Here is a 67,107-nt window from a genome sequence, read left to right on the forward strand (position 1 = left end):
TCCCAGGTGTCTCAGGAAAACATACGCTCTTATGTTTGCATCCTCAAAAGCTTATAAACTAAATAAAGTCCATTTCAATCCCTGAAGCAGAAGCTCCCACACCACCCAGAATGAAAATCTGCTCTCTCACGATTATTCTTCTGTTATCTTTCCCCTTTGGCCACTCAATTGCTTCAGTTTATTTATCAAATGTATTGTCTGGAACACAGAATTTACCCTACAAAAGTCAATTCTCTTTCCTTACAGCTCTGCTTCATCCAGTACAGCACAAAACAACCAACCAACCAAACAAACAAACAACCCGATAACAAAACCAACCAAACAACAAAACAAAACACCTGAACTTAGGTTTATTTTAAATTCTGTGTCTATGTGTGGGGTGTGAATGTGGGTGCATACACATGATTGCAGATGCCTGTGGAGGCCAAGGGGAAATTCAGATTCCCTGGATGTGGAGTTATAGTTTTATAGTTATAGTTATAGTTATAGTTATAGTTATAGTTATAGTAGTTATAGTTGTTATAGTTATGTGGCGAAAAGGATTCAGGTCTTCTGGAAAAGCAGTACTCTGTCTTATCAGCATAGTATTTTTAACACTTGTATTTTTATTTTTTACTTTTCCTTTCTCTACTTCTTTTCCCTCTTGCCTTTGGCACTTTCTCCCTTTTAAAAATGTGCTCATTTTAGAGTCTTAATCATATGTAGTTCCTGACTTACACAAATTCCTTTTTATATATTGTTTATTAATATATGAACACATGCAATAAAGTGAAGCCACTGTCATATTGAAGGGGCAATGAGCAAGCAATCTACAGGTATTTTTCCATCTTAGAAATAGGAGGTGCTTGCAAGCAGGAATTCTGAATTGTCACCAGTCCTCTGCACCCAGAGTTGAACATTTACCTTACATAAAAGATTCTGAAAGAACCTTTGTCCTCAGGCTCAAGAACCAGCAGATACCACAGAGGCCATGTATAACCTAAGCTGTTACAACCCAGCATCCTTCACTCTTGTTGGCATACCTGGTTTGGAAAAGTTCCACATCTGGATTGGGATTCCCTTTTGTGTCATCTATGTTGTGGCTATTGTAGGCAACTGCATTCTCCTCTACCTGATTGCAGTGGAGCAGAGCCTTCACGAGCCCATGTTTATATTCCTGTCCATGCTGGCCAGCACAGACCTCATCTTGTCCACTGCCACAGTGCCCAAACTGCTCAGTAACCTTTGGTTTGGGTCCCAAGAAATAACCTTCTCTGGTTGTCTCACTCAGATGTTTTTCCTCCACTTCAGCTTTGTGGTGGACTCTGCTATCCTGTTAGCCATGGCTTTTGATCGCTATGTGGCTATCTGTTTGCCCTTGAGGTATAGCACCATCCTGACTCCGCAGGTGATTGTCAAGATTATGGTGAGCATCATTGTGAGGAGCTTCTCAGTCATCCTGCCAGATGTTTTCCTGCTGAGGCGGTTGCCATTTTGCAAGACCCGTGTCATTCCTCACACATACTGTGAGCATATAGGTGTTGCAAGGCTTTCCTCTGCAGACATCTCTATCAACATCTGGTATGGGTTTTCTGTTCCGCTCATGACTGTAATCTCAGATGTCATCCTGATTGCAGTATCCTACATCTTCATCCTCCGGGCAGTTTTTCTACTCTCTTCCCAGGGTGCCCGCCAAAAGGCCTTGAGCACATGTGGTTCCCATATCTGTGTCATTCTCATGTTCTACACACCTGCCTTCTTCTCCATCCTCGCTCATCGCTTTGGGCACAGTGTTCCTCGTAATGTTCTCATCTTATTTGCCAACTTCTATGTGGCCATCCCTCCTGCTCTAAATCCAGTTGTTTATGGAGTGAAGACCAAGCAGATCCAGGACAAATTCCTTCTTTTCTTCTCTTTGAGAAAGACACAATGAGTGTGTGCTGAAAGCTAAACTCAGGCAATGTTGATCTGATGAAACTTTTAATTACCATTTATTTGAAACGTGGTCATTCTACCATGCACAAAACATAGCTGAAGAGAAAAGGGGAGAGATCTCCAAGCCCTCTGGGGAAATCACGGCTTCTTTTGTTGAACTGTCATACACTTTGGTGGATAGAGTTGGTTGATCTCAGTGCTAATGAGCAACACTTCAACTGAGGTTTGCATCATTTACTGATAGATATTTGACTGACGGGCATTTCCCAGCATCCTTGTGTTTCACAGGTTCTTTATCAGAAGCAATGTACTGTACTTTTCCTTGCTAAGTACTGATCAATCCTAATCCTATCTGCTGTATTTAGAAAAGTGTTTGCATATACTTCTTCACACCATTTTCTTCCTTTTTCCTTTACTTGTTTAAAGAAAATGAGTAAAAAAGACAGCCATCTCTCTTTATCCCCCTTTACATTTGCTGGATGAAATAGAGTTATTCCTCTTTTCTTTCTATTTTTCTTAATTGCAAGCTTGAATAAAAATTAAATTTTTATGACCCAATTTGTGTTTTTTTAGTATTGTATTTAATCAAAACTAAAAAAAACTGAAAGAGTAATGCCAGTTAATTTAGTTTACAGATGAGAAGAAAGAGTGGCAAAGATTACAGTATATGTTAATAGACATAGTATGCATACAGGGGTCTGTGTAACTCTGAACTCTGAAAACTTTATCTAATATAATTGTGGAATCACACACACAAATGACTCATAAACCCTTCAAAATTTAGTTTTGAAAAACTGGTTTAGAAACTCAGAACCAGCCTTTATGTAAGTACTACATACTAAACAGGTCAACCCACCGGAGTTTTAGAACCCCCCTTTATACAAAGTGTACCCGCAATGCAATGTTTTCCTTTATGGTAAATGGCATCACCAAGAACATGGATCTTAAAGCAGAAACTGATCAGATGTATTCTGTTCTCTGATGCTGCCCTATAGCAAAATTAGCTCAGCATTTGAACTGAACATTTGAGTTTGAAGTTCTCATGAGTCATTTTGGTGGAGGTGTGTGTGCATGTGTGTGTGTGCATGTGTGTGTGTGTGTGTGTGTGTTGCACTTTCACCTTTGATTTGACATCAAGTTTGACTATGCTCCAACCTCCTGTCTGTCTCCCCGTAAGTATTTCAAGGTTTTTTTGGCAGAAGTTGCATCTTTGCTCCATAATCGGTTCCACTTACAAACAGCAGGGTGAGCATTTTGCAACTCACAAAGAGTTTGTCATTTTTCATCTTGCTGACACTCTTCAATGGTGCCATTGTCCTGGGATCATACATATGGTTTTTTCTCATAAAACTCCACATCTTACATCTTATTTACATGGATTCATCTGTAATTTATTTTCAATCTATCTGTACTTCCCTTGGAGCAAGCATCTTCAGAAGAGATGTTCAACTTTTGTGCTCTCATACTCCATGTCTCATTATTTTGAAAGAAACAAGACTTAGCATGAGTTCTGCAGATGCCGACTAGGGGAAGTGAAGACTCAGTTAAGTTCTGACTGAGCCTTCTCTCCAAGGATGCTTCTCTCCAAGGATATGCTTTCCTTGGTTGACCATGTTTCTCTTCCCACACCACAGGTATTTCTATAGCATGAGGTAAACAGCAGTGACCTCTGTTTGAAAATCTTTCAAGCTGTTCCCAAAAAATAAGATAATGTTTTTAACAATATTTTGGAAATTTTACACATTGCACCCAGATAACAGTCACTATTCAGTCTTCTCAGGACAACCTTCTGCCCTTGTGACATCCTCTAAACCAAGAGAAGGCAGAGGAGGAGGAGGAGGAGGGGGGTAGGGGGAGGGGGAAAGGGAGGGGGAGGAAAAAGAGGAGGAAAACCCCTCAATTTTTGTTGCCCATATAGTCACTGGAGCATGGTCAGACTCCCGGTGGGCAGTGCCTAAGAAAACTAAATCTTTCCCTGCCTACACTCTAGCCCATGCCAGAATCAATCACTTGTAGAGAGCTACCCTATAGCATCTCTATCACAATTTTTAAGAGTTTTCTTCAATGGCTTAGCATCTTGATTGTTTCTTTTTATCGGGGGTGGGGTGGGGTGGGGTTGGGAGATGGAGATGTCACAGAAGCCTTCTGTGTCTCTTATTCTCAACTGCAAATCTATAGTCATTGATCTCACTGAAAAAGAAGCATCCCTGAAGGGCACATTATTTTTCTCTTGGACTGCTTTTCTGCTCTTTTCTTCCTGTCCAGAGTTAGAGAGATCTTAGAAGACACTTTGAGGCAAATATGCTGGGTATGAAATGGGGGTGGGGGTGGGGTGGCTCAACCCCACTTCCATAACCAACTTCCATAGTGAACTCAAATAGCATATGACAATTTATCAATACAATGTACATCATACGTGGTCTAGTACATATTGGGTGGAAGCTATTCACAAACCCATTTTATATATATAAAAAAAAAATCTTCCAGGTGTGGTGTTACTCACCTTTAATCCCAGCACTGAGGAGGCAGAGGTATGCAGATCCCTTTGAATTCACTCCATCTTGGTCTTCAGGGCAAGTTCCAGCATAGTCAGGGATATACAAAGAAACCCTATCTTGAAAAAAACAACCAAACAGACAAAAAAAAAAAAAAAAAAATCAAAGAACGAACCAACCAACCATCCAACAATTCAACAAACACAAAACATCTGAGGATGCAATCTAAAATCTGCAGTGGAAATAAAATCATTCATATTTAGCCTCAATGAACACAAGAAGCACCCCCTGGGAGTGAGCGGTAGGGAGTGAGTCTGGAATGACATTAGACTGGGAGAGTATGTGTCATTTTCATTGCTCCTTAGGCAGCTCCCAAGAGACTCTGTTGATGGCTGCTTTATTAGACCACAGTGAAAAATTATGAAACTTGGGCCAAAGAGATGACTCAGTGGTTCTGTTTGGTACCCAACCTCTAGCCTGAGTGCCTGGTTTTAATCCCTGGGAACCATGGTGGAAAGAGAGTTCTCCTCCAACCTCCAGATGCTTCTGTGCTACACACTGTACTTAACTGGATTTGCTAACATTTTGCTTCTTTTCTTTCCTTCTTCTTTATTTTTAGAGCTCAAGAAGCTGGACTCCAGAAATTCAAATAACCCCATTAAAAATGGGGTTCAGAGCTAAACAAAGAATTCTCAACTGAGGAATACCAAATGGCTGAGAAGCATTTGTTTCTTTTCTAATCTGCTTACATCCTGCAGTGCATTATTCAATCCATTGCTTTATGTTCTAAACTCACCTGTCTTTCCTTCACAACCAGTAAAAAACAATCCTAGACTTTTAAAAACTTTTTCTCTATTTTTTTTGAAATTGCTGAAAAGAACCCCATGAGGCAGGCTGATACTATTACTAATTCATTAAAACAGAAAAACGTCACCACACTTGCCTGGTTTTAGGCCTTTACATTCATAGAATTTCTCATTTCCCTTCTCCCAATATTTTTTTGCCTGGACATTCTTATTTAGAATTCTCTGTGATTCCATTCTCTGGTATTCATACTGCTCTAAATTCTGTGCCCTGGATCACTGTACTTTTAAGGCATTCTTGTGGCCCCTTAGATTTCACATTTAGGACTTCAGTGAAATGATTATGAGTGTATTGAGTTTTAAGATTCTATACAGTCATTGAGAACAGGTAAGACAAGCCTACTTCTTTATACTACTCACCTCATCACTTCCAATATTCCTGGTATTCAGTGAACAGTGAGTACGTGTTTGCCTTATCAAATGCTTCAAAATGACTATTAGTTAATGAGAAAAACCTGTATTTTTCAGGAAAATTGTTTGCTTGGACTCATTAGTCAGTCTACAGAGTCAGAAAACTTGGGAGACTCATAATAAAATATTTTCCACCCAGATATTGGTGATAATTGTTATCACACATAATACTTGGAATTTCTCTCTATGTTTAATATTTGTTTATTTATTTTGTGCAGTCTTTGAGACAGAGTCTTGTTATGCATCACAGACTAGCCTTGAACTATTTAAGTAGCTCAGGCTAGTTTTGAACTCATAATCTTCCTGTCTCAGGCTCCTCTGCTGGGATTACAGGTGTGTGCCACCATGTCTGACTCTGGAACTTGTCTTTAAATATTTCCAAATTATCTTTATACGTTCACATGTGTGAAAACTGATTACTGTAGCACTTACACATTGTCATGCTGTGCTAAGGACAGGGAGAACAGAGCAAGAACTAAATTCCAGCTCTGGACTTCATATATAGATTTCCTTCTTGGATTGAGAGGATATGTGAAAGAATTCCCTGCTGGAAGGACTAAACTGAACACTGGGGCTGGGTATTTATGGCTTTTGAGCCTGAATTTTATCTGTATGAGAGACTTACTCCACAGAAATGGGTTACTACCCTATTCTCTTACAAATGGGCTCAACCAAAGTTAGTGTTGATTTACCAAATGGGGGGAGGATGGGAGAACCATCTGGTGCTGAAGTTTGGAAACACAGGCTGCTTTGAGGCAGGCTGCAAAGATGGTATCTAATGCCAGAAATGTCCCCAGAGTTTTGTTTTCTAAATTTCCAAAAGGGTTTATTTCAGTTCAATGGTACTAATTGACCATGCCTGATAAAGTTGCTTACATCCATGGATATAGAAGATAACAAAAACAAGAAGTTTAAGAAATTTTGTACTGGGATGGGGAATTACTAGTTCTTACTCTATGGACCTCCTAGATCAAGCACTCAGCAATGTCTCTGTTGGTGCTTAGGCCTGATTCCCCAAAGGGCAGTTCCTTGGCATGGAACTACTTTGAACGAATGAAGTGAGAAAGGCATCAGGAAGCAAAATGTTCCTTCAGACTTCTTCCCCTTTCTCTTTTTTCTTCCCCCACGCATCTCTCAGAAGCATGCTGTGAAAGATAGATTTTTCTTTAAAGGAGAACATGAAAACTAAAATTCTATTCCAAAGTAAGAAATAAAATCTAGATAGGTCATGCGGTACCTTGCTTGTAAGCATATCAGAAAAGCCACATTTGAGAAATGTGGTATCTGCTATCTGAGTATAAATAAGCTTCTGTAAGGCAAAAGACACCGTCAATAAGACAAAAAGGCCACCAACAGATTGGGAAAGGATCTTTACCTATCCTAAATCAGATAGGGGACTAATAGCCAATATATATAAAGAACTCAAGAAGGTGGACTCCAGAAAATCAAATAACCCCATTAAAAAATGGGGCTCAGAGCTAAACAAAGACTTCTCACCTGAGGAATACCGAATGGCTGAAAAGCACCTGAAAAAATGCTCAGCATCCTTAATCATCAGGGAAATGCAAATCAAAACAACCCTGAGATGCCATGTCACACCAGTCAGAATGGCTAAGATCAAAAATTCAGGTGACAGCAGATGCTGGTGAGGATGTGGAGAAAGAGGAACACTCCTCCATTGTTGATGGGATTGCAAGCTTGTACAACCACTCTGGAAATCAGTCTGACGGTTCCTCAGAAAATTGGACATAGTACTACCGGAGGATCCTGCAATACCTCTCCTGGGCATATATCCAGAAGATATCCCAACCGGTAAGAAGGACACATGCTCCACTATGTTCATAGCAGCCTTATTTATAATAGCCAGAAGCTGGAAAGAACCCAGATGCCCCTCAACAGAGGAATGGATACAAAATACGTGGTACATTGACACAATGGAGTACTACTCAGCTATTAAAAAGAATGAATTTATGAAATTCCTAGGCAAATGGATGGACCTGGAGGGCATCATCCTGAGTGAGGTAACCCAATCACAAAAAAACTCAAATGAAATGTACTCACTGATAAGTGGATATTAGCCCAGAAACTTAGTATACCCGAGATATAAGATACAATTTGCAAAACACATGAAACTGAAGAAGAATGAAGACCAAAGTGTGGACACTTTGCCCCTTCTTAGAATTGGAAACAATCACCCATAGAAGGAGTTACAGAGACAAATTTTGGAGCTGAGACAAAAGGATGGACCATATAGAGACTGCCATATCCAGAGATCCATCCCATAATTAGCCTCCAAACGATGACAGCATTTCATACACTAGCAAGATTTTGCTGAAAGGACCCTGATATAGCTGTCTCTTGTGAGACTAGGCCGGGGCCTAGCAAACACATAAGTAGATGCTCACAGTCAGCTATTGGATGGAGCACAGCGCCCCCAATGGAGGAACTAGAGAAAGTATCCAAGGAGCTAAAGAGATTTGCAACCCTGTAAGTGCAATAACCCTGGAGCTCTTGACTATAGCTACATATGTATCAAAAGATGGCCTAGTCGGCCATCAATGGAAAGAGAGGCCCACTGTACACGCAAACTTTATATGCCCCAGTACAGGGGAATGCCAGGGCCAAAAAATGGGAATGGGTGGGTAGGGAAGTGGGGGGGAGGGTATGGGGGACTTTTGGGATAGCATTCTAAATGTAATTGAGGAAAATACATTATAATAAAAAATATTAAAAAAATAATAAAAAATTAGCCAAAATAAATTAAAAAAAAAAGAAGAAGACAAGAGGAATCTGCATCCAGCAGATTTGGTTAAGATACCTAATTTAGTACCAGTAATGGCTGACTATATTTCAAAAAAAAAAATCCAAGCTTAAAAACACACAATAATTCCTGGAAAGATCCAGGATCTTTCTTTTTGAATTTGCCCTCATCAAGTGAGCATTAAAAGTGTATGTTTTGATTTTCTCTGCTTAATTCCACCCTTATTGGAGTGCTGTCCATTCTAAGGAAAAGAAAACATATTCTATCTTTTCACTGTACACTCCCTTCCCTTCTAAGGCTCCCAAACTTCCACTAACATGAGTAGGATAGGCTCATAAGGAATCAAGGTGTTACTTTGACTTGGTATTTGCTCATGTCCTAGGCTAATTTGAATGTTTGGTACCTAATTCTCCCAGGCATCAAGGTTCTCTGTACCTACTAGTTTATGATCCCTGGAGAAGACTTGGATTGTTTATCAGCACTTCACCTTCTAGGCTCTTCATTGGCTCCTCCTTGCTGTGAGCATGGTCCTCTGTATGCTACTTTTGTTCCTTTGTCTGTCTTTCCTGACATTGAGACTGCTTTTTCTGCTTTTTCATCTGCTTTTTCCTTGCTGCATTTTTGCACTCTCCAGTAATAACTCTGCTTTTGAAAAAGGACCAGACCTCTAAGGTATAAATTGGCGGGAAGCAGGACAGAACTCCTAGAGGAAATCAAACTGCTAGATCTGGAAAGAAATAGGGCTGATGGAGCGAAGAGGAGCTGTGGCAAAGGTGGGCTCTATGAAATAGAAAGAATCAGATCAGAACCTTGCCTATATTTTTACAGCATAGCATCACATAAAACAATGTTGTAAATGAAAAATGTCTATCAATTTAAATCTTAGTGCATACCAATGCTCTCCTCAAAGCATTTCCATGGTTTTGGGGAAGGCAAATGTTCTAACCCTAAAAACATGAGAACCTTTAATGAAAATATGTATTCACATTGTTTTCTCTTCCTTCCTTCCTTCCTTCCTTCCTTCCTTCCTTCCTTCCTTCCTTCCTTCCTTCCTTCCTTCCCTTCCCTCCCCTCCCTCCCTCCCTCCCTCCCTCCCTCCCTCCCTCCCTCCCTCCCTCCCTCCCTCCCTCCTTCCTTCCTTCCTTCCTTCCTTCCTTCCTTCCTTCCTTCCTTCTTTGGCTTGGACATATCAAACTGTAGGCATCCATCTGGAGATTGGAGACTGGAAAACTACTGTGGAGACTTACATGCTATTTCATATAAGCAAACAGAGGTGAACACATTCTTTTGGTGGTGATGGGGGCAAGTACCAAGATAGCTACTTTCTCTGCACACCATGGAGTAACTTACATACTTAATGCGAATTTAATTTTTGGTATGGGTCTTAGGACCTTAGGATTTTAAAGATAGTTGGAGAAGGTACTAATTTCCCATATCTAGATGAGTCTCTTTGAAGATTATCTTTTAGTGAGGAGACCATCTCTGGTGGGATTCCATGGTGGGACCCTTTTTCCAGTCCAGGAGTATTTAAATGTGGAGAGCTAATGTTCATGCAATTCTCAGAGGTAAAATTCAGGAGCCTGTCTTCTCTATTATGGTGGGATGTTGTGATAGAAGGTTGACAAGGAGAGATGGGTGAATCTCATGGGTGGAAACAATAATAACTTTATGCATAAAATAATTGATAGTTATTGGCTGATCAAAATAATTATTGTATGAAGAAGCTCTCCCCTTCACTTGTTCATACTATATGCACTCAATGAGAAAGCATCAAATACTGTCCCAAGGAGATAACAACAAACACCTATGATTTCTAAGGTTTACAGCTTTCTAAATGAGAGAGCCTCAGGAAACAAATAAAATAGAGAAATTATCACTGTGATTTGATAATCATGAGTGCCTAGAAATATTCTCCCACTTTCATATGGTGAGGAAATTTGGTTGACAGTGTATAAGTATAAGTTTTTAGCAAAAGGAAGACATCTGAGCAGATTAGGGCTGGCAGTTTTTCAATCTGGGGTGACACGGTTAACTGAAATTGTCTTACCTGTGATGTGGATAAAGGAAGTATGAACCTTCCCCACTGAAAGTCTCGCCTAGGACTGTTGTTAATGTAATACTTTGTCCAGCAAAGGGAGTTGTTGGCAGTCTTTAGAATGCCATCTAGGAACCCCAGATCTACAACAAAGTCAATCACACCAAGAGGCTGGTAAGGTAGAGAACCAAGAGATTCATGGAAATTCTTCACTGATGTGTTGCAGATGGGATGGTCACAAGAGTGCTAAGAATATGAGAAGGATTTAAGCACTCAAGAAATGTGTTCTCAAGTTAACATGAACTCGTTAGCTTAGGCAGATAGCAAAGAAGTGAGCCTGTTTTAAAATAACTATTAAAATTATGTTCTAAAGTGAAAATATAAAGTGGGATCTTTGAAAAAAAAAAAAGGAACACGTGAAAATCTGGCTTGGGTTTCATGGCCATGAGCTTTCTTGTTTTTTTTTACCCCTTTGATGCTTCAAAAGACAATGGAGTCTGTTTATACTCTTACATGTTACAAATTAATATATTAATCTCTCTTGTTAGAGTAATTCAGACTACCAGTATTTACCTCATTAGAGCATTTTAAAATAATTACTTCTTACAGATTATAATTATGGTCCAGTTCATGTGGAGACATATTTATTCAAGAAAATTAAAACCAAAACCAAAACCAAAACTAGACATTGAACCCAGGACCTTGTGTGTACAAGGCAAGCATTCTACCAGCAAGCTGTGTCCCCAGCCAACAGAGAACCCTTATTTGAGCAACTGAATGAATGAATGTTTAGGTTCTCGCATAGTAAGAAAACAATAAAGGCATAGCACTGTAGAATTCCAATATTCACAAGAGAAAAAATAGAAATAACAAAACTGAGAGGTGTTGAAATTTGAGTAAAAGAGTTGGGTATCAGATCACAAAATGTAAGAGTTTTTAAAAGAGAAACTCTTTGCTTCAATGAAGTCACACAAGTACAAGTCATTAAAGAGACAGAGACAAGAATGCCATTGTATAATGTTGCCAGGAGCCTAAGTGTCTATTGCTGGGATTTACCTTCATGGTGGGTAGTAGGTGGTCTTTTTTTTTTTTTTAAACAAATCTGGTATAATCACTTATCAAACTCTGTCTTCTCTTGAATAGACTTCAACCTAGGAATTTTTGAAGAGTGGAATAAGATGCTGACACCTAAAGTTTGATGGAGGAAGCTTAGCACATGCCTCTGATTTGTGCCTGGACCTTCTATAGCAATGATGAGAGCCAGGGTAGACAGAGGGTATAGTATAATTGTGTGTGGAGAAGCAAGGAAGAACAAGATACTGGCTGGTCTGCTTAAGTTTCAGAAACTGAGTCTGTCTTTGTGAAGCCCTAATTAGCAACTGGATAATTAAATGGATCTCTGACTAATATTTAACATAGTTTAAAAATATATTTTTGCATTTGTTGGTATTGAGCATAGGACCTTGTACATGCTAGGCAAATGCTCCACCTCTGAGCAACCTACCTAATTCATTCTTTGTGTGGTATTATTTAATAAACAGAATTTCCAAGGAAGCTTCACTGAGTTGCTGTCAGTAGCTCAGGACTGATTCAGTCATATCACTTAAGTCTCTGAGAAAATATTTCAATGATGCATATTAAGTGACTGAAAGTTTGGAAAATGTTTATTCATAAAAAGAAGAGAAGAGGGATAAAGTGATGATTTTTGAGAGGGAAAGGTATTGGGAAAGTTTGGCTGGACCACTGTAACTATCATGCCATTTCATTTTCAGTTTAGGAGAATCATTTAACCCATGACCATAATGGCTACATTCAACCTCAGCAGCTTCAATCCAGGATTTTTCATCCTCCTGGGAATCCCAGGGCTGGAGCAATTCCACGTATGGATTGGGATCCCCTTCTTTATTATCTACCTTGTGGCATTTGCAGGCAACAGCATCCTACTCTACCTCATTTTTATGGAGCGTAGCCTGCATGAGCCCATGTTCTTTTTCCTCTCCTTGCTGGCTGGTACAGATCTCATCCTGTGTAATACTTGTGTTCCCAAAACCTTCAGCATTTTCTGGCTGGGTCCTCAGCATATCACATTTCCTGGATGTCTTACTCAGATGTTTTTCCTCCACTTCAGCTTTGCTATGGATTCTGCTATCCTGCTGTCTATGGCATTTGATCGCTATGTTGCTATCTGCTTCCCCTTAAGATATACCACCATCCTCACCCATCAGATTGTTATTAAGATTGTGGTGGCAATTATCAGCAGGAGCTTTTGTATCATCTTCCCATGTGTGTTCTTGCTAAAACGACTGCCTTTCTGCCGAGAGCTCGTCATTCCTCACACATACTGTGAGCACATAGGCATTGCTCGTCTGGCTTGTGCTGACATCTCCATCAATATCTGGTATGGCTTTGCAGTACCAATAATGACTGTCATGTCAGATCTGATCTTGATTGGCATCTCCTACACTGTTATTCTTCGTGCTGTCTTTAACCTTCCCTCCCAGGATGCCCGCAAGAAAGCCCTTAGCACATGTGGTTCCCATGTCTGTGTCATTCTTATATTCTACACACCAGCCATATTTTCTGTCCTTGTCCATCGTTTTGGTCACAATATCCCCCACTCCTTCCATATACTGTTTGCAAATCTCTATGTATCCATCCCTCCTGCCATCAACCCAGTCATCTATGGGGTAAAGACCAAGCAGATTCGGGACAAAATCAACCTCCTATTCTTCCCCAAAGACAACCATTGACATGACATTAAGGGCTTGGGAAAGGTAACAGTCAATGATATCAACTTAAGAGTGTTTCATATTTATTAAAGGTGGAATACCCATAATGCTGACTTAAATTTATGTAAAGTTGTAGAAAGTAAACTCTGAATGATAGAAAATGTGGAAGCTGAACCCATTTTTTACAGAAACCAAATAACCGAAGAAGATATCTTGCATGAGAAGATAGAGAAAAGGGAGGTTTAGCTCTCGTTTGTAGATAAGATTTTTAATCACCTCTTGGCCTTTGGGCTGACATCAGGTATAATATCAAAGATGTATGAAACATCATATTGAATACATAGAATGTAGACAAGTTATAACTATAAACAAGTTAGAATGGATTAGTAAAAACTTCACAACATGGCATATTTCTGTAGGATACTTTTCAGATGAGAGCTGGAATCAGCAAATGATTACTCTCTTAGAAGAATATTCTGTGAAAATGAATTCTTTAAGGCAGTGGTTTTCCAAACTATTCTGTATATTAGGACTTGATAACATTTACACTTCAGGTTCATTCTTATTTTAATGAAACTTTGCAATCTTTAATGATTTCTTAGGAGATTCTTATACTCAACAAATCTCTGCCCCTTCCAGATCAAAATGTCCAGATTCCAAAGAGTTAGTTCTTGTGATTTTCTGGGTTAAAGGTAGCCACATATCTTTATGTTCCACATATCTGTTACCTGATTAACATTAACTATTTATTCAGCTTTGGGGATAGCATTTGAAATGTAAATGAAGAAAATATCTAAAAAAAAAAAAAGCAAAAAAATCCCACCCTAAGGCCTCATATTCAAATATATTAGTAATTACATCTACTCATTTTAGTTTTCTCTTCAGCCTGAGACTTTTTTCTTTGAAGATTTTTTTCTACTTTTGTACAATACTATTTTCTACAAAATAAAATAAAAACAACCACAAAAATAGACTGCAACATGATTATTGGAAATTTCAGTATGTCTTATGAATGATCCTTTAATTATTCAGTGTGGCAGATTTTATTTTCCAATGAAGTCACAACGATATCTTAGAATGTCCATACTTACTTTTATTATGAGCTTCTTGTAATTTCCATGGCAATGTTCACAGTCTAATCAACTTCTTGAATTGCCGGGAGCTATCTAGAAAAGGCTAAAGGCATGCAAGTGACTTCCTGGAGATGACTCATGGTTTTGGGTGGCTGCAATGGATAATTCTGAATTGCAAGACTTTCAGAAATCTCACCACGGGATTGATTCCTATTGCTGATGTACATTTCCTGTGACTATTATATAATGATCCCTAGGCATTGGTCCACCCTATGGTCAGATTGATCAACAAACATGTATTGTCTTGTGATGCTATGTAGATAAATTGATGACTTCATAATTCCTAATAATGGATCTATGGAAGTCCTAAATTTATACTAGTAATTTTGAGCCCTCTACAGAAATGGCTGCAATTAGGGCTCTGTAAACCTTCATGTGTCACAGGCTCATTGTACTAAAATAGAAAGTAGATTTAAGATAAAATTAGAATTGAGGAAAATCTTCTTTCTAGACTGACTGATAACTAAGGTCATAAATTGGGAATAGAAAATTTATTTTGGTGCAAGGACAGAAGATAAAATATTGACTGGATTTAGCTTTATAAAACTTCAAGATTAATGAGACACAAGGAAGATGATTTGCCTCTTGATAAAACCGAGATAACTTATGACAGACAAATTATAGTTTTAAACTCTTAACGACTATGGATCTAGTGGCAGATAATGAATGCTTAATTAGGTAAGAGGTCTTAATGAAAACACATGTAAATATTTCTGCTGTAACTTCTTTAATCTATGATTTCAACTTATTGTGACTTTTGAAAAAGGATGCTTTGAATATCATGTGATCATATATCCTGAAAAAGTATAAGACCTAAGAATGATAACAATGAGCAGAGAGAGCAGAGAGGGGAGGCAGGTTTTCATTACCACAAGACAGTTTTTTTCTTAACAATAGGCTTCTTCTTCCTGATAAGGATATGGCTTTTTTCTTATAGACTAGGATTTCTTTCATTCAGCAATAAAGAGGTAGAAGCTTTTTCTTCCTCTGAGCAATAAAGGTTGGAGCTTGATTTTCATCCACAATGAATGGGTTCTTTTTGTGTTGGTGCTTCTCAATGAAATACACTCATGGGGGGCTGTGTGTGTGTGTGTGTATGTATAAATACTTGTGGAGTGGATGAGAGAAGTGGTCGGGCTTGATATGAATATGTGTACGAACGTGTGTGCCTATGCATATTTGCTTATGTGAAAGTTTTTGAGCATGAATTTCTTTTCCTAATTCACAAAGAGTTAATTGTTTCAGACCTCCCTCTCACCTGGTCAATGTGAGGCCTGGTGACTCCTGGATTAGAGAGAAAAGAAATAAAATAATCAATTCTTAATTCTTTGCTGCTGCCAGCAGAAATTAATTGCTAAATGTATATCTGTCTTTCTATGCATATGTACACTTAAGAGTTAAAAAGAATCCAGAGTTCCTCACTGAGCATTCTTCCCAGATATTTAAGCTTTGTTTTGTCAGTAGCTTTGACCCCATACATGGCCCATCTTTGTCACCAGCTGTCTGCTATCATCATGACACCAATCACCAACACTTCCCTTCAGCTGCTGTTTTCCAGAGAGAGAGATAGAGAGAGAGAGACACAGAGAGAGAGAGAGACAGAGAGACAGAGAGAGACAGAGAAACAGAAAAACAGAGAAATCTATCTATCTCTCTATCTCTCTATCTCTATCTCTATCTATCTAGAGAGAACTGGGCAGCCTCTTGGCATTGAATATAGGCTGAACTGTGGCATTCATTGACAAATAATGTTCAGTAGAAACGACTTTTGAGTGCTTATATGATTGTATAGTTAAAAGAAATCTTTGCAGTTTCCATCTGGGTCTCTTAATGAACTTGATTTTACTAGATACCCTTTAGATGCCAACTACTACGACATGTGTATCCCAAGCAACACATGAAGCCATTTCTAAGTGTTCTAGGAAATGGCCCTAATGCTTATTCTGATAGCCAATAACAGCTGCAATCTGTATTAGAGACTCAACTTGGACATCAGTTCAATGGAGACTCTAGATAGGTTTAGTAGTAATATGGAAGACAGAAATGTACTCAATTCACTGGTGTATTTGTCTGAATAATGTTCTAGCACTGAATTTGTAATATTATTTTACCACATGTGATGAGATTAAGAGAGAAGATAAAATGAAATTATCTGTTTCAAGCAGAATAAAATGCAAACGTGCCAGGGCTGGCTAGGTTCAAAAAAAAAAAAAAAACCCTCCCAGCATCTCCAAGTGATGAAAGACTCTACAAGCAAAATATGGCAGCAGGGTATAATATCATGTATAGCAAATGGCTCTAAGAATATTCTTTTTTTTTAAACAGAAATATTAAGAATGTAAGCAATAAACTTTTTCATCTGGACACAGAGGTTTCTAAGTATCATTACCCTGTAACATTATAACTCTTTGCTCAGATTATACAGTAGACAATGTAGAAAGCATTTAAGTATGATGTTTGTTTACTAGAGACAAACCCACAGCAGAGAGAACTGAGTCTCTAGGAGAAATGCATATAAGTATAACATCATCAGTGACTGCTTAAAGGAGCATAGATAGAGAGAAAGTACCAAGGAGCTAAAGGGGTCTGCAAACCCTTTATGCAACAATATGAACTAACCAGTACCCCCTGGAGCTCATGTCTCTAGCTGCATATGTATTAGAAGAAGGCCTAGTCGGCCATCATTGGAAAGAGAGGCCCACTGGTCATGCAAACTTTATATGCCTCAGTACAGGAGAATGCCAGGGCCAAGAAGTGGGAGTGGGTGGGTAGGAGAGTTGGGGGGTATGGGGGACTTTTGGGATAGCATTGGAAATGTAAATGAAGAAAATACCTAATAAAAGAATTGTACAAAAAAACACAATAAATATAAATTTTAAAACTAAAAAAAAAAAAAAAAAAAGGAGCATAGATAGGCACTGTTCAATGAACAGAAACCTTTGAGGCTACAACTTTCTCCAGCAGGGACAGGTTCAAAAGTAATTTCAGATATAATTATAGGTCTTTTATCATTTTTAATGACATATATAACTTTGTATCAGGTAAATGTAGTTACATACTTATTTGTATTACCCTATTGAACCAAATTAATGTTGTCCATGTGTGCATGGCTATGGGGCCATCTACTGGAGCATAGACAGCCTATCAGTAGCTAAAGAAAAGTGATTCTTCCTCCCCCAGCATCTGTCAACCACCTATAGTTCCTCAGCCAGAGGTAGGTCCCGGGTAGCCCCTCATCTATCCAACTGGAAGTTTTAGCTGCCTTGATCTTTGCAAGTTTTGTGAGCTCAAATGTGCATCAGACATTTCATATCAAGAAGACAGAAGTATGATGTTTCATTCACTATTCATAACTATTCTTGCCTCAGTGAACCACAGAACCTGAACCTATTCTTCTGATAATGGATCCTTTCCCTACTATTCTCCCACTCCCACCCCCACCCCCCATTCTGTACTCCAGTCTCTGCAACTAGTCTGCTCTCAACTTTTCTGAGTTCTGGGTTTTAACTAATTCTATAGTGGAAATGGTTATAGGAGAATATATGTGCAGTTACAACTAGATGAATTAATTTAGTTTTATTTTCCATGAATAATAAAATAATTTTTGTGTCCTGCACTCTTACCTGTGCTATTACTCACTCCTGCATCAAGATGTGTACCCTGATTTTCCCCTTTGTTTCTTGACAGATCTTACTGATTTCTTGAGAAATGGGAGTATCAGTTTGTGATACATGAGACAACGTTATAATAAACTTGACTGCTTTCTCTTTAATGCACTTAAACATTTATATCTTGGATACCTTTTAGTTCATAACCACCGTGACACGAGAATCTTAAGCCGTATACAGAAGTGGACAATCCTAGCAGTGCTTCTAGTAAACAGCCATCATCTGCTGCATTAATTCTGATTATAGTTGGTCCTGATTTAACTTCATCCAGTATGTGATTATAGATTCCCAATAGGAAAACCTAAGTAAGAAATTGGTTTCAGTGAAACTGTGTAAGAGATGGTAAATTGTTTTTCAAGTAGATATTTACCTTCTATTTACACTGATGCCTGAAGAAGCTCCATTCTCAGTATTCTGACTTGTCTTTCAAAGCCTAAACACCTGCATCCCTGTTACTTCAGCTCTTAGAAATGCCTTGGAATTGAAATTTGTATCATTATATTCAAATTATTCTTAATCTACCTTTCAGGCATTTAATCCCTGACACATCATTTCTTACTCTCCAGAGCCCAGTCTTTTGAATTCCAGTTCAAAACTCTTTGACCTCAATGACACCAATTATTCTCACTCCCTTTTCAGGCTGAATTTCCTCATTTCTTAATCGTCCTTTTTGCAAACATCAATTTTATGTTTAATTCTTAGAATTGATTCTGAATATAAATTTGTAGGCATAAATTTTTGGCAACCTACTTTTAATAAGGGTTCCCCCTCTCCTCTAGCCTATCACCCGGCAGATGTAGTGGAAGAGAAAAGTTAGAATATGGGGGAAGTGGACCTGTTAGCAATAGTTCTCTAGTTGTGAGCTCAATCTCCTTTGTTAATAGTTCAGTCCTATAGCAAACATCAAATATGAATCAGCAGCTGCAGCAGGCAGACACCAGGCTCGAACCAGCAGCTACAGTCCAGTTCTTTCTGTGGGCAGACACCAGGCAGCTATAGTTTAGTCCTGAAGAAACCACAAGACTTGCCAAGCAGCCTGAGGTGAGGTCGTGGAAGCAGCGAGCTGCCCCAGGAACCTCATGAGCAATTCTTGGGTGGTGTCATCACACATTGAGCGCAACAACACTGTGTAAGGAGAACCAATACTCATGTGTTGTTAGTAAAGAATAGCAAGGCAGAGCAAACCAAAGCAATGCTCAGTGCTCGTCTCCCACTGCCTGTGGGATCCTTTTATGTGTTTGCTATATTGAAACATTCTTTTACCTGTGTCTGCTTCAGGGAAACATTCTTTTAGGTGTCTCGTATAGCAAGGAATCCTTTTACCCGTGTGCCCCAGCAAAACATCATTTGACATAGCTTTCCAAAGAAGAAAAACTAGAAGTTTCTACTTCATAAAAATTTCCCCTTATTTACCTCTTTCTCTTTTGTCCCCTTTACCTAAAACACACTTTTTTTTATCTTTTAAAGCAGCACAGCGAACACATTGAGTCCAGCCCTGAAGCTAGAAACCCATCGATCCTCTCTTCACTCTTGAGTGATTTATTCTTTCCATGGAATTTCTATTCTGTGTCATTACATTTCTTGATGACATTCATCTTCCCTGGATATTCTATTTTTTTTACACCAATTTTCTTCCAGATATTGCCCTGATTCTCTCCCCTATCCTGCAGGGCACCTCCTGGAAACAGTTGTCCATGCCCACTGTTCTCCATTCTTCCCAGTGCCATTCTCATTAACTAGCCCTTGCCTATGTTGCCCCTTTACTTTTCTAAACTCACACTTTATATTTGTACCTTTTAAACAATTTAATATAGTGTTTCTGATAATTTTATGCATCTATATAATGAATTTTGAACAAATTAACCTCCATTATTATCTCTCATGAGTCTACCACTCCTATTGAATATTTTCTATCGTACTAGTCTGCTTTAGTGAAGGAAAATAATCACTTATCATTTCAGTTGCTAACTACAAGATCTTCTAGTCCTTGATCAAATATCTGGGAGTAGAAACTGAACAACCAAATGGTGAAAAGAAAGAGACATTCGGATGGTAGAGCTGCCTGCAAGCCCAGTGACTCTCCTGACCATATTTGAAGCAGGGACCTGGAAGTTCTCAGACTTTTGGTGGTGAGGGAGCCTAGGCAGTTGCTAAAGCCAGCTGGAACAACTTAAACGACAGCAGGTATTTTTGTTTTCAGGCTTTCTCATCTCTCCCATGACATTTTAAAGGTCACCCAGTGAGAGACCAAATGAGAGAATAAAGTTTTTGGGTTCAGAGTTAATTTTAGAAAACAAGAATTAGGTTTAAATTCAAGTAAAGTACCAAGTCAGTTCCTAGCATCAGTTTCCAAATTACCCCCAACAAATCCGGAACCTAGTTCTAGTTTCTAGCCTATGTCCAAGAAGACCTGGCTGTTCAGGTTAATTTCCCCCAACAAATACAGCGTTTCCAGGTTAACCCTCAACAAGCCTGCCTCCTGACTAACAACCACCAATTAGGAAGAAATCAGAAGTTAAGTATATGATTTGGCTCCCAGCACAAGATAGTTATGCTGAAGGCCACAGTAGCACACCGATTAAATGCTTGCCAGGCTAGAAACATTCACCTCTCGCTTGCCGATTTCTACAAAACTTTGTCTCAATGAATGTTCAGGGCTCTTCTCAACTGGAACTATCCTGGGGGTCTGTGGTTACTTAAGCCCGAGTTAGCTCAAAGACTCTGGTGTGATGCCATCAGATAGACTTCTGACTGGTCCTTTCAGGGTTCAAGAACACTTCCTTGGTACTACAACGGTAAGACTTGTGCCTATGGAGTCAGAGGTCCCCTCTCTATGCATTTAAGTTTGGCCTTAATGTCAGGGAATTTCTGAGAAAAGTGGTCAGGAGGAGTTGTTTTCTATCAGTCTCAAGATCCAGATAGGTATATCGTAAGAGGACTTTTGTAAGGTAGTCTAGAAATTGAGAGGGGTTTTCATGTTTTTTTCCTGAATGACCCCTTGAATTTCTTCATAATTTACCAGTTTAAGGGCAGCCTTACAGAGAATGGCTATGAGGCAAGTTGTAAATTAATCTCTAGTAAAAATGCCCCTCCCCTGATATTGTAGTTCCATTCCAGATCCTGACCTGTGACCACATCAGCCACGAATGGATGAGCAGTATTAGTTTGGTGCATTTTATCTGTACGCATCCTAACCTATTCCCAAACTTCCATGTGCTCCTTGGGGAGAAGGTTGTTGATGAGACTAGTCTAAATACCATGGAAAGTGAGGTTGTAAGTTTGGGTGACATGTTGGAATTCTTCAATAAAGGTGAAGGAATTAGCAGCAGGGGATCCCAATCATTTTTTAGCTGAGAGAGTTCACTTAGTGAGGAGGGGACCTGTATCCTGACCATCCTATCTACCCTGGAAACGTCCCACAAAGAGAGACTGTGGCTGGTTTAGGCAGGGGAGGAGGAAGTACTGGGGTGAGGGGAGGGTGGCTCCCATGCTGGATTGGGAATGAGTAGCTAGCAGACTAAGGGCTAACACTGGGCTGGAAGTGGGTACCATGGAGATTTTATTAGGGTGTCATGTTCCTGGATGGGGAAAAAGAGAGACCAGAGGGGCTGGAGGAGGACAAGAAGCTGTGAGTTGAGGCTAAGGGGGTGGGGGAAAGGGCTCTCATTAGCTGGATCGAAAGTAGTGGAGGAATCATCTAGTTCGGGCTTCATGATAGGAGTTGAATGGGGAGCAGGAAGGATGGAGAGAGGGCTTGGAGTAGAGGTAAGAGAAGACCTGGACACAAGGAACTTGTTTCCAATCCTCTGATTTTTCACAGTATTTGTAAAGGTCCCAAATAATATTGGTATCTAGGGTGCCACCAGGCAGTCATTTGGATTGGGTATCTAAGGGATACTAAGGCCAGATTTGATTGCAAAAATGAGTAAGTTTGGGGCCCTTCAGGTAGGGTGCCAGATGTAGAGCCTGGAGGTTTTCTGAGAGGCATCCCAAGTGTGACTGAGAAGGTATGGATATCACTGTTTCCATGGATGGGGCAAAGGAAGGAAAAAAGTTGCATTAACCTAAGGTTGAGGATCTTCCCAGGACTCAGGGAGGACCAAATGAGGACCAAGCCATTTAGTGGGTTATCATTGCACTCAGCAGGGGGTCACAGCTAACTACATGAGGACACTTGGTACTGCTAACAGAGATTTCAACAAGGCCCGAAGGCAATAAAAAGCCAAAATCAGGAATTATTTCTCATCCAAGGGAAGGTCACATAATGTCATAAAAACTATAAGGACATAGAGAAGCTATGGGGTTACAGGCAGTTCCAAGGGGGAGACAGAAAGAAGAAGAGGGAGGAAAGGGTTGCAATAACCAAGCTGGGCCTAAGGAAGCTTCAGAATTGCAGCTCCAAGGATCTGTGGGGAGGGAAATGGTGTCCAAGAACAGAGCCAATCATAACTCTAAACACCATGGCTGGGGTACCTCTACCTCCAAAAGTATCAGAGGGGAGTGAGCTCCATGGCCACTTCCTCAGATTCAGGGAAGCATTTCTTCTATCAACCAAAGGAGAAACTTACAAAATTATTGCTGGTTGATGGGATGCTGAGCAATCTATGAGTCAGAAGGTGAATCTGTTGTGGGTGGATGGAGATGAGGGCCCCAGTTCATCTCAGACCCCAAGGGGGAAGTACAGGCACCAGGAAAGCCTATCCAAGTCATGATACCAGTGTAAGGTTTTTCTGGTACAAGGCCATCTTGGCAGTTGGGAGCCAAGGAATACCACAAAGTCACACCATTCAATGAATCTCACACAAGTGATTTACTGCAGAAGAAATTCAGAGAGAAAGCAGAGCACTAGTAGAGGGGTGAGTTTTATAAGGTCTTCGGAGAGTTCACAGTGAGCTAATGGAAAAGGACAGCAAGGCCTGAAGTATTGCTAGACCTTTAACTCCAAAACATTGGCTGTTAATGTTGAGTCCTGGGGAAGGGGGGGATTTCCATGATTCAGAGCTCAGGGTCAAGCTGGGAGCTTTTTGTTCTCTTCTCCCCAGTCTCAGGCTTGGGGTAAAGTCATGAGCAAGATGCCCTTTCCTTGACCCCCTTCACTTACACAGTAGCTAAATAGTTTATTACCTTGTATACTTAGGTGAAGAATATAAGAAAAAGAATTACCATGAAAACACACTAAAAGGGAAGTGATCAACTTCAACATCAACCAGGAGGAATTCAGATTAGATATACCTCCTCTTGAAAATAGGTAATACCATGATATGTACTCACTGATAAGTGGATATTAGCCCAGAAACTTAGAATACTCAAGATATAAGATACAATTTGCGAAACACAAGAAACTCAAGAAGAACTATACTTTATGGATACTTTTCCTCTTCTTAGAATTGGGAACAAAATACCCATGGAAGGAGTTACAGAGACAAAGTTTGGAGCTGAGATGAAAGGATGGACCATCTAGAGACTGCCATACCCAGGGATCCATCCCATAATCAGCCTCCAAACACTGACACCATTGCATACACTAGCAAGATTTTGCTGAAAGGACCCTGATATAGCTGTCTCTTGTGAGACTGTGCCGGGGCCTGGAAACACAGAAGTGGATGCTCACAGTCAGCTATTGGATGGATCACAGGGCCCCCAATGGAGGAGTTAGAGAAAGTACCCAAGGATCTGGGGGGATCTGCAACCCTATAGGTGGAACAACAATATGAACTAACCAGTACCCCCCGGAGCTCGTGTCTCTAGCTGCATATGTATCAGAAGATGGCCTAGTCGGCCATCAGTGGAAAGAGAGGCCCATTGGTCATGCAAACTTTATATGCCTCAGTACAGGGGAATGCCAGGGCCAAGAAGTGGATGGGTGGGTGGGGGAGAGGGTGTAGGAGGGTGTGGGGAACTTTTGGGATAGCATTGGAAATGTAAATGAAATAAATACCTAATAAAAAAGAAAATAGGTAATACCTATGAAGCTTAAGAAGAAGGAAGAACAAAGTGTGGATACTTCAATCCTACATAGAAGGGGAAAAAATAACTACAGGAGGTAGAGGGAGGAAGGGACATGGGAGGGAGAGAGGAGGGGGAGGAAAAATGGGGGCAGGAACAGGTATTAGAAAAGAAAGAAGTACAGAGGTTCAGGAAATTGAAATGTAGCGGTGGGGGATGGGGAACTGGGAGTAGCCACTAGAATGTCCCAGATGCCAGGGAAGCAAGAGGTTCCCAGGATCCAATGGTAATGACTTTACCTGGAATAACCAACAAAGGGGAGAGAGATCCCAGTTAAGGTATGGGGTCACTCACCCATCTTAAAAATTTAACCCAGAAATGTTCCTGTCCAAAGGAAAGACAGGGACAAAAAATAGTACAGAGCTGGAAGGAAAGGCCATCCAGAGACCACTTCACCTAGGCATCCATCCCATCTGCAGGCACCAACCCCCCACACTATTGCTGACTCTAAGGAGAGCCTGACAGGAGCCTGGTGTGGCTGTTCCCTGAGAGGTTCTACCAGTACCTGACCAATACAGATGCAGATAATCACAGCTAACTATCTGACTGAGCCCAGCTGGGGACCCCAATGGAAGACCTAGGGGAAGGACTGAAGGAAATGAAGGGGGACTGCAGCCCTTTATGAAGAACCATATCAACTAACTGAGCCACCCAGAGCTCCCAGGAACTAAATCACCAACCAAAGAGTATACATGGAGGGAGCCATGGCTCCAGATACATAGGTAGCAGAGGATTGCTTTATCTGACAACAGTAGGAGGGAAGGCACTGTGTCCTGTTGGAGGCTTGATGCCCCAATGTAGAGGGAGGATAGAGTGGTGAGCCAGGAGGAAGTAAGTGGGTAGAGGAGCACCCTCATAAAGGCAAAGGGGAGGGGGATGAGATTGGGGGTTTTAAGAGGGGAAACTGGGAAGGGGGATATCATTAGAAATTTAAATGAAGAAAATAGTTAATAAAAAAGAATCCAAAAAAAGAGAAGAAAATAGGTAATATATGGTCAGACAATACAACAAAACTGCAAATCAACTCATCATCTATCCATCTATCACTGTCATTGCTTCCTTTGCTGATTGATTCCTTCATTTCTCCAAAATTACTTTCACCAACAGCCTGTCACAATCTGATTATATTATTTTGTCCAAAGTCTGGGAGTTTATTATTTGATTAGTATAAGGCTACAGTAACTCCTTCCCTTGAATTAGAATAAAACTACTCACACTTGTAAAGCAGATTTTGCCATAACTGATGTGTATCCCCTGAGATCATATCTGAAAATTTACCTCTATTTTTAGCATCTGAGACCATTAGTGCTCTGAGCCAACCTCATCCTCTCTGGACCAAAAGCACCGTCACAAGTTAAGGGTAAAAAGGACCAGATCCTACTACAGCAGGAACTATGTATGTGCTGAATCGAGTTTTCTGTTGACTGCTGAAACTGGGGTGAGTGTTTGATGATAATAATGGATTGTAAAGGAAGTAAAAAATAGCTCTGTGAAGGCAGGAAAAGAGGTAGGGGAGGGCAGGAGAGACAACAGCAATGCAGAGATACTGATAGCTTTTCTTTGTTTTCACTTCTCTTTAGGTCACCTCAGACAGAGCCCTATTCTACAGAAACTAGTTCCTCGAACACCTCAGGTATTTGGGTAGATACAATGCATACTGCATACATACCAACATTTCATAAGCATTCCGCTGTGTGTGTGTGAGGGAGTATGCATGTGCATGTGAGCACACATGCATGAATCCTTTCTGTGGCAGGTTTTAATCTCTGGCTGTTTTCCTTGTGGTCTCAAGATAGGGTACATGAATTTCTAGGTACAATCATCTTGATAATAGCAAGGTTAGCACTTCTGGAGTCTTGAAAATAAAGTTGTCATTGTATATTTAATGTATAAAACATGACTTTATGAGGAATTATAGAGAGTAAAATCTTAATTACGTCTTGCTCTCACTCACATCAGACCAACTGAGTGTAAGCAAAAGCCTTTGTATTTGTTAATGTGTAACATTGTTCTTGAGTTTGTAAGAAGACGTTTGTAAGAAGAGTTTGTATCCCCACAAACTCCATCCAATTTGCCTACACAGCATCTGAACACAGATGATACCTTTTCAATTTAATTGACTCCATGTAGATAGCCTTGGAATTTCATGTGTATAAATTTTCGAGAGCCACAAGCAAATATATCCTTGCTGTAACATTTTCCTTTTGAAAATTGGTGACTGATTACCTAATAAATGTAATGTTTAGTTATAGTACCCAATAAAGGAAATGTAATTATTCTTATATCTTTACTCTGCCCATTATAGCACATAAACCATGTTTGCTACTTATAAATGGAAGGACCACAAATGCTGTAATAAATTTTTGACCCCCAAGTAATTAATGAGAGGAATTCAACAATGCTGAAAGTTTGGTAGGATTGGGATTGTTAGAGAGTTATCCCACTTCATATATTGTGGGTATTTACCCAGCCTAGCTAAATGAGGACCTGCCTTGATATTTTCAAACTGAGATCTTGATTAGAGGAATGGTCAAATTATAATGCACTCACACTGAAGTGCACAACTCAAGAAAGGCTTCTATACCTTTCAAATTGACTTTTTCAAATGAAGTTTTCACTTTTTAGATTTAAAAAATCATGAGAGGTTTCAGTGAACATTTTAATTAATGTGCATTAATTATTTAGGTGACATCATAGATTTTATATGCCTTCTGATTTAGTAATTAGCACTATTATCTGTATTTTACTAAGACTCTAAGGACAGAAGGGAATATTTATTTTATTTTATTTTATTTTTTTCTGGTCTTTTTTTAATTAGATATTTTCTTTATTTACATTTCAAATGTTATCCCCTTTTCTAGTTTTCCTCTGAAAATCCCCTATCCCCTCCCCCCTTTCCCCTCCTCTCCAACCTACCCACTCCTGCTTCCTGTCCCCTATAATGGGGCATAGAACCTTCACAGGACCAAGGGCGTTTCCTCCCATTGATGACCGACTAGGCCATTCTCTGCTACATATGCAGCTAGAGCCATGAGTCCCACCATGTTTTTTTTTGTTTGTTTGTTTTGTTTTGTTTTGTTTTTTGTGTTTTTTTTTTGTTTTTTGTTTTTTGTTTTTTTTTGATTGGTGGTTTAGTCCCAGGGTGCTCTGGGGGTACTGGTTAGTTCATATTTTTGTTCCTCATATGGGGCTGCAAAGCCTCTCAGGAGACAGCTTTGTCAGGCTCCTGTCAGCTAGCGCTTGGCATTCACAATAGTGTCTGGGTTTGGACGTTGTTTATGGGCTGGATCCCCAGGTGGGGAAGTGTCTGGATGGTCAGGGAATGTTTTCTAAAAAGCACTCAAGTTAGAACAATTAGGAAGGAATTGCAGCAGAGACATATTTTGAAACTAGGTAGTCTAAATCTAGGTTCTAGCCCTCATGTTTCAGACTGGACCACAGAACAAGATCTGCAAAAGGGCAATAATACTGGAAGTCAAGCTGCCTGAAAGATGTTTGAAGAATTTGAAGAAGATTCAAATTTGGAGAGTAGCAATTATTTTCTCCAGGAAGACATCTGTGAGTAGAAACTGGTTTATGTGATATTTCTACTTGAATGGACATTTAGTAGGCCCAGATGTCATTTAAGATAACATCCTTTCATTTCTAACCACTTTTAGGAAGAAGGTCTTCACCTTGCACTATGATGCTCTCTGCTGCTATCCCCAATGAAACTGCCTTCCACCCTCCCACATTTGTTTTGCTTGGAATCCCTGGGATGCAGGATCAGCATGTTTGGATTGCTATTCCCTTCTGCTCCATGTACATCCTTGCTCTGGTTGGAAATGGTACCATCCTCTATATCATTATAACAGACAGGGCTCTCCATGAGCCAATGTACCTCTTCTTGTGTCTGCTTTCTATCACTGATCTGGTTCTCTGTTCAACAACATTGCCTAAAATGCTGGCAATATTCTGGCTCAGATCCCATGTCATTTCCTACCATGGCTGCCTCACTCAGATGTTTTTTGTTCATGCAGTCTTTGCCACAGAGTCAGCTGTTCTGCTGGCCATGGCTTTTGATCGATATGTTGCTATCTGCAGACCACTCCACTATACATCCATCCTCAATGCTGTTGTAATTGGAAAGATTGGCCTGGCATGCGTGACTCGTGGCCTTCTCTTTGTCTTCCCCTTTGTCATTCTCATTGAACGTTTACCCTTCTGTGGACATCATATAATCCCTCACACTTACTGTGAGCACATGGGCATAGCCAAGCTCGCCTGTGCCAGCATCAAGCCTAACACCATCTATGGTCTTACTGTAGCACTTTCAGTCACTGGCATGGATGTGGTCCTCATTGCAACCTCCTACATCCTGATTCTGCAGGCCGTGCTGCGACTGCCCTCAAAGGATGCCCAGTTCCGAGCATTCAGCACATGTGGAGCCCACATTTGTGTAATTCTTGTCTTCTATATCCCCGCATTCTTTTCATTTTTCACTCACCGCTTTGGTCACCACGTGCCTCCTCAGGTACACATCATACTTGCAAATCTTTATCTCCTTGTGCCTCCTGTTCTCAACCCCCTAGTCTATGGCATCAATACCAAACAAATCCGCCTGAGAATACTTGACTTTTTTGTAAAGAGAAGGTGACAATAATCTCCACATATACCAAAGGCTAATGAGTTCCTGGCTTTAGTTTGCTGCTTCTGCTGATCTCAGTAAGTCAGTGTCATGTAACATTTAAGATTTTGAAGATCTCAGAGCAATTCCTTTATACCCTTAAAGTTAGGTATATGCTATAGATGGATAGTCAGTCTTGAAAGGAAAAGGAATAGGTCAGGAGGGAATGTTGAACACTTGAAAGAAGAGACATGGAGGTTTACTGTGCCTCTCTACATAAGCGCATGTGTTAGAAGTAGAGGGAACATGGAGTTAAAGCTCTAGTTCAAGGAATTGAGAATGCACATATTTATTGATTATTTAATCAATAACAGGTATTTCTTAGAACCAGTCTCACCAATGAGAGTCACAACGCTGGCCTTAGAAGGCTAGAAACGACTAAAGCCCTTTGGACCTGGGTTGGGTTTGAAACACTTAAAGACGACAGGTGGGTGAGTCACTGTGAGAAGCCTGGAAGCACATGGCTGCAGAGGGAAGGCCAAGCAGAAGTTTCCCAAGGAATTACTTCAAAAGATACTACTCTGTAAAGAATATACTTACCTCTTGACTGTGACTTCTGCTTCTTGGTTTTCTAAGCATGATGAGTTCAACATACAAAAACATTTTAAGGGCAACTGTGGACTTGGTGTGATCTTTTGTTTACCTCAGTAGGTAGATTCCTGGGTGTAAAAGGAACCCAAAGATAATTTCTTGCTAGTTGCATCCAGAGTGACAAGAATCCTCAAGGTGCTGTCCTTCCTTCCTGCATATTTCCCTTGAGTTCTGGAACTGGAACTAAAATGGTTGTGAGCTGCCACATGGGATCTGGAAATAGAACCTAGGTGCTCTGGAAGAGCAGTCAGTACTCCTAACCACTAGTCCCATTTCCAGATGTTATCAATCATAAAGGACATTCATCCTACTTTGTATCTTTCTTTTTCAATGACATAACATTCAGCCGATCCATGGTTGGTTTAACTTATTATGTGTCATTTGGTGAATAAGAGTATCAACAAGGAACATAAACGTTTACTGCGGTATCATAAAACTATACATACCATGAACTTTGTCATCTTGGCCTTTTAAAGCTTACAATTCAGTGATCTTATGCTTACAATGTTGAGAAACCTTTACATTTTATTTTAAACCTCTGCATCACTACAAGTAGAAATTCTGTAACCCGTTAGACATAACTACCTATTTCTCAGTCTGCTCAACCAAGGAATTTCACCAAGAACAAATCTGTTGTAGGTGCTTTAAGAAAACATAGCTTACTTATTGTAATTTGGTTTCCTTCCATTAAAAATATTTATCGAGGAGCCACTGTATACTGAGTATACAGTCAAGTTTAAAGGTAAATAGGCTTGAGAAACTCACAGCCTAGGTGGATAAAGAGAAGATGATGTGGTTTCACCAAAGTATGCTATTTCCAGTGACTTGGTGTAAAAGGCGTGGGACTCTTCTGTACTGCCAGTGATGTGGTGAATTCAGATAAGAAATTACATTGATTATGAGTCAAGATCCAGCCTTGACAACACCGAGGGTCAATTTAGCTATTGAATGAGAACACAACTGAAATCACATGAAGAAAATCTCATACAATTAAAAACAGCTAATAAATATGCTGTATGGGGTCAGCAAATCTAAAAATCCATTGGGTTAAGAGGAGTAGCTCTCCCCTCTCCCCTCTCCCCTCTCCCCTCTCCCCTCTCCCCTCTCCCCTCCTCTCTCTGTATGTGTGTGTGTCTTTCTCTCTCTCTCTCACATATACACACACATGAACTTTCAAACGTTGCATTTTATATTAGATAGTGGAGAAACACTTTATGAAATTAGGCTGTGATTATAGTAAAAATGTTTCAGCGAAATGAAAAACCCTCAGACTCTCACTAAGATACACTAAATTAAGATAATAACAATACTAGCAATGAAACAAAGGAAACCAGTGAAACAAATCTTAATTTTGTTCTGCTGTCTTACCCAGAGGCTGTGTACTTTGTGTCATTGGTATGAAGGAGAGTGACTCTCTCAGGAGCCCCTGCTTATGAAGAGCTTAAGAGTGCCCAGTTTAAGTTGCCTCTGAGTGGTGATTTAGTAACAACATACACTGGAAAAGGACAAAGGCACTGTCAGCTGAATACACCTGTCAGTAATGAGCTTATCAGAACATGGCTGGGTGTTATCTGCACCTGAGAAATTTTCTCCAGTGAGGATCAAGAGCAATGTTTTTGTTTCTTGATTTCTAAAACATCCAATACCACTTTAAAAAGATTATTTGGAAGAAGGTAAGCAGAATTTGGTGAGGGGAGTTGGTCCTTACCTGTTGGAGATAATTTTAAACAGCATTGATTGGTCAGTTTGTCATATCAACCAGAGTTACCAAAACAGCACAAAATAGATCATCCAATTGACACATAAGACACATTTAAGTTTTAAGAACTATCAATGTGTGATTATTCTGGGAACAAAAAAAAATAGTTATAGACACTGAAACCTTTAATATATCACCAAGGCTTCTTATTTATTTGATGGTGTATTTTATAAATAGTTTCTGAGCCTGAATTTACAGTAAAGGAGAAAATGAATGTTTCATTATATTCCAAAAGCAAACACTCACCAAAATATGTTTCTTCTACACTGTATAAAGAGAAAACTCCCGTAATGTCATTATGTGAATTTAGAGACTAAAACACCTAAGTATTTCTACTATCATTTAAAAACTGTATGATTTTAAATTAAGTTTTTGAGAATTTCATAGATCACAGAATATATCTTGATCATATTCACCTCATTTATTACTCTTTTTAAGCACACAAACAAATGTTTATGATATATAGTCATCATGTTGAGACCCTAAAGTTTCAGTGTAAAAGACATTTTATGGTTTTTATTATTTTTAAATTAAGACTTTAGTGAAACCAAGAATAAACAAAACAGTAGATTTAAATACAAAATGCAGTTATATCAAGTCAGAAAATAGTTGCAAACCTTATATGCTCCAGTACAGGGGAATGCCAGGGCCAAGAAGCAGGAGTGGGTGGGTAGGGGAGCAGGGCAGAGGGAGGGTATAGGGAACTTCCGGGATAGCCTTTGAAATGTAAATAAAGAAAATATCTAATAAAAAATCATTTGGTATTGCTGCCAAAGTAACAGAAAAAAATAGTTGCAAATCATGTATTAAAAACACAAAATCATAAAAATTTGCTTATGAAAATTTTATTTTTTGTAAAGACTTTTTGATATAATGATTCAATATGGTAAAACCCAAGATAATATTTAAAGATCCATATTTTTGAACTCCTAAATTACTCTCTATGATAATTTAATGCTCTTAAATTAAGTATACACTTAAAGAAATAGAAATATATAGTTAGAAATGCAGTAACATAAGACTATAATGAAGAAATTGTAAATTCAGAGATATCAACATTAATTTTAAAATGTGACCAGTTATATCAGTACATTATTAAAACAGCATGGATATTACTTTGAATTTGTAACCCCAATAAATTATAACAACTTTTATAATAAACGTAAGATTTTACAGTAAATCTTTAGTTTAACTTTTTTCTTTTATCTATTTCTTCAATGTATTTATATGTGTATGTGCCCATGTATATATGTGGGCATAAATGAACCGTGACATACATGTTGAGATCAAAGGACAACTTTCCAGGAGTATTTCTATCCTTTTACCATGTGGGCTACAGGGATCTAACTCTGATCACGATGGCTGCCAAACACCTTTACCTTCTGAGTCATTTCACTGTCCCCTAAATTCCTATATTATTACTATTATTTGTATATATGTGGTTTTGTATATGTGTGCATGCTATGTGGATGCACATGTTATGGCATGCGTGTGAAGATCAGAGAACAACTCTGTAGGGTTAGCTCTTTCCTGCCTTTATGTGGCCTCCAAGAGTTGGGATCAGGTCACCAGGTTTGTGCTTCTACAATAATTCCAATAGAACAGCAACAAAAAAGAGTCAATGAGGAGTGATTTTGTGGCCTACCATGTAGTGAGTAATAAGAATTCAATCACAATTCATTCATTTAGTGTAAAGAGTATATGGCGACAATGCTAAGGTGATAGATAACCTTCCCCCATGTGGCATGGGAAGTTATATGTCCTTCTTGTAATGGCATGTTCCTCCCTAATGGATGGCAAGACATTTTCAGCTAAGCTATCCGAGGGTGGAACTACCTTGGTGTGTGTGTGGGAGTTCCATGGTGGTTGTCTTCCTTTACATAACATTGGGCAGCATGTCTCCTTGATGAATGGGGTCCATCTTGTGGACCTGAGGACATATTTAAAGTGGCTGACTGATGGACTATGTATTGTAGTCTTTGAAAGTAGCACATTTAAGACAGGATCATAGGCTGGCTGTAGTAGCTGATATTTAACCTTCATGGTGGATCATAAGACATAATATTGAGGTTCAGCTCTCTGCCCTAAAAGAACATGTCTGATTAAGGGAGGAATTATACTCAGAAAATAATGCAACTGTAATTAATCCTCTCTACTAGCTTCTGATGTGGCAGGAAAGTGGGAAAATAGGTTGATGATTTGGAGGTGTAGCCATGCTGTTTCTTATAGCAATCAGTGGGTCAGAAAAAGGGAGTACAAGTCAGATGTTTGCTTAAGAGCCCTTCCTAAGACCACACCCTTGGAACACATGAGAATACTTGTATAGAGAGGATTACCATGGATGTGATGCTCTGACATACATTGACAGTTTTTGGCTTTACACTAAGTGTTAGAAATCCATTTAAGAAGGACTACCTTTTGTACTAGTTGTGTTTCATGATTTTAGATATCTAAAATGAATAAGAACACAAGAACTAGGACTTACTCTTAGTTTATTTCTAAATGAGTTTCCTTGGCTATTCATTATCTTATTAATTTATTAGATGTTTATTACATGCCATTATGTGCCAAGCACTACACACATGTTTGGAGTGCAAAATGTGAGGAAAATATAGACTTGGGTGGTTATCTTTAGTGCAGTTATCCAAAGAACTTGGTTAAGTTGGGTTTTTTTTTTGTTTTTGTTTTTTCCTAAAAAGCCTAGCGTCCCATGGCTATAATACAAGATAATCTATTTAAGGAGCTGCGTTCAGGGATGTAAATGTGAAGAAGCAGAGCTAGGAGAAAGGATTCATTCAGTTAAAAGCTATTAGTCACTGGCACCTGCTTGCTACCATTACTTATCAGGATCACCTTGTAACAGAAGGTAAATAGCAGAAGCCAGGATTTCTGAATGTTATTAAAATCACAACTTTCTCATGACGAAGTTATAGTTCTTATTGTATATGGTGAAGGTATGTGTTTATAGACAAGGGCACCTCTACTCTCTGTTTATGAATGTCACAGGACATTCAATTCTAGTCTTCTTTTTATGCCTTTGCTTCAATCTTGATAACAATCATCTCTAATTGTTATCTGTCTGCAAGAAGAATTTTATTAGAATTTGGCTGAATTCACCTTTTGTGGAGTTTTCAAGATTTTGCAATTTTGATTTTTGACAAATAGTATAAGAAAAAAAATGAAGGCATCCTTTCATCTTAGACATTGTTCCTTCCCAGTGTCAAAGAAGAAATTAGCTATTTTTCAGCATGTCCTTCCTTTTCATTAATTAATTATTTACTTACTTTACATCCTGATTAGAGCTTCCCCTCCCTTCTCTCCTCTCACCCAGTCCCTCCTTCCTTCCTCTCCCCCTCTGCACCCTCCCTTTCTTCTCAGAGAAGGGGAGACCTCCCATAGATATTAGCCTTGGTATATCAAGTTGTAGTAGGCAGGGTGCATCTTCTATTGAGCCTAGGCTTGAACACTGCCAACTCTCACTGGCAGCTGGAGCTTTGCAGTTCTTAGCTGATGTATCTGTTACTTTGGAATCTCTCTCTTACTCCTCCTTCTAACAGGCTCCCATAGGAAGCACCATTTTATTTTCTCTCTGAATTCTTTGTCCCTTGCCCCGCCCCCCCCCCCCCCCGCAGATTCTACATTTTAGTAAGATTATGCAATTGTTTGCTTTTTTCTTTATGTGGCTTATTTTATTTAACATAGTCTCAACAAAATATATCTCTGTTGTGGCAAGTAAGGATTTTTTTTCTTGAGACCAACGATGTTCAGACCTAAACATACTGTACAATCTTTTCCACTATTTTTTCATTGACTCATCATTCACTGAAGACAGAGTATTTCCAGAATCCCTAAGATTAACCAGGTTTATCTTCTGGGAGTTTAGTCAATCTCCAGGGTCAGTTTTACTCACAACAGCTATGGTGACTTGTGGTTTTGCATTGCAGGGAGGATTTTCCAGGAACTAATTTCGTACACCTTGGGGCTTTTTTCGTAGGTGCCTTAAAGAAGCATATCATGGCTTCTGAGTGCCTGAGGGGAGAGTGGAGAGATGCAGGGCTGTGAGCATGGTTACTTTTTAAAATATACATACATACACATGTACACTTGCAGTTCAAAATATTTACTGAAGACGGCTGAGACTAGCTGCCCAGGTTCTCACTACCTCACATTCAGGTAAGAGCATGTACAACTCAAAATCTACTGCACAGCCTGCACACTGAATGCCAGCTGCCCAGTCACCCAATGCCCACTTCCACATTGACTGCCATTGCCAAATTCTTTCTTAAACACACAGAAAAAAAATTTCCAGATCCCATATCTGCTCAAAATGACTCTTCTTTTATTTTGAGATGAACTTTGCATGGATTTGAAGTGTTGCTAAGTTAATTTCTTTCTCTTGTAGGTTTATTTTTTTTTCTGATTGTTCCTGGGAGAAAATGTATCTATTTCTTTTTGCATTTTTTGTTCATTTTTCTGACATGCCTTGAGTCATGATTGTTAGTGACGATGTATATATTTCATTGTATGTTCACCTACATTTAATAATATATTTTAACAATGAATCATCAATCATTTTTCCTCATTAAAGCCATTTCTCCTGCACACATTCTCAGACGTTGATGCTGGCATGCTAACACTACGTTGTTACTGCACACCACAGCACAGTGCCTGGCTGCTTAACATATACTATCATTAGTTCAGGTTATTTTGTGTATTTAGTATTCTATTATCTCCCCCCCCCCATCTTAAGCATCTGAAATTTTTATAATTTAAATGCAGGTTGTTTCTTTGTTGCTCCCTTCAGGTACTTTACCAGGGTCCACCATGATGCCTTGCAACAGCACCAGCCACCCTTCTTTCTTCATTCTCCAAGGCATTCCTGGGATGGAAGACAAACACAAATGGATCTCCATCCCCTTCTCCTCCATGTACTTCATCACCGTGATGGGGAACTGCACCATTCTTCTCACCATCTCCATGGAACGTTCCCTGCACAAGCCCATGTTCCTGCTTCTCTTCTTCCTGGCCCTCACAGACTTGGGTATGTCTACGACCACCATTCCTAAGGTGCTCTGCATATTCTGGTTTGGACAGAGTCAGATAAGCTATGAAGGCTGCTTGGTCCAGCTGTTCTTCATCCATTCCATCTCTGCCATGCAGTCATCTGTCCTGATGACCATGGCCTTTGACCGTTATGTGGCTATCTGTAAGCCCTTGCGTTATTCCACCATTCTTTCCAATAGTCGCATTGGACTCATTGGCCTAGCAAGCCTGGTTAGAGCAATCCTCTTTATTCTCCCCATGCCTATCCTCCTCCAGCGTATGCCCTTTCATGCCAATCGAGTCATCCCCACCACCTACTGTGAACACATGGCTGTGGTGAAGATGGTATGTGTCGATACCACATTCAATAGGATATATGGTTTGGTTGTGGCTATGCTGGTGGTTGGGGTAGACATCTCAGCTATTGCCTCATCTTATGCATTAATCCTACGAGCTATCATGCATCTCTCTTCCAAGGAAGCCCACCACAAAGCAGTCAACACCTGCACCACACACATCTGTGTCATGCTTGTCTCCTACACCCCCAGTCTTTTCTCTTTTCTGACTCATCGCTTTGGGAGAGGCATTCCACCTCATGTCCACACTATTCTTGGCAACCTTTACTTCCTTGTACCACCAATGCTTAATCCTATTATTTATGGAGTAAAAACCAAGGAATTTCGGGACAAAATTACTAAATATTTATACAGGAGAAAGGAGCCTATAATTTTTTCTCACAATCAGAAACTTGTTTGATAATCGAGTGGTTGTATTAGAAATCAATGGTAAGTGTCTAGGGGAAATTGTTTAATGGTAGAAATACATTGAAATGTCAGATTAGCAGCCATGATATTTATTCTTGCATAGAGGCACTAAGATAGGGAAGAACTTCTTGATTCCATTAACTTAAAGGCAATGCAATCATTCCCCATGGCATAAAATAATGATATTTGCTCTTAATATTTAACAGTGTTGAGTAAACTTCTGTGATAATGCATATTAAAGAACTTAAAATACCACCCCACTCTATTCATGTGAGAGAGTGTAAAACATTTTCAAACAGAGTATCACAAAGCAAACTGTAACTTTCTTATTCTCAATAAGTGGTCAAATATTATGATATATACTTGCCAAGGTATGCACAGTCAAGCCTGGTGTAGGGTTTTGTGTGTGTGTGTGTGTGTGTGTAATGGAAAGGAAGTTTGGAGATAGAAAAAGTTGTTTTAGAGGAGTGAAAGGGGTCAAGAAAGCTTGGAAATGAATTTAGAGTCAGTGTTTTATCATCCTAGGCAGAAGCCTGGCACTTGGACCACAGAACTTTTTGCTTCCCTTTGACCAAGGGAGTACATACTGGATACAAGCTTAGGTTTGGAGAAGAAAGAAACTATTTGGAAACTCTAGTTAGAATAAAAAGGTTGATAGGGGTTTTAATTAATTTTATACTTGCAAAAACTGCTGGAGTCAGCATTTCCACTTCTCTTATCCAAATCCAGTGTGTGAGAAGACACTCTCTCTTTTTGAAGAGCACTTTTAAAATTATTTATTTAGTTTAATTTCATTCGCATTGGTATTTTGCCTGCATGTATGTCTGTGTGAGGGCAGCAGATTCCCTGGAACTGGATTTAAAGACAGTTGTGTACTGCCATTTTGATGATAGGAACTGAACCCAGGACCTTTGGAAGAGTAGCCAGTGCTCTTAATCACTGAGCCATCTCTCCAGCCCTAAGAAGATTCTCTTCTGATGGAACAATTCTTGAGAGGGAAAACTGTAAAAGTCAGCTTTACTCTGAAAATCATTATGAAATCATGTATAAGGATTGTCTCGCATAAAAATCTGAGGACTGGCTGAGGCAGTTCCCAGGCAATGCAGAGGAGCAGCTGCTGTGCGCAGCCTCTCGCCCTCCTCTTGGCACTGGGACCAACGCTGCTTTACATAAGGCACAGGTCAGGGCTACCCTGCGCTCAGCAGCTGCCTGCAGTCCTCGAGGGCAAGGAGAGGTGCCTATAGGGTAGTCTTGGCAGGGTTTCTCTGTATAGCCCTGACTGTCCTGAAATTCTCTCTGTAGACCAGGCTGGCTTTGAACTCAGAGATCTGCCTGCTTCTGCCCCACTTGAGCTTGGATTAATGGTACTGCCAGAGACTGACATTGCCTCAATGTGAAATGAAAGTTGAAAATCGCATCTCCTTGTGTGTTGCTATCATGGTGTTGATTCATCTGGTCCCACAGATCTTGTTTTTGCTTTGCATTCAGACCGTCAGTCTATGTACTTGACTGGTGTGTAGCTTGCTATGGAGACCAAAGTGACCTCAAACTCAGAGATCCACCTGCTGGTGCCTTCCCCTGGCTGAGATTAAAGGGGTGAACATTCACAACCAGCCCCACAGATTATTAAAAATTCTAATTTTTAGTACAAAAATAATTTGTTTGTTAAGAAAAATCAGAAAGCATAGCTCTAGTTCATTCAGGATGCTTTAGAAAAAGTGTTCTTAGGAAACAAATAAAATAAATGAAACAATTCTAGAAGGAGCTTCTACAGTTTGCATAGTTGTCAAACTTTACAGCTGTCTGGGCCTTACTTTCCAAACAAAAGGTAATAAAATGTTATCATTATTATTGTTCTCAATTACATTGTTATTAAAGAAATATGTACATTTGATGAGTCAGTCAAGTGTGCTAGATTATTCAATATGAGAGTTTCCTTCTAGCGAGATGCATGAATATATATATATATATATATATATATATATATATGTGTGTGTGTGTGTGTGTGTGTGTGTGTGTGTGTGTGTGTGTGTATGTGTGTGTGTGTGTGTGTGCGTATTATGTATAATAGTTCTGTAAGAAAACCTGAAAAATTTTAATAGATGAGCAAGAAGACATAAATGGAATATATTTGTGATTAAAGTATTTTACTGATTTGATAGACAAATAATTAAAAAATGTTAATATAATATATAATTTTTTAAAGGGAGGGGACACACATTCCTTTATTTTTTAACAAATTAAAATATAATAAGAAACCAAAACCTATCATACTTAGAAACAAATGTCTATAGAAAAATTTTAAAAAATCCCCGTGAGAAGATACAAGGATCACAGACCCATTTGTTTACACATTTGGGAGTCCCATAAAAGTTCTAAATTCAAAGCTAGAGTATGTATGCAGAGGACCTGGTACAAACACTTGTAAGCCCTGTGCTTGCTGCTTGGGTCTCTGTGAGTTTATACAAGCTTTGCTTAGTTGTCTCAGAGCACCTTGTTCTCTTGCCCCTTTGTCTCTTCCTCCCGTTCTACTTCCCCACCCTTGAGGTTCCCTGTGCTCCAGGGGGGAAGGATTTGTTGGGGACATCTCACTTAGAAAACATACATTGAATATTTTCAAATTAAATGAAGCAAGTAATACACAAAAAATAAGGAACATACCACCACACATTTCTGTGGACTACAATATGAAATCTTCAGCATTGTATAGAAGACGTTGATATTAATTGTGGACTGTTGATTTTAGTTATAGTGGAATGGGTCAGTCAGAAAAAGCAATTTTGTGTCCAGGTAACCCCAATTTGATGTTTACACAAATACTGTAGAATTCAATCAGATAAAGCTTAAACAGTGATCAGACAAGTGATAAGTCAAGAGATCGTAATTTGTATATACTCTCATCCCGTTCAATTTTATATGAATTTTCTGCCACTTCCTCAAATATAGTTTTAATAGTAAAATTATTCAATATTGTTTTTGTATATTTTTAAAACATTATTTTTAAATTTTTGCAATACAAAGTGTCACAATGACACCACTGTCCACTTTAATATAAGCAGAACTGTTTCTTTGATAACCTAAAAAATGTAACTGCAAGTGGATCAGTGATGTCTGGGTAGATGGAACAGATTGGGGATCACTGTTTTTGTTGGAAGAATATTTTAAGTGTTACCAAATAACTAAACATGAATTTAAGAAAAGCATGTCCTTGACAAACAATAGTCATCTTAAACATCTTCTATTAAAAAAAAATTTACAATGACGCCAGTATCATCTGTGGACAGGCTGAATTACAGTTTATAATTTAGACAAACTGGAATATATTAAGGTTGGTGTTTCTTTTTTTATTTGTCCTCGTGGCTATTCCACGCCAGGACAGATATATCTATTTAGTTATTTCAAAGCTCCATGGCAGTGGTTTTCAACCCTCCTAATGCTGCAAGCATTTAATACAGTTTCTCGCCATTGTCTGGTGCATTGGGTCCCTGGGTAAGGTCACAGCAATCAGGACACAGGGGATGCAGAGAACAGTGAACCACTGCATACTTTATTGAATTATCCAGCATATTTTATAGGCAAGCAGAATAAAGATTTCTCACAGCTTCTAATTCTCACCAGCTTCTATTTCTCTAACAGTAGTTTGTCTGGGTTTGGGGTGACCTAAACCTCCTTACAGACTGAGAAATCTGTGTGCTGTCCAACTCTTTTAAATGTTGCTTAGTTAAATTAAAACAAAAGATTTTTCTTATAAGAAAATTATCATGAAGTCCACTTCCTCAGGCATGCAGAACATCATGAGTCTCTAAAGAGAAAGGATGCTTTGTCTTCTGATAGTCATTCTGTGCTCAGGCAGTTTACTGTACCCTGTGGGCCTGCTATGGTTCAGTGTCCAAGTACCATGCTAAGCTCCTGGATTTGTAACTTCATGACTATATAAATTAGCAGGTCTAAAAAATCCAGATCTTATAGAAAATTAAGGAAGGATTGCCATTTGTTATATATTGCTGAAAATTTTATATCAGCTGTGTAATTATCCAAAAGTTAAGGGCTGGGTACTTGCAAGGCAGAGGAACCCTGGATCTGAAATATCCATACTTACTTTTGGCATGTAGCATTCTGTATATGTTTTGTTCTAAGCACTTTCAGTAACATAAAAAATAAAGAATGACTGAAAATATTCATCCTAGAATAAAGCAACTTGCAACACCCAATTTTTTCTCATGAAGCCTATGAGAATTGGGATTCTGATGACAACTTGGTGGGTGCTGACAGGCCAGGCTTTTTCAAAAGGTTTAGACTTAATGGCAACAGAAGCAAAAGTCTTCTTAAGATTTAATTAGAGCTGTAGGATTTAATTACAAAGTCAAATACCAATATCACTGCTGACTGGGGACCTCAGTTTTTGTCACAAGCATATCTTCATAAAGTTACTGCGCAACCCATGGCAGGGATCTTGTTTTCCCAAGAGTGAATGGACTAAATGAAAGTTGGCCTAGAGTCAGCATCATCTCTGCCACATTCTGTTCTGTATACAGACTAACCTTGATACAGTGCACTGCAGGATTGAAAGTACAGCTTGGCATCAAGGATGGATTAGCCTGGTGTCTGCTTATAGCAGTGTGTATGTTCAATTGTTTTATCTCTAACAAGAGAGCCTGTCAAAAGGCCAATGCTACAGATGTCATACCTCCATCCTACATTCCCAGAAATCTTCACTGGGACACTTCTGCTGAGACTTGTCATTAATTTTTTCATGTTTTCTCTTATGGGTGAAACATGGATTTAAATGAATATGCACAGGACATGAAAATATAAGGAGGACAGTTAGATGGGACAAAAGACTTAAGGGTATATGAAATGATAATGGGGAGAGGAAAAGGAAGTATTACATATTTTCTCCACATTTAAATATATTTTGTGTGCATAAGGCGTAAAAGCGGAATGGGATCTATCTGGGGTGACAAGTTGGAGGAAGATGGTGGAATGAGTAAAAGCACATGCAAAATGTCATAATCAAACTTGTTGTTTTGTATATTAACTAAAATAATTAATTAAAATATAATTTTAGAAATTACATGGAGGTGTATCGAGGCTTTCAAAATGCAGGGTAAGCATAACAGAAAAGGAAAGTATTTTATTTCTCTGAGTACTTTGCAACTGTTTATACTTCAATCACTGGAGAGTTTAAATTCAATTTTGTTGCCGAACATGAGGTAGTCACATAATTCTTGCCATGTTTCTTGAGACTCAAGCTTCTCCTATTAAGTATTCCATTTAATATTACTTCACAAATGTTTCAATCCTTGTGCTCTACAAATAGGAATAACTGAGGGGGAAGAGATGGATCAGAACCTGAATGCAGGCTTAACTGTTCACTGCTTGTGTGGGAAGGTTTTATAAAGAAGCCAGGCCTTTTCAAGTTAATATGCAAGGCATGTTATTATACAGCTTGATTTGCAACTGAAATACTATACATAAAATGTCTGGGGTAACTAAAAGGAGTACCCCAACATATGGTACTACTACTACTGGAATTAATGGAAGGTAAGAGAATGTGGTCTTCCATTAATGGAGAAACATTCCAACCTTAGCTGTTGCCTTGAACTTTTCTTAGAGTTTCTTATTACCAAGTATATTGATCTACTTGATCAAAAATTTTCTCCTATAATATAATTGCATCCTACAGTCCTTCATACATATACTTTGAGAATAACAGAAAATTCAATCATGAATTTTCCTAGTTTTTTTTTAATGCATTCTGACATGGTGATTACAATGGTAGCTGAAAGTGAGCATCAGGTATAAATATTCTCTGCATGCTCAGAACTTCAACAGGAAAGGAAAGGACTTGAAGAAGCCACTATAGACCCACGGTGATGCTGCAGATTCTCCCCTTGTCAACATTCCCCCCAAATACTCCAGAAGACTGCTTATATTACGAGTAAATTGGGGTCTCTTTTTTGACAGATTCACAAGTGGTTTATTTTACACCTTATGTGGAAAATGCATACAGATTTCGATGTAGGCATCTTCCTAATCTAATCAGGACCAAATAAAATCCAGGGGAAGAGTGGTCATTCAGAAAGGCTTCTCTGCTCTAGCCTAAAAGAGTTGAAATTGCTATTAGAATTGATAGACTGACTTATTCTTAAGGAAAGAAGAAATTTAATGTGATGGCTAGAGATAAAGACTACCAATGTTCCACTCCTTATTACTCGTTTAAGAATCTCACTGGCAAAAAAAAAAAAAAAAAAAAAAAAAAGAATCTCACTGGCAAGTGTCATATTAGCATAATAAGTGACCTATGAGAGGGTTTGGAGGGAGGGAAGGGAGGGAAAACTAATAATAGCATATTACAATCTCAAAAAATAAATGAAAGTTTTGTTCTGTTTTTAAATTTCAAACACAATGTCATAGGTTGAGATTGGGGTTCAGAAATGTAAGGCCCTTTCTCCTAATTTTAAACTCAATGACCACATACTTAGTACTAAGGCAGTGATTGAAAGTTGTCTTTACATTCCATGCTTTTATTTTGTGCTAGTTGTTTTAGACATGACATTTTTTTTAAAGATTTTTACTTATTTATTTATTATATGTAAGTACACTGTAGCTGTCCTCAGACACTCCAGAAGAGAGAGTCAGATCTCATTACGGATGGTTATGAGCCACCATGTGGTTGCTGGGATTTGAACTCCTGACCTTTGGAAGAGCAGTCAGGTGCTCTTACCCACTGAGCCATCTCACCAGCCCCTAGACATGACATTTTATAGTTTCATTTTTACAATAATTCATTATCATAAATTTTATTCATACAATGATTTAAAACACAGCAACAGAGCAATACTTCATCACATAATGTAAGTTGACCTTTATGCAGGAGCTAAGCCATTCTGGATTAATTCATGTGATGCTAATGTTGGTTTAGAAGCAAGTAGCTTTCATCTCACATGCATTTTTTTTTTTTAGGGTAGAGTTCCCTCTCACAGGAGTATCTTGAATTGTTACTCTAGACAGTGTGACTTAGTTTGCAATGAAACAGTTCAAATTATGTATTTCAATAGTCTATAAATCCTGACTATACATTGCATACATACACACACACACACACACACACACACATTATCACAATCCTTTGAGTAGTCTTGATTACTAACAAATTAAAAAGTCACAATGAGCTGAGTAATTACTCTTCAGTTTCCTGAGCGGTTATCATAAAGAAGGATCCAGTGAGAAACACACCAGGATCCTTTTAGCAAGAAAATAGTAACTAGAAATAAACAGAACTTGAGAATGAACACATAGAAAAAATGGGGTGAGACCACTCTTTTGTGGTCCTATACTTTCCATAATATCCACAGTTTATCAGGAGACATTACTAGATCTTGGGTGGTTGTCAAAGGTCTCAGATAGCCTCGTCATTTATCAAGTTGATGGGTTATTACAGCTATTCACATCGTATAAAGTTCATCTGCACAAGCATTTGGCCACTCTGTCCCGTATCTCCTTCATTTTAATACCGTAGATAATTGGGTTGAACACCGAAGGTATGAGAAGGTAGAGATTGGCAAGAATAATGTGAGCATGAGGTGGAATATGGTGGCCGATGCGGTGGGTGATGGATGAAAACAGTGCAGGTACATAAGTGATGAGAATAACAAAGAGGTGGGCTGAGCATGTATTGAGGGCTTTGAAGGTGGCATCTCGAGAGTTGAGGCGTACCACACTCTGCAGGATGAAGACATACGAGAAACCAATTAGAAGCAGATCGAGTCCCACTACAAGCAAGATCACGAAGAGCCCATAAATCCGATTTGGTCTGGTGTTACTACAGGCCATTTTTACCACAGCCATATGGTCACAGTATGTGTGGGGAATGACCCTGTGACAGAAAGTCAGCCTTTGAAGTAGAAGAGGCATGGGCAGGATAAGGATGACACCCTTGGCAAGTGCCACCAGTCCTAGGCGTCCAACTAGAGAATGGCTTAAAATTGTGTTGTAGCGTAGTGGCTCACACACAGCCACAAAGCGGTCAAAGGCCATTGCAACAAGTAGGGCTGATCGTACCACTGAAGCTCCATGAATGAAGAACATCTGTGTGAAACAGGCATAGATGGCTATGACTCGATCATCAAACCAGAAGAGGCACAGGACCTTGGGCACAAGAGCTAGAGTAGAGATGAGGTCAGCCACCATCAGCAGGGCCAGGAGCAGATACATTGGTGTGTGAAGTGTGGGCTCTGTGATAACCAAGAAGAGGATAGCACCATTGCCAATGAGGATGGCCAAGAGCATAGAAGTGAATGGAACAGAGAGCCACAAGTGTTGGGATTCTAAGCCGGGCACTCCCAAAAGAGTGAAAGTCATGAAACTGGAGTGGTTGAAGATTAACATGCCAGAAAACGGTAGTAGTTGTTAAAGAAGGCTGAAATACCTGCCAATGAGACATGGGTGTTGGTTGATTTTATTGGTTTTGGTTCCAGTGGTTTGTTAGTTTTAACCCGGAGAAAAATGTCATAATGTCTTCTTATAGTCATGTAATGCACAGCCCAGTTTCAGTCCTATCTCTAAGACCTTTTATTGTTTTAATGATCAATTTTTATGGGTTTTAGCCTTCAATATAAAGGATGTATAGAAAGTCTTTATTTTTACCTTGACAGTTCAGCAATCCTATGCCTTGAAAAAAAAAAGCCACCCATCCCCCACCATGACAGCAAGATCACTTAGTAGGCAACATGCTTGCTGTGCAAAAGTGATGACCTATTTTAGATTCTTGGAACTCATATAATGGTGGAATGAGAGAAACAACTCTACAAAGTTGTTCTCTGACCTCTACATACACACCCACAGATTCAATAAGTCTTAAAATGTTCTGAATATCTAAGTAGTAATAGGAGAAACATTTTCATCCTTGAGCAACGGCTGAGAGAATCAGATAGAATCTCATGATGCTTTCACTTGTATGTATTTCATATATAGAGACACAGAAAGGGGCAGCAGGAGGTACACTTCTTCACTCCTTGTGGCTGCACAGTTTAGAGAAATTATTTTTTTGAGATCTTTTCCCTTTGCATGCCATGTTTCTTTCATGTAGTAGCATCCTTTCTCTCCCTGTGACCTCTGTTTGGTAGAAGACTAGGATCTGTAGTCACTGTGAAGTGACTGCCTCTTCTCATCTCTTCAACTGTACATACATACACTTTCTGTTATTCTCTTTTCCACTATTAATGTCTTTCATAAAAAGAATGTAGACTGTTTATATTTAATTACAAATATTTACTTCAAATTGGTCTACTGGACCCCTTACGAGTATGCACTCATTCCTGCGTTCTCATCATGAACCAGGAGATGTTTTCTTCTCTAAGGATCTTTGAATAATCTACCCAGTAATCAAATCAATACCACACTCCACTAATACCAATTCTGGAGGTAGTGGAATACATGTGATATGAAAGGAAAAGGGGACTATTTGTGAAGACAACGGGACCAGCAATGGGGAGTGAAGGAGAAGGTGGTTGGGGGCAAATAAAATAAAATACAATGTATGAGAATGAATAAAACGAATTACTTTGTACACTAACAAAAAGAAAGAAAGAAAAGGAAAAAGAAGTCTATGTAAAATATTATATTCAAATAAGTTTCTTTTATTTAGGTGGCCTTTCCTTAAGAAGGTAAAAGGTAGCTTCTATATTACCTAGGGTTTTTTTGTTTTGTTTTGTTTTGTTTTGTTTTTTTAACCACTTGCTTTTGGCAGTTAACACATGCCATTTAGCAGCAGGGAATTAGGTAAAGAATTTATTGCTAGAGCTTTCTCTGGCAAGTTAGCCAGGAGCCCCTCACTAGGCAGATAAGAGGCTCAGAGCTTGTTCACTCTGTAAATCAGGGATGAAAGAAAGAAGTCACTTATACAGACAACATAACACACATTCTAATTAGGCCTGACTACCTGTTTTATTTAATCCACAACTGTTCTTGTATAACTACACACAGACAAACAGGCATATACATATATACATTTGGTGAATGGAACTGAGCCCCAAATGCCATACACATACATTTGGAAGGATGGATGGTTGGGGCAGAGCTCCCCACAAGCCAACATCTTATTTCTATTCTTTGGCCTTTTTATAGGCAAAAGTTTTAGAAAGTTGCCTCATAGATAAAATGTTAAACAAAGGGGAGTTACAGAGGTATGTCAGTAGTAAGTTCAAAGCAGTGTTTTGTTCTATAAACTCATAAGTTCAAAACAAGTTTCACATGGCCTCATTTTATCATTGTGCACACCTTGCTTCCTTCCTTCCGTCCTTCCCTCCCTTCTCCTCCTCCTCCTCCTCCTCCTCCTCCTCCTCCTCCTCCTCCTCCTCCTCCTCCTCCTCCTCCTCCTCCTCCTCCTCCTCCTTCTTCTTCTTCTTCTTCTTCTCTCTCTCTCTCTCTCTCTCTCTCTCTCTCTCTCTCTCTCTCTCTCTCTCTCTCTCTTTCAAGACAGAGTTTCATCTGTGTAGCCCTAGCTGTCCTGGAACTATACCATGCTGGCTTCGAAATCACAGAGATCTACCTGCCTCTGTCTTCTAAGTGCTGGAACTAAGAGCATGCATCAGTACTGCCCAGCTCCATCTTTTTTTTTTCCCAAGAGCACAGACATTCAGTGTGAGCCTACAATCTCTGCTTATGTGCCTATATGTTGGGAGATTTAGTATTATGGTATAAAGTGATATTCATGAATTTTCTAAGTTGTTGAAGCCATGAGGTTGACTAATGGTTTTTAGAAGAAATAATATCACTTTGTGTGAAGAAAGAAAGGGAGGAAAGGACCAAATTCAAGAAAATCCTTGCCAGAAAAAAAATCACTATCACCAATATTTTGAACATATTAGAACGCCATGTGACATTCACTTAAAAAGGACTTTGCCTGCATAATAAGTAGATGTTGAAAATAGCTCATTCTGGGGCACGCCACAAACAATTCCAGATGAGGGTTGCTTAGGAGAATCTACATGTCCTGTGCAATACAAGAGATGCAATGGGGGCATTTATCTGACCATACGGCTTTGAACTGCTTTGTTATACTAGAAGCTCACTGATAAGATGTGGGAGTTATGTGACACCCTGGTAGGACTTTGCAACTCTGCGAATTTGCTGACACTGTCATTGGAGCAAACTGTACATCTGTAAGGACCTTACTTACTTTCTTCATGGAATAGAAACATAAACATTAAAGTAGTTTATTATAAATATTTTCTGCACAGTTCTTTTCTTGTAAAAATCATAGCTATAATGTCCTCTGACTAATATTATAGAATCTGAGTTTATCCAAAATTATTTCACCTTTTCTTTTATTGTTGCTGTTGTTGCTCTTATAGAATTATCAAAGATCTCCTAGCTTTTCATATAGTTATCTGACCCAAATTGACATTTACAACTAAAGTAATCTGGCATCACCCTTGCCTCCTGTATTTATTGCCTTACCTACTCATAAAATCAGTGCCTTTGTTGAAACTGAAACATTACACAGGATTAAAGTTGCCAGATTTTTGAATCTTTAAAATGATCTCTATTGATTATGAAGCCAAAGGACATGGAGAAAGAATGGCAATAATAGTATGGACATAGAACTGGGAAGTACTATTGAGAGGAAAAACATTATAGGCCATATTTTTCTGTTTTACCTTAAACTTCTTTTGGGCAAAGCAATGTGCTCAGGCCATAGACTGATTGTGCACAGTCAAATGAAGGGTGATTTTATGCATTTATTGTTTATAGACTGCAGATTGTAAAAGTAGTGTATGCATAAGATTTTGTTCTTCATTATGCTGCCCAAATCTGTACTTTCTTTCCTTTCCAAAGCCAGCCCCCAGAAAACTCATCAGCCTTCTGATCATTTATATGTCACAGAGCCACAAAGTGATTCACACCATTGCCATGGATTATAAACACTAAGAAGTGTAACAATTCTCATGCCTGGACCCAGACAACAGCCTCCAAATAAATATCCAGCATTGGAGCCTAGGAACTCTAGTCTCTAGAGCACCTGCGCTAATTCCCTGTGCTGTCATGTTGAGAATTACCAACCTAAGATAATGTGGTTCATGGTACATGAATCTAGGTCCCCCTTTTTTTCTACTTAAAAAAAAAACTCATTCTACTTTGTTTCTCTTTACCTGTTAGGTAAATTTACAGACAGTGACTACAAAGTTCAGTAAATGTTATAACTGAGATGGGCAAGAGGTTGTGGTGCTTGATGGGGAATTTTCTTGTACAGGGACAAAGAGAATTGTAAAGAACATTTGCTAGACTCTTAGGGGATCAGAGAACATTCTCTGTGTGTGAGAAAACATACAATATCTGAAAACTGTGATTTGTTTAGAAGATAGAAATGCAGTGTGGTCTTGCCTCCAACTCCATAGATCCCTGGGGGCAGGCTCATTATCGTTGATTGATAGCATGATTTCTATATCCCTTTATTAGTAAAACCATACCTTCCTCCATTTTTACCTTTTCTCTCTGCACAAACTATAGTTATTATTTTAAGCATAAATTAGCCCAATTTTTTGTTCTTTAAGAAGTTCTTTCCATTTAGCTCATACTTATTAAGTACTCACTACATAGCTGGATTTGTAAAATAATTATCCTGTCATAGTTTACATTTCTTTGTCATTAAAAATAATTTCTGGATTCTTGGACCTTTACTCTCTCACGCCTTAAATTTGCTGTTAACTCGTTCATCTTTCAGAAGGGATGGCAAAGGCTGCTGAATGGCTAGAACAGAAATGCTTGTTAAACAGGATTAATGCAGATATAGGTAGATATTGAGAGAAAGCAATTGAATCAAAAGAAAAGCAATTATATAAATTTTAAAATTAAAACTTACCTAGAAATATCCTAATACCTTCTTACAACCTACCTTGCTTTCAATAAGCAGAGCATTCCTACACGAGGGTCATAACTTGAATACGGTTTTTGTTTTCTACTGAGCTGGATAGAAAAGCACTCCCTCCCTGTATTTATTTCTGCAAGATGACATATAAGTTTTCTTTTTGCTATGAGCCAAGGATCTTTCATCATATAAAGGAAGTTTTGTAGTCTATGATTTCATCTTAGGAGAAATTTGAGGGTAGTGACAAGTCTTCAGAGACCAAGGAAAGAGAGAAGCACAGCATAGCTCATCAGAGAATACCACTGGGTGTTTTATTAGAAGCAGCATGTCTTGAAAAGCAGCCCCCAAAGGAAAATAAATTGTTGTGAGCATTCCCAGTTTCCATGTAATGTTAAGTTTTCATTGCTTACCACTTTCCCGAAGACAGGAACAGTGATGTTTTCACTCTAGGAAAACAAAGGTTCATTTAATAATTTGGATTTTTCAATTCAACTTTCTTCTTGTGATTTTTACCAAGCAATGTCGTTTTCACTTTTCAAATGACAGGAACTTGGCTGCAGTTCTTTTTGAAAATCTAAGTAATATTGGGGGAATTTTGCTTTTTTTCATTATTTTATTATTTGGCAGTGATTGGTTTATAAGAGAAGTTTTGTACCATAGGTAATGTCTAAAGTCCATTTCTGGGGAAAGACGGCTAGATCTGAGGGGCATATAAGAGATGGGATGGAAACCAAATACAGTGGAAACTGTTAAAAAAAATAAAGATAATTCTAATGAAGTCACCAAATAGTGAGGGAGATGGAGTCCCAACTGGCAGTCTCTTGTCACCTACTGAAGCTTCCAGTACCAGGACTATGTTACATCTACTTGAATTGTTGGCCAAAGGGAAATCTGCAAACAGTTCATGCTGTTGACGAAACAATAGGTTGCTCTCAACAGACAGCAAGACCCCAATGCTGAAGACAACACCCAAACAACTCATTGAACATGCAGAGGTCAAGCTGGTGCCTACATAGACCCTTTACACCTACATTCTAGTGTCTTTGGTATGATAGGCTACTCTGCAGGTTGTCAAAAGAGAAACATAAACAACAACCCAGCCACAAACCTTTAGATCTTTGTCCTGCCTGCAAAATATGTTAGTGATGATGGCCCTAAGCTTGTGGGAGTGAAGAACCAATGTCTGGTTTGAGTTAAGGCCCATTCCATGAGAGGGAATCCATACCCGTCACTGCTTGGGTGACTGAGAACCAGAGTCTAGAGAGCCCAGACTCATGCACCACGCCCTCTGCATGTATTATGGATTTCAGTTTAGCGTTATAATAGGACTATGGAGTGTTTGAATGAGTGGGTCTCTGATTCTTGTGCCTTATCTTAGGCTCTTTTCCTTTAGTTGATTTGCCTTGTCTAACTTTAATCTGATGGTTTTTGTTTTATCTTATATATATTTTTTGTCATGCTTGTTATCTCTTAGAAGCCTGTTCTTTTTTAATGAGACAAAAAGGGAGTGGAGCCAGAGGAAAGTAGAGATGGGGAGAGGGGCTGGGAGGATTAGAGGGAGGAGAAATTGTAATCAAGACCTATTGTATGAGAAAAGAATCTGTTCTCAATAGCAACAACAGCAACAACACTAATAATAGAGTGCTTTCTGCTCTTTGAGAGGATCTTTGAATCCTAGAACCACACGTGCCAGAGATGCTCCACGTGATCTGGCGCCATCTTCTGGCCTTAACTGGAATTGCATGCCTGAGGTGCACATTTATATAGGCTAGCAAAACACATACACATAATTAATTCAATAAATTATATTATTTATCATATTATTATAATATAACCCATATTGACTTAATAATACTATATTAATCACATATTAAAATACTCTAAAATAAAAATAATAGTTAATTTAAAAAATCTGGACTGAAGATCTGTGTGTGTGTGGTGTCTGTGTGTGTGTCTATGTGTGCACATCTTGTGTATGAGTTTTTAGATTATGATGTGGAATTGGGTGTGTGGAGAAATGGGACAGATCTTGGAGGAGGAAATCACAATAACAATATGTAGAGAAAGTATCTTGTGAATTGTATGAAAGCATCACCTATCAATTTCAAAAGCTACTATACTTTTGATTTAGACAGAAAATAGAGATAGTACATCCAGGAGAAAGAAAGGATTCTGAGATAGAGCCAGGAGGGGAATTCTCTGGGAAGATATAGCAGGTCAGATACATGGTAACTGAACACAGGTGACCAGCCACATGACAGAATATAGGTCAGAATAAATGGGATATTTTAAGTTATATCTAGTTAGAGAATAGCCTAGCTATATGGCCAAGGTTTTTGTAAATATATTTTGAGTCTCAATCATATTTCTGGGAGCATGGGGTTGGGAGGAAGAATCAAGGACTAACTTCTACAAAAATATATTGTCTGAAAAAACATTTTTTTTTAAATAAAAACCAAAACCCCAAACAAACAAAAAAGAGCACTTCCTGGTCTCTAGAGGACATGGGAGGGGTCCCTGCTCCCCTTCAGTAGGCTCGAAACAGTCTGTAGCTACATTTCCACTCAATTTTATGCTTTCTTCCGGTTTCTGTAGGCACCCCTGCTTCTACCCACATGAGGTAGGCACTCTCTGTGGTGGTGTAAATGAAAGTGGCCTCTACAAGTTCACGTACTTGAATGCTTGCTCCTCAGTTGCTAGAACTGTTTGGGAAACATTAGGAAAAGTTGCCTCGTTGGAAAAGGTGTGTCACTGGTGGTAGACTTTGAGGTTTCAAAAAGGATTGAAATTATAGAATAGTTTCGTAATTTTCACTCTATCTGAAGCTCGAGGACTACCTGTATTATTTAACTGGTTTAAAGTACACTAATTCTGTCAGTTAACTCTGTTATAATCTCACAAATGCCTATTGTAGAATTTAGTGGTTGAAAACCTTATTCTATAGTATAATATTGTTAGAACATGACATTGTCTCTTGTCAAATAAAGTAATTAAATTTTGTGGGTTTAAAAAAGTGAAGAAAGAAACAACTATTCTTAGATAAGTTTTTTATATAACTTTCATTATTTGTCAAATTCTGTGGAATTCTTGGTATTTAACTGAAATCATAATCAATTTTATAAATGTAAAATGTGAGATTATCTTTGTGAGACAGAATCTCACTGTGTAGCCCAAGATGACCTTGAACCCTTGGTAAGTTTACTGTCTAGGCCTTGTGAATGCTGGGTTACATGTGTACTTCTTCTACTTCTCACTTTTGGTTCCTCTATATCTAACCACATGTGCTTCTTATATTTTCTTTAAAAGTATACAATGACCTATGCTTCTACCAATTTTTCACTAAGTTTCAGTTAAGATCATATAGTCATGTCATATTTTCTGTGTTTGGCATGTTCCTCTTTCCCTCCTCTCCTCCCTTTTTAACTTTTCTCTCTTCCTGGTACAATGAAATAAATAAATTATTTAAGACTACTATCAGTTTTGGTTGCTTTACTCAATCTCTCTCTGTCTCTCTCTCTGTCTCTCTCTGCCTTTGTCTCTCTGTCTCTTTCACACCCAGACAAAACACATACCTACATACACACATACTTACAGAAGACACAGACACACCATAGATTGATTTAGACAGTTCTGAGGACTGGCTGGGCAAGCATTGAGATGCAAAGAACAGGCCGTCAGAAAGTAAAGACTACAAGAAGGCTGGGGATTTCCAGGCCTGGGATGAATCTAGTTTTTTATAGGAATTGGTCTCTTTTTCTAAGGGAAGCTTTAACTTCCTCTCATGCTCTTCCCTCTGATTATTCAGGACTAAATGGCCAACTCCTAATTTAAAATCATCTAATTAGGATGCTCTAGTATATCTATGGAGTCCCATTTGCAACAGCACCAAATTTGGTATTTGAGCAAATAGAACTTGTGTGTATTTTCTGTTACAGGAGGATACCTCAACTAGTCCTTTTATATGAAATCACACTAGAGATCAGATTCTAAGAAACTCAGTCCAGCCTTGTGAAGTTGACCTGCCATGGAGATGCTAATTCCATCTTGGAATATGCTACCCAAGACTTTCCTCAGAACTTGATGAGTAGACTTGTTCATGGAGGATGAGAGAAAGAGTTTCAAAGTCCATTTCTGAGCAGAGCTTGTGATATCAGGACTTGAGAAGTTGAGGCCGAATAATCTAGAGTTCAATTGCAACTTAGCTATGTAGCTAATTCCAGACCAACCTAGGTAGCATAGTGAGATCTTAGCTCAAACAAACAACAAATCACCTAAATCATATTTTCTTTCTTCCCCTTCTCGCTTCTATTATTGCTTTAATTATTAGCAATGAAGTGGATTAAACCTAGCCCTAGAGAGGGAAGCAAATTTGGGATAAAGCTCTGGGAAATGAAAGTTTCTCAGGCAGATTTTTAAGGTATTTCACTCTAGATTTTTAAGCTATTTCACTAAAACTGATTGTTACTCTGCTCTCTTAAATACAGCAAGAGCGGATCTAGAAAGCAGTTGTGGAGGAACACCCAGTCGCTGTTTGTCTGAAATGTTCATTGGCTTAGGGTAGTGGCTCTATACGTGCCAGCACTGGAGGGAGCAAGATCAAAGCACTTGGAAACTTCTTAGAAAAGAAAATTTGGGGAGGGCTCTGCCTGAGCAGGTGGGGGAGCCATCTTGGGTTCTGGATCCCTCAGAGACTAGTCTGCACAGGTGAGAGTACAGGCTACAGAAGCCACAGAGCTTCTGGGACAGGCAGAGGCAACAGCTTCTGGAACAGGCCCTGTTTTGGGCCTTCATCTTCAGCCAGGAGACAGGTCTGAATGCCAGATATCTGTGTACATTCCCTGCAAGAGGAGAGCTTGCCTACAGAGAGTACTCTGACCACTGAGACTCAGGAGAGAGGTAGACTTCCAGGTCTGCTGACAGAGGCTAACAGAATCACAGGAGGAACAAGCTCCAACCAGAGACAACTATAACAACTAAGTCCAGAGATTACCAGATGGCAAAAGGCAAATGTAAGAATCTTACTAACAGAAACGAAGACCACTCACCATCATCAGAACCCAGCACTCCCACCTCAGCCAGTCCTGGATACCCCAACACACCCAAAAAGCAAGACTCAGATTTAAAATATTATCTCATGATGCTGGTAGAGGACATCAAGAAGGACTTTAATAACTCACTTAAAGAAACACAGGAGAACACTGCCAAAGAGGTAAAAGTCCTTAAAGAAATACAGGAAAACACAACCAAACAGGTGATGGATTTGAACAAAACCATCCAAGACCTAAAAAGGGAAGTAGAAACAATAAAGAAAACTTAAAGTGAGACAACGCTGAAGATAGAAACCCTAGGAAAGAAATCTGGAACCATAGATGGGAGCATCAGCAACAGAATACAAAAGATGGAATAGAGAATCTCAGGTGCAGAAGATTCCACAGAGAACATGGACACAACAATCAAAGAAAATGCAAAATGCAAAAAGATCCTAACTCAAAACATCCAGGAAATCCAGGACACAATGAGAAGACAAGACCTAAGGATAATAGGAATTGATGAGAATAAAGAGTTTCAACTTAAAGGGCCAGTAAATATCTTCAACGAAATTTGAGAAGAAAACTTCCCAAACCTAAAGAAAGAGATGCCCATGGACATACAAGAAGCCTACAGAACTTTAATATACTGGACCAGAAAAGAAATTCCTCATGACACATAATGATCAGAACAACAAATGCACTAAATAAAGACAGAATATTAAAAGCAGTAAGGGAAAAAGGTTAAGTAACATATAAAGGCAGGCCTATTAGAATTACACCAGATTTCTCACCAGAGACTATGAAAGCCAGAAGATCCTGGACAGAGGTTATGCAAATTCTAAGAGAAAACAAATGCTAGCCCAGGCTACTACACACAGCAAAACTCTCAATTACCATAGATGGAGAAACCAAAGTATTCCATGGTAAAACCAAATTCACACAATATCGTTCCACAAATCCAGCCCTTCAAAAGATAATAAAGGGAAAACACCAGCACAAGGATGGAAACAACACCCTAGAAAAAGCAAGAAAGTAATTGTACTGGCTAGTTTTGTGTCATCTTGACACAGCTGGAGTTATCACAGAGAAAGGAGCTTCAGTTGAGGACATGCCTCCATGAGATCCAACTGTAAGGCATTTTCTCAATTAGTGATCAAGGGGGAAGGGCACCTTGTGGGTGGGACCATCTCTGGGCTGGTATCCTGGGTTCTATAAGAGAGCAGGCTGAGCAAGTCAGGGGAGGCAAGCCAGTAAAGAACATCCCTCCATGGCCTCTGCATCAGCTCCTGCTTCATGACCTGCTTGAGTTCCAGTCCTGACTTCCTTGGTGATGAACAACAGTATGGAAGTGTAAGCTGAATAAACCCTTTCCTCCCCAACTTGCTTCTTGGTCATGATGTTTGTGCAGGAATAGAAACCCTGTCTAAGACAGTAATCCTTCAACAAGCCTAAAAGAAGACAGCCACAAGAACAGAATCCCAACTTTAACAACAAAAATAACAGGAAGCAACAATTACTTTTCTTTAATTTCTCTTAACATCAATGTATTCAATTCCTCAAGAAAAAGACATAGACTAATAGACTGGCTACACAAACAGGACCCAACATTCTGTTGCTTACAGAAAACCCACCTCAGAGAAATGGATAGACACTACCTTAGAGTGAAAGGCTGGAAAACAATTTTCTAAGCAAATGGTCCAAAGAAACAAGCTGGAGTAGTCATTCTAATATTGAATAAAATAGACTTTCAAACCAAAGTTATAAAAAAAAAAGACTAGGAGGGGGCACTTCATACTCATCAAAGGTAAAATCCTCCAAGAGGAACTCTCAATTCTGAATATCTATGCTCCAAATACAAGGACAGCCACATTCATTAAATAAGCTTTAGTAAAGCTCAAACACACATTGTACCTCACACAATAATAGTGGGAGACTTCAACACCCCACTCTCACCAATGGACAGATACTGGAAACAGAAAAAAACAGAGACACATGGACACTGACAGAAGTTATGAAACAAATGGATTTAATTGATATCTACAGAACATTTTATCCTAAAACAAAAGGATATACCTTCTTCTCAGCCCCACTTGGTACCTCCTCCAAAATTGACCATATAATTGGTCACAAAACAGGCCTCAACAGATACAAAAATATTGAAATTATCCCATGCATCCTATCTGATCACCATGGACTAAGGCTGATCTTCAATAACAACATAAATAATAGAAAGTCAACATTCATGTGGAAACTGAACAACACTCTCCTCAATAATACCTTGGTCAAAGAATAAATAAAGAAAGAAATTAAAGACTTTTTAGAGTTTAATGAAAATGAAGCCACAACATACCCAAACTTATTGGACACAATGAAGGCAGTCCTAAGAGGAAAATTCATAGCCCTGAGTGCCCCGAAAAAGAAACTACAGAGAGAATACACTAATAGCCTGATAGCACACCTAGAAGCTCTAGAACTAAAAGAAGAAAATTCACCCGAGAGGAGTAGATGGCAGGAAATAATCAGGACTGAAATCAACCAAGTGGAAACAAAAAGAACTATTCAAAAAATCAACAAAACCAGGAGGTGCTTCTTTGACAAAATCAACAAGATAGATAAACCCTTAGCCAGACTCACTAGAGGGCACAGGGACAGTATCTTAATTAACAAAATCAAAAATGGAAAAGGAGACATAACAACAGAACCTGAGAACATCCAAAACATCATCAGATCCTACTACAAAAGGCTATACTCAACAAAACTAGAAAACCTGGATGAAATAGACACTTCCTTGACAGATACCAGGTACCAAAGTTAAATCAGGATTAGATTAATGATCTAAACAGTCCCATTTCCCCTAATGAAATAGAAGCAGTTATCAATAGTCGCCCAACCAAAAAAAGCCCAGGACCAGATGGGTTTAGTGCAGAGTTCTATCAGACCTTCAAAGAAGACCTAATTCCAACTCTCCTCAAACTATTCCACAAAATAGAAACAGAAGGTACTCTACCCAATTCATTCTATGAAGCCACAATTACTCTGATACCTAAACCATACAAAGATCCAACAAAGAAAGAGAACTTCAGAGCAATTTCCCTTATGAATATCAATGCAAAAATACTCAATAAAATCCTCGCAAACTGAATCCAAGAACACATTAAAATGATCATCCATCATGATCAAGTAGGCTTCATCCCAGGGATGCAGGGATGGTTTAATTACACTGAAATCCATCAATGTAATCCACTATATAAAAAAACTCAAAGGCAAAAACCACATGATCATCTTGTTAGATGCTAAAAAAGCATTTGACAAAATCCAACACCCCTTCATGATAAAAGTTTTGGAAAGTTCAGGAATTTGAGGCCCAAACCTAAACATAATAAAAGCAATATACAGCAAACCTTTAGCCAACATCAAACTAAATGGAGAGAAAATCAAAGCAATCCCACTAAAATCAGGGACTAGACAAGGCTACCCTCTTTCTCCTTACCTATTCAATATAGTACTTGAAGTTCTAGCCAGAGCAATCGACAACAAAAGGCTGTCAAGGGGATACAAATTGGAAAGGAAGAAGTCAAAATATCACTATTTGCAGATGATATGATAGTATATATAAGTGACCCCAAAAGTTCCACCAGAGAACTCCTAAACCTGATAAACAGCTTTGGTGCAGTAGCTGGATATAAAATTAACTCAAATAAATCAATGGCCTTTCTCTACACAAATGATAAACAGACTGAGAAAGAAATTAGGGAAACATCACCTTTCACAATAGTCACAAATAATATAAAATACCTTAGTGTGACTCTAACTAAGGAAGTGAAAGATTTTTATGATAAGAACTTCAAGTCTCTGAAGAAAGAAATTGAGGAAGATCTCAGAAGATGGAAAGATCTCCCATGCTTATGGATCGGCAGGATTAATATAGTAAAAATGGCTATCCTGCTGAAAGCAATCTACAGATTCAGTGCAATCTTCATCAAAATTCCAACTCAATTCTTCACTGAGATAGAAAGCGCAATTTCCAAATTCATCTGGAATAACAAGAAAACCTAGGACAGCAAAAAAGGTTTTTTTATTCTCTACAATAAAAGAACCTCTGGTGGAATCATCATGCCTTACATTAAGCTGTACTACAGAGCAATTGTGATAAAAACTGCATGGTACTGGTGCAGTGACAGATAGGTAGCTCGATGGAATAGAATTAAAGACCTAGAAATGAATCCACACACCTATGGTCATTTGATCTTTGTCAAGGGATCTTTTTCCAGTGGAAAAAAGACAGCATTTTCAACAAATGGTGCTGGCACAACTGGCAGTTATCAAGTAGAAGAATGCGAATTGATACATTCCTATCTCCTTGTACTTAGGTCAAATCTAAGTGAATCAAGGAACTCCACATAAAACCAGAGACAGTGAAACTTATAGAGGAGAAGGTGGGGAAAAGCCTTGAAGATATGGGCGCAGGGGAAAAATTCCTAAACAGAACAGCAATGGTTTGTGCTGTAAGATCAAGAATTGACAAGTTGGACCTCATAAAATTGCAAAGCTTCTGTAAGGCAAAAGACACTGTCAATAAGACAAAAACGCCACTAACAGATTGGGAAAGTATTTTTAATAATCATAAATCTGAAAGGTGACTAATATCCTATATATACAAAGAGCTCAAGAAGCTGGACTCCAGAAATTCAAATAACTCCGTTAAAAAATGGGGTTCAGAGCTAAACAAAGAATTCTCAACTGAGGAATACCAAATGGCTGAGAAGCACCTTAAAATATTTTCAACATCCTTAATCATCAGGGAAATGCAAATCAAAACAACCTTGAGGTTCCACCTCACACCAGTCAGAATGGCTAAGATCAAAAATTCAGGTGACAGCAGATGCTGGTGAAGATGTGGAGAAAGAGGAACACTCCTCCACTGCTGGTGGGATTGCAAGCTTGTACAACCACTCTGGAAGTCCGTCTGACGGTTCCTCCGAAAATTGGACATAGTACTACTGGAAGATCCAGCAATACCTCTCCTGAGCATGTACCCAGAAGAAGTTCCAACTGGTAATAAGAAAACATGCTCCACTATGTTCATAGCAGCCTTATTTATAATAGCCAGAAGCTGGAAAGAAACCAGATGTCCCTCAACAGAAGAATGGATACAGAAAATGTGGTACATTTACACAATGGAGTACTACTCAGCTATTAAAAACAATGGATTTCTGAAATTCTTAGACAAATGGATGTATCTGGAGGATATCATCCTTAGTGAGGTAACCCAATCACAAAAGGATTCATTAGATATGCACTCACCGATAAGTGGATATTAGCCCAGAAACATAGAACACCCAAGATACAATTTGCAAAACACAAGAAAATCAAGAAGAGGGAAAACCAATGGCTGGATACTTCATTCCTCCTTAGAAAGGGGAACAAAATACCCATGAAAGTTGTTATAGAGACAAACTTCGGAGCTAAGATGAAAGGATGGACTATCCAGAGACTACCCCACCCAGATATCCATTCCATAATCAGCCACCAAACCCAGACACTATTGCATATGCCAGAAAGATTTTGCTGAAGGGACCCTGTTATACCTGTCTCATATGAGGATATGCCAGTGTCTGGCAAATACAGAAGTGGATGCTCACAGTCATCTATAAGGTGGAACACAGGGCCCCCAATGGAGAAGCTAGATAATGCACCCTAGGCGCTGAAGGGGTCTGAAACCTTATAGGTGGAACAATAATAAGAACTAACCAGTACCCCCAGAGCTTGTATCTGTATCTGCATATGTAGCAGAAGATTGCCTAGTCGGCCATCACTGGGAAGAGAGGCCCCTTGGTATTACAAACTTATATGCCCCAGTACAGGGGAATGCCTGGGCCAAGAAGCAGGAGTGTGTTGGTAGGGGAGCAGGGTGTGGGGAGGGTATATGGCACTTTTGGGATAGCATCTGAAATGTATATAAAGAAAATATCTAATAAAAATCAAAAAACAAAAAAAGAAAATTTGGAGGTCTTGCTCATTACTATACAGAATCAGTAACTCCTAAAGTATAGTTTAGCAATTTTTATTTAACAACACCTGCATATAGGCTGGATATACAATAAAATTTTTATACAGCTGGCTTAGAGAGTCTCTCAGAACCTGTGATAAATCATATGAAGGTGAACAGCACTTATACCTAGTACAGCTGTGGCCAAAGCTTAAGATGGCTAAGTTATTTTGGAAGGGCAAATAACAAGGAAGGACATTTGGACAGGTGAAGAGGAGACAACCTGCAGTGCTTAGCAGAAGGAACTGTAAATCTACATTGACCATCTCAGCACGTCTCTCTATGTAATGTCAGCACCTAGCTATGTAAGACCTGTTTCTCTGGGATCAGAACTTTAAGGTTCTTGTTTGTGTTCTGAAGGAGGATTGAGATGTACAGCAGACTAAATTATATTTATGGAAAGGTTTATTTCAAATGTATTACTTATACAAGGGAGTGCTGGTGGCAAGAGTGATTGAGTCCTGTGATAAACAGGGCTAGAGGCTTAAAGCAAACGATCCCTTAGACACAACACTTCTTTTGAGATGAGTGATGATACAGTAGGTATACAGAGATAAGGTAGGTATACCACCAGAAGGTATACAGAGATACAGGTTTAGTGACGCTTAATGTGTAAGCCTTTCCAACCTTTCTCAGTTCCTAAGATAATTCCATGTGGTGAAAACATCATGACCAAGTCACATCACTTGTTTTACAAATGAACCACCATCTTCCTATACTCTTCCACAGGTAATATAAAGAGGGAAACAACTGCAGAGAGGTTTCACAAGTCAAGAAACACTGAGAAATAAAGGCCAGTGTGGGGATATTATAAACAGTAAACAGAATCCAGAGCAGAATGAGACAGGGATAACCACAAAAGAATGGAGCTGCATCAGAAATGGAAAGAGATTAGGTCACATGGTCACTGCACTGGTAGCCTCTGTGGCTCTAAAATGTCAGATCATCTCTGGTAAATAGGCATCGAGATCTGGGAAATTAAAAAGCAAAACGAATCAAAGAGATATAAAATTGCCTAGGGAATAGACTATAATTTTTGTCTTCCTTGCCTTAAGATCCATCTACACATTTTGACCCGGTCAACCAGGATTGAAAACATGGAGCTTAATTTCCAAGGAAACAGAGGCTCCCTGGATGGCTTTAAACTTTGTGCAACCACCAAACTCCCCTGGGCCCATGAAGTCCATTCTTGAGTATAACAGCCTCTGAGCCCTTCATTCAGATGAATCATCGAGGAAGTGTAGAAAGAAGACAGGCTCTTTGATTTCTTTGAGGCTCTTCCAGGATGAAGAATCTTCTCATTTATGCTCTCCTAGAGTTCTGTGAGTTCTGGTGGGAAGAAACTCAAAAAAAAAAAAAAAAAAAAAAAGGATTATCTAACCTTTGAAAGAAGTCTCTACACTTAACTGGTTGTGGAAAATTTGCTTCAAAGGAGACGGAATGAGGAATATCTTGAAAATCATCTTTGTTTTTTCTCATTTGGATTTTAATCTGCAACTTCATTTCAGAGTTCTAGTTGCCATTAGGCTGAGTCCTTAGAAAGAGCACAATAGGACCTCAGAAAAATAAAGAAAGAAGGAAGTTATATGCTAGCCAGATCTATAATAAGAGAGACTGTGGAGACAGATTAAGGAGTTTATTCAGGAGTATTTTGGGTATTACTAAACAGAAAAAACCCCACATTAATTCTTAAAGAAATTTGTGTGAGGCAGAAACTGCAAAGAACAGCAAGAAATTTAGTAGAGGGAGTCGGCCAGGCTCTTCCTCTTAACACACACACACACACACACACACACACACACACACACACACACACCACAGAGCACAGCACAGACAGACAGAAACACCCCACCCCAACACACACACACATGCACACACACACAGAGACACAGAGAGACAGAGAGACAGACAGACAGACAAGCACACACACACACACACACACACACACACACACACACACACACACATACACACACGTTCAACCACTGATTCTTATAATTGATAGAGGGAGCCCAAGTTAGGCTGTGTTCTTGTGCAGACACACTGACAGTGTTCAGTGTATGACACAGTTTTGAGGCTTCAAGCCCCCAGTTAAGTTATTAAAACCTTGATAGCTCTGGAGGCATTGGCTATAATGACATAGTTAAGAATTGGAACAGTAATTGGATCAAAGGGATAGTTTCTTTAAATTGGGAAACTAAGAATGATCACAAATGTTTAGCAGTTTCACGAAGTGTTTTGTGCAGGGGATGTGGGAAACAGTAGACTTGTGAGGTAGGCAGAGTGATGATCTTGGGGCCGAGCAGAAGAGAATGCCTGGCCCTGTGACAGGCTAGTTTGGGATTCCTAGAAAGAAAGAGCTAGAAGGCCTGTAAGAAATCCCCAGTTATGTTAAGTTAGGACCTCTAGTTCAATGACACATGGTAATCTGTACTTTCTACAGCTTCTACAGGAAATCAAGTAATAAAGCATAGTCAGAGAGCTACTGCAAGGGAGGAAGTGCTAAGAATTCCATACTGAATGTGGGTGTGTGCCTTTGAGAAAAGACTGAAAGTCAAGCATGTGTGTAGTAGAGACTTAGTAGGGCACAGGACTGCTGGGCTTCTGCAGTCTGATTCTAAATCTTTGATCTATGCTGAGGAGGGAGCCACATTAGCTCAGGAAGCAATTATAGGTCACATACACTATATCTGAATATATCCAGTTTGTTCAAGGTCACTTAGGGAAGATGTTTTCCAATATCCCAATCAAATGCTAAAAGACATACAGGAAAATCTGAAAAAGATATTTTTTCACAAATGTTTCCCTGACAATAGGACAAATTACATTGATTACACTAAATAGCATTTATTAAACAACTTATATGGGCCATTAGAGTTAAGTAAGTGCTTTTATTTAAATTCTTGTAATCTTGCAACTCATGGTTATCTCTGTTATGGATAGGAAATTATAAAGTTCCAAAGAAAAATATTGATGCTACTAATGAGAGATAAATATAAAAATTGATCCCCAGTGAATTTTAACATATAGCACTGCATGAGATGTGATACATACTTTTGTTTGAATATAACCAAGCAGATGTCTAGAAAGTGCATCAATAAGGGGCGTCTATTTGATCAGTTTCCAAAACATCTTCTTGATGTGCATCTCTTTAGAGAAGAGAAGTAGCTGGGTCAAAGGGATCGGGCACATAGATCTTTGCTTGCCTTGCCTGCTGGGCATAACCTCATACACCAGTGTGTTCATAACCCTTTACAAACTCTGCTAGAAGCCAATTAGCTCTCTCTTCTCTGAGTCATATGCTTTGTTGACAGTGATCAGTAATTTGAATAGCTTTATCATCAAGCTCTATTTCTTTTGGTAATCTCTGTTTTTAAGAACAATTAAAATATATTAATCCTTGATCTTGTTTACCCGCATGATTAAGCTTCTTGACCTAGTTTAGTTTTTCTTATAGCTCTTTTTATTGTAGCAAAGGAACAGCTGTGAATTAGGGAAATCTCTTCTGATAACTTGCTTTTCCAATAACTATAGCCAACTAGCCAGTCCATTAAAGATCAGGAGAGTTTATGTATCCCTTTTAACATGAACTTGAGTTAACATTGTAGCAGAGAAGTGATTCCCTCCTGATGAGTTGTCTTTAGCTATCCACATATCCTGGTCCTTTTGAAATGATTTCTATGTCATCTCCAGTGTCTAGAATACGGACAGTTAAATACAGTATTGCAAATTGTGATCGAATAAGAACACTTAGACTTCTAGGCAGAGAGCTTCTTGTTCCTTTGTGAAAACTGTCAGGCAAAATGATTTTCACAAAGATGAGTCATTGTCCAGGTACAGATTAAGATAATTTTAGAAAATCACTTCTGACCATTATGGAATAATGAAAATGGTAGTATTTGATGATATTTTTCTTTCAAGTGACTGTGTACTGTAGCTAGAGTAACAGTAGAGGTTTGATGGAGGAAGGATAAAGGTGAAATTTTCCTTTCAGAAGTACAATGGACTTTAAAAGAGGGTTCGCTTCACTATGTATGGGAGAAGGTGAAGCATCTCCTGATGAGAGTAGAGCAGTTAAGTGTTTAAATTTCTGTGAACATTTACTGTAATGTCAAGTTACATATAAACAAGAGAATCAGTTAAAATATGCAGAATTTTTGAATATTTAGCATAAGCTAGCATAGAGACAATTACATAACCCTTTGTCTTATTTTCCTGCTCATTTTTATATTTCACTGGGAATTACAAAAACTAAATGGATAATGAAAATGTGACTAAGTATATAAAAACCTATCTATCTATCTATCTATCTATCTATCTATCTATCTATCTATCTATCTATCTATCTATCTATGTTAATATGTGTTCAAACAAAAACATATATGCATTTACACACAGAAATTTTCATGGATTAATGAAAAGAATGCCAATAACTGATGAAACTTGAAAACTAATTAACAAAAATCAGATCCCAAATCAGGAACTGTTTTAACTTAGATATGAAAACTGATGTCCATCTTGACCAGTGAGCTGTGTTTTTGGGACTCCAAAGTAACATTTTCCTATACTGCATGAGTATTCAGCTATAGTCCTAGAGTAAGGGGTGTACTTCTTTCCTTGAAAACAAGAACCGTTAGCTAGTCTGAAATTGTAAGTCACTTAAGTACTTACCCAAACTTTATCATAATTGCTTATTCTGTTACACAGTAATATATTATGCATTATGCAAATATTTTCACATGTAATTCCCTGATTCTAAAAATATTATAATTATGATTATTATGACACTCATTTTAAGAATAATCGTTTTCCAAACGTTCTGTAGCTAGTGAAAGTTATTGTGAGCCCATTTATTTATCTATCCCATGTTGTCTTTCCAGGTAATATGATATGGTGTGGGATTTTCTGACCAGAGACTATGTCCAACACCATAAGCCAGACCATGGAGTCTCCTAATCACACGGACTTGGATCCTTCTATCTTCTTCCTCTTGGGCATCCCAGGTCTAGAGCAATTCCATATGTGGCTCTCACTTCCAGTGTGCTGTCTGGGCACTGCCACAATCGTGGGCAATATAACCATCCTGGTCGTTGTTGCCACTGAGCCAACCTTGCACAGACCTGTCTACCTCTTCCTGTGCATGCTCTCAACCATTGATTTGGCTGCCTCCTTCTCCACAGTACCAAAGCTACTGGCTATTCTCTGGTGTGGAGCTGGGCATATCTCTGCCTCTGCCTGCCTGACACAGATGTTTTTCATTCATGCCTTTTGCATGATGGAGTCCACAGTGCTGTTGGCCATGGCCTTTGATCGCTATGTGGCTATCTGCCATCCACTCCGCTACTCTACCATCCTCACTGACACCATCATTGCTCGTATTGGGGTAGTAGCTATGATGAGAGGCTCCCTACTCATGCTTCCATGTCCCTTCCTCATTGGTCGTCTGAGCTTCTGCCAAAGCCACGTGATTCCACACACATACTGTGAGCATATGGCTGTGGTGAAGCTGGCCTGTGGAGACACCAGACCTAATCGTGTGTATGGGCTGACAGCCGCACTGTTGGTCATTGGAGTTGATTTATTCTGCATTGGTCTTTCCTATGCCCTCATTGCTCAAGCTGTTTTTCGACTCTCATCCCAGGAAGCCCGGTCCAAAGCCTTAGGTACCTGTGGCTCCCATGTCTGTGTCATCCTTATCTCTTACACACCAGCCCTCTTCTCCTTTTTCACACACCGCTTTGGCCACCATGTCCCACTCCACATTCATATTCTTTTGGCTAATGTCTATCTGCTTTTCCCACCGGCTCTTAACCCTGTGGTATATGGAGTCAAGACTAGGGAGATTCGTGAAAGGGTTGCCAAGGTGTTTCAGTGGGGACAGGGAACAAGGCTCAAGATATCTAAGTAATTATGGAATATAGTATAGAGTGCAGAAAATTTAAAAAAACACACATAGTTTTTCAAGATTAAGAAACTCTCAGTATTTGAAACTGGAAAAATATTTTAATGCTAGGATAAGATCCTCTGAAAAGCTTCTGTTCATTTGTAATAACCATAAATCACATAAGAGGGTAACAGTTTCTGTGCTTCTCTTTGATCTGGAGAAGTGCAACTATAATACTCTTCCATCTGGATAGCAACTAAACATAAGGAAAACTTTCTCTATGATGGAAGGGTCTACTCAGTCCAGAAGACCTCTGCATAGCCATATGGTCCCCACACTTCCTGGACCTCTCCTGGTTTCCCAAGAATGAGTTCCAAATTCACAACATTTGGAAGGATCAGAAGACAGGACAACCGAGTCACAGCTAAAGAACAG

The 67,107-nt window shown here is 39.0% G+C and overlaps 6 protein-coding genes across 6 annotated transcripts; 5 read left to right on the plus strand and 1 right to left on the minus strand.

Moving 5' to 3' along the window:
• Positions 1-933: 933 nt before the first annotated feature.
• Positions 934-2,002, plus strand: Olfr651 (olfactory receptor 651). Its single transcript, NM_146813.2, has one exon. It carries the CDS (start codon positions 971-973, stop codon positions 1,910-1,912), a length of 942 nt encoding a protein of 313 aa, NP_667024.1. The 5' UTR covers positions 934-970; the 3' UTR covers positions 1,913-2,002.
• A 10,199-nt stretch (positions 2,003-12,201) lies between these two features.
• Positions 12,202-13,262, plus strand: Olfr652 (olfactory receptor 652). The gene has a single exon (NM_147048.2). It carries the CDS (start codon positions 12,273-12,275, stop codon positions 13,227-13,229), a length of 957 nt encoding a protein of 318 aa, NP_667259.2. The 5' UTR covers positions 12,202-12,272; the 3' UTR covers positions 13,230-13,262.
• A 14,411-nt stretch (positions 13,263-27,673) lies between these two features.
• Positions 27,674-28,719, plus strand: Olfr653 (olfactory receptor 653). Its single transcript, NM_147074.2, has one exon. It carries the CDS (start codon positions 27,698-27,700, stop codon positions 28,649-28,651), a length of 954 nt encoding a protein of 317 aa, NP_667285.2. The 5' UTR covers positions 27,674-27,697; the 3' UTR covers positions 28,652-28,719.
• A 7,049-nt stretch (positions 28,720-35,768) lies between these two features.
• Olfr654 (olfactory receptor 654) lies at positions 35,769-36,924 on the plus strand. Its single transcript, NM_146379.2, has one exon. It carries the CDS (start codon positions 35,805-35,807, stop codon positions 36,828-36,830), a length of 1,026 nt encoding a protein of 341 aa, NP_666491.1. The 5' UTR covers positions 35,769-35,804; the 3' UTR covers positions 36,831-36,924.
• Positions 36,925-44,302: 7,378 nt separating this feature from the next.
• Olfr655 (olfactory receptor 655) lies at positions 44,303-45,229 on the minus strand. Its single transcript, NM_146820.2, has one exon. It carries the CDS (start codon positions 45,227-45,229, stop codon positions 44,303-44,305), a length of 927 nt encoding a protein of 308 aa, NP_667031.2.
• A 20,477-nt stretch (positions 45,230-65,706) lies between these two features.
• Positions 65,707-66,696, plus strand: Olfr656 (olfactory receptor 656). The gene has a single exon (NM_147075.1). It carries the CDS (start codon positions 65,707-65,709, stop codon positions 66,694-66,696), a length of 990 nt encoding a protein of 329 aa, NP_667286.1.
• The last annotated feature ends 411 nt before the right edge of the window (positions 66,697-67,107 follow it).

This window comes from Mus musculus, chromosome 7, assembly GCF_000001635.26.
Source record: "Mus musculus strain C57BL/6J chromosome 7, GRCm38.p6 C57BL/6J".
Lineage (NCBI taxonomy): Eukaryota > Metazoa > Chordata > Mammalia > Rodentia > Muridae > Mus > Mus musculus.

Excerpts from the sequence above, each read along its gene's own strand:
- Olfr651 (NM_146813.2), top strand. The coding sequence starts at position 971 with ATGTATAACCTAAGCTGTTACAACCCAGCATCCTTCACTCTTGTTGGC.
- Olfr652 (NM_147048.2), top strand. The coding sequence starts at position 12,273 with ATGACCATAATGGCTACATTCAACCTCAGCAGCTTCAATCCAGGATTT.
- Olfr653 (NM_147074.2), top strand. The coding sequence starts at position 27,698 with ATGATGCTCTCTGCTGCTATCCCCAATGAAACTGCCTTCCACCCTCCC.
- Olfr654 (NM_146379.2), top strand. The coding sequence starts at position 35,805 with ATGCAGGTTGTTTCTTTGTTGCTCCCTTCAGGTACTTTACCAGGGTCC.
- Olfr655 (NM_146820.2), bottom strand. The coding sequence starts at position 45,229 with ATGTTAATCTTCAACCACTCCAGTTTCATGACTTTCACTCTTTTGGGA.
- Olfr656 (NM_147075.1), top strand. The coding sequence starts at position 65,707 with ATGTCCAACACCATAAGCCAGACCATGGAGTCTCCTAATCACACGGAC.